At 39.4% G+C, this 72,089-nt stretch overlaps 1 protein-coding gene across 5 annotated transcripts; it reads left to right on the top strand.

Moving 5' to 3' along the window:
- The first annotated feature begins 31,032 nt into the window (after window positions 1–31,032).
- Window positions 31,033–69,780, top strand: CD36 (CD36 molecule (CD36 blood group)). 5 transcript variants are annotated; one of them, XM_082488104.1, is made up of 14 exons: window positions 31,033–31,154; window positions 44,403–44,635; window positions 52,928–53,088; window positions 55,076–55,220; window positions 57,943–58,122; window positions 58,272–58,363; window positions 58,803–58,849; window positions 61,163–61,232; window positions 62,939–63,126; window positions 63,900–64,018; window positions 65,279–65,352; window positions 66,122–66,176; window positions 66,373–66,537; window positions 67,271–69,780. In XM_082488104.1, exons 2-13 carry the CDS (start codon window positions 44,516–44,518, stop codon window positions 66,535–66,537), a joined length of 1,416 nt encoding a protein of 471 aa, XP_082344230.1. In that variant the 5' UTR covers window positions 31,033–31,154; window positions 44,403–44,515; the 3' UTR covers window positions 67,271–69,780. The 5 variants fall into 5 exon arrangements, with proteins under 5 accessions (XP_082344230.1, XP_082344229.1, XP_082344228.1 ...); XM_082488103.1 differs by having other exon boundaries at window positions 31,047–31,154; window positions 44,400–44,635; XM_082488102.1 differs by lacking the exon at window positions 31,033–31,154 and adding an exon at window positions 40,348–40,464 and having other exon boundaries at window positions 44,400–44,635.
- The last annotated feature ends 2,309 nt before the right edge of the window (window positions 69,781–72,089 follow it).

Genomic DNA, 72,089 nt, shown 5'->3' with positions numbered 1-72,089 from the left:
AATTTGACTGTATATACAATAAATTAAATATAATTTTTCCAATCGTTCACTTCAATAGTGAAAAACGTATTGCAAGTTTGTACTTCTAATTAACACGATTTTGACCAAAAGTATTGCATACACAGTTTAGAATACCCTGTCAAAAATAATCCATACTATACATGCAGCTATTGACAAATAATAATAAACCAGTTAGTTAGCTTTCTTTTTCGTTCTTGATCAACATAAAACATAATTCATGGCCCTTATATGGCAGATACACACATCTATAAAAGGCTGCCATAAAATATTCAATAATGCAATGTAAACACTTTTTTTTTCCCATGTAAATGGTCTCATTTACCTTTTCTCGATCAAGACTGAAATGTTATTTATATGATTAAGTAATAAAGGTCATGCAAAAATAACAAGCAATATTCAAAGTGCACTTTATTGCTTGCCAGTTCCCCTATTCCTGATAAGCTTAGTTAAATATTAAAAAAGGTTCATTTGAAATTCCCCTTGCTAGGTTATTTTTTCTGACCTGAGATAAAACACAGGGACAGCTAGCACGTCCTCTGTGTCACTGTAAAATATAAAGCCACCTATTTTCCCTTCATGTAGCAATATGTTCAGTGTAATCACAGTCAAAAGGCGGGGAAGCACTGGTCTCGCAGCAAAGTTTGGAGGTTTGCTGTCCATGCTGGTACCAGCTGTTTGGGCACTGGACCAAGAGGTCCTGGTTGAAGCTGAGGCACCGTGGTGAGCCTGAGCTGGGATTAACCAACCAGCTGACCCCTGGCATATTGGAAGCCACAGAATTTAATGTGATTACTCGTGAAGATAGCAGAGTTATTTGGGCTTTACTAGAAGGTATTTGATTGTACCTAAGGTGTATGTATCTTCAAATGTCTGTTGCTGGATTAAAGCAGACGTGAAAGTCCAGGGGCATCTGGAGTTGACATGCCTTTGTCTACAAGCAACTTTTGAAGCAACCTGCTGCAAGTGCACCAGTGAACAGTAATCAGCTTTTTGGCTGAGGGTTGGCTCTAAGATAGGTCTAATTTACAGATAAAGACTGAGGTGATAGTTTATCTAAGGCACGCACATTAAACAGAGAGGAGTGAATGATGATGAAATTATGAAAACATGTGGAGGCAAATTTAGCTAGCAACTACATGCCGTTCAGTTGAACTGAAATAAATGTGTAGCCATACTTCGCTACCCACAAAGCGGAGAATATGTTGTAAAACACTGGCACATTTCTTGAACCCCTAAGAGAAAGGAAAAGCACTAGAAACAGAAAATCTGATTCCACAAAGCTCTGGCTGGTTTTCATGACTTTCCTGCATGCATTGCCATGGCATGGGTGGTAGTACATTTGACACGTGCATGCTGGGCTCTTACCAGAAAAAGCATCTGTTGGAGTAACACCAAGTTGCAAGTTTTCAGTCTGTCTGCATAATCTATGCCCTTTCTAACATAATCCTGACAGAATTAGATGTGGCCAAGGTGAGCGTCCCCATAGGCTTCGAAGTCTGAATTGGAATGTGGGCAAACGGCTTCAAAATTAGTGCAGAAGTCCTGATCACAAACTCCTGTCCCCCTGGGAGGTTTTTGGCGGGAGGGGAAGATAGTATTGTGCAAATAATACAAGGAATCTTTAGATCCTGTTGGTGAAAATTTCTGGTATAAATGTTCGAAAAGCCAGACAGGTCTATGTTTGGAAAATCTTGTACCCTAACTACTGTACAAATTAGTTGTTATAATATGAAATTGTATAAACTTCCTTCATAGTATGAAATTGTATTAGCTTTCTTAAGAGAGATATAGTTTACATTGAATACTGCACAGACACGGTTAAGTCAGGTTACCTAAAGGGCCCCAGCTCATTGCAATGAGGAGGACAGCCCCACCTTGAAGATAAGGACCTTTATGTTTTGGAATCTTAAAGCCAACCGAGATAACACCAGACCCTCCAATACCTCTGTGAAACCCTCTCATGATCTGGTGTCATATATAAGTAACAGCAGGAAGCCCAAGTCCATGGACATCTAGATCAAGAAAGAGATGGACGGTGACACAAGAGGTAAATAGCTGCTTTAAAAAATATTAGTATGTATGTGTTAAGTAGTGATTGGTCAAATCTTGTTGTACCTGAATGTTTGAAAGGTATAAGAACCATGTGTAAAACCACATTTGGTTTGCCTCAATTTAAATGGGACACCTCATGCACATGAATAAAGAATTACTCTTGTAATTCTATACTTTGTGTCCTAACATCTCTCCTCACTTTGCGTGGACCAGTTGTGAAATTTTCGTGACATCTATTTGACTTTCTGGCCACAAATATTAGTGGTAAATGTGGTTGTAGATGGTAGTTTGCACTGTAGTGACCATGAGATAGTTGAGTTCAAAATCCAGAGGAAGGTGAGGAAGATAAGCAGCAGAGTTAAGATTGTGGACCTCAGGACAATTCACTTAAGATAAGATAATTTAGGGAACTTCCAAGCAGAATCCAATGAGAGCCTGTAATGAGGGGGGAAATGCACTCCAGAGATCTGGCCAACTTCTAAAGGAAACTTACTGAGAGCTAAAGAACATCTCCAGAGGCATCCATTTTATAGAAAGAGTGAGAATTTTGATGGTATTCCAGCTAAGCAAAACAAGGAACTCCTTAATGAAGTAATATGTACAAAGCATAGGAGAAGTGGAAACAAGGACAGCAATAATCTGAGTGTTCTTCATGCATTTAATGAAAACATCAGAAAAGTCAAAGCTCAGCTGGAGCTTAACCTAGCCAAGGAATAGCAAGAAGGGATTCTACAAGCATGGAAGTAGCAAAAGAAAGTTTGGAGATGCGTTTTTACTGATGAACAGGAGAGTCAATTTGGTGACAGTCGATACTGAAAAGGCTGAAGCACTCATTGACATTTTTGCCCCAGTCACCACAAAGTCTGCTCCCAGGTCACTACCTATAGGAGACTGGGAAGGACGCTAGCCAACAGAGGGGATGCAACAAATTAAAAACTACCATGTTCATACCATGGGCTAGATGGTATTTACTGAAGTATGATTGCAGAATGACTGTCTGTTACCTAGAAAAAAGTCATAGTGATTAAAGGAAGTCCCTGACTGGAAAAAGGTTAATATTATACTCATCTTTAAAAGTGACAAAAGGGAGGCTCCAGGGCAGAAAGGTTGGTCTATCTTATCTCAGTCTGGACATCATGTACTTCTGCAATTCATTTACAAGCACTGGAAAGACAAGGAAGTCCTTCAGGAACACTAAGCACAAATTTGCCAAGGACAGGTCATTCTTGACCGACTTGACTGCCTTATATGATGAAATGGCTGGCTATGGGGACCAGAGAAGAACAGTGGCTATCAGATACCTTAACTTTCATAGGGCTTTTGACACCATTTTCCACAACTTTCCCAACTGTAAACTGAGGAAAGATGCGTTGGATGAAGTGTGCATTAGATGGGCTGAAAACTGAATTGACCATTGGGCTCAAATGATAGTAACCAGTGGCTTGACATCTAGTTGGCAGCTGATAACAAATACCCCAGAGGTCAATACTGTGACTGATATTATTGAATATCATCATCGGCATCTCAAATGACGAGGCAGACCACATCCTCAGAAAATTTATAAATGACATTAAATTTGGGTAAGTTTATTGACTTGTGGACAGCTGAGATTTAGTCCAGAGGGCTTTTGAGAAGCTTGAAGACTAGGCCAACAGAAACTTTATGAAGTTCAACAAGAAGCCTAAACTTCCGTGCCTAGGGTGGGATAACACCAGGCATCGCTACAGGCTGCAAACTCACCTGCTGAGCTACAAACTTGCTGCCAAGACTACGGTGGATGCCAAGTTGAAGATAAGCCAGCAGCCTGCTCTCATTGTAGATAAGACGAACTGCTTATGGAATTGGAAAGCATGTCCAAAAAATTGAGGAAGTAATTTTTACCTTCCACATGGTGCTGGTGTGGATGCCCATGAAATTTTCCATCCAGTTTTAGGCCATCTCACTCAGTCTAGAAACTGGTGAGAATCCATCCAACCACTAAGATAATTAGAGGCCTAGAGAATATGACTTGTAAGGAGAGTTTGGGATTGATTGGTTTATGTAACCTAGCAAAGAGGAGGCTAAGGGGCAATGTAACTGCAGTATGAAACTACTTCAGAGGGAATTGTAAAGCGAAAGCCAAAAACTTCTCAATAGTGACAGATGCATAAAGAGAAAAAAGCCAGAGGCTGAACATTTTTGGACATTAAGAAAAGCTCCTTTACTTAGTGGGGTGGGATAATGCAGCATTGGAAGACTGTGGAGAACCTGTCCTTGGAGGATTTCAAGTTATAGCTAATCAAAGCTGCAGCTGATGCAATGTAGCGGTGATGAAACTCTTGTTTTAAACAGGAAGTTGGACCTGAGACCTCTGGACATACCCCTTCCAGCTAACATTTCTGTGATAAGCTTCTGTCACGGATCTACATTCTGTTCAAGTTCAGGTGAACGTGTATTTACTTGGTCTATCTAAAGGTGTTACACTGAAGAAAAGGAGTAGAAATTCTCTTTGGGTAGTAAGAGATTGTCCTCTGACTTCTATCTGACTTCAGCCTGCCACTGCTTTATGAGTTTTGCAACATAATTTGAGAAGACACTATCCAACATACAAATGCAAAAGTCAAAGAGTAGCGGGAAGGTACTATAAGTTCATAGTGGGAACCTCTCCCTGTTTAAACCTATGACAGTTTCACATGACTAGTGCTTGTGAAAAAAAAAAATAAGTCCAAGATGGACTGGATACAGCGTGATCTGATTGTGAATTCTTCTGTCTGTTGCCAGCAAACAAGTATTAAGCCATACGCTTCATGATCAAGCAATGCAGTTCTGTGACTATGCAGTACTAGTTGCCCAGATCTCTTCTGTGTCTACATAATCCTGTGTGTTCCTTCAAAGCTATGAATAATAATAAGATATTTCTCACCTGGTATCATGCCACTGTAGTTAAGGAGGTGGGGAGTATTACCAGTAATAATTAAGCTTAAATGACACTGTAATATACACCATTAGCAACTCAGTTCTATACACTATTTCAGTCGTTGTTTTTTGAGCACTTTTGTAAGTTGCTCTGATTTATACTTTCATTTTTTTTATTTTATTTTTTTTATTTATTTATTTTACTAGAAATCCTTTTGCTGTGCAGATAACAGTTTCCAGGGCTGTCATTTTTACTATATCAAACGTTGACTATGGCTCATGGAGCTGTATTTCACCTGACAGAAATTATTGCTGAGTCAGTTCAGTCCTGAATTCCAATATACTTGGGCTGGGCAATTTGAGCTGGTGCATTAACCATGGCAGCATGAGCCGGAGTTTGGCCTTGTGAAAATGATCCTTCAGACAATCTTTTAGAACATATATATAGAGGTATGTTGGGTTTTTTTGTTTCCTAGGTGGAGATGTGATACAGGTGGTGATACTTTGGATCCAAATCTCTTTCTAGATCTGATCCTTACGACTGCAACAAAATGTTGCCTTTTATATGAGCTATGATAAAACTACCGTTTAATCAATAGTGAGTGATGAAGTCATGTTTAAAATGAATTGTCAAAATGTGGATGTCCTCCCAGGAGATGTCTAGAAACCCCTTATTGATTCTGTTTGACTCTAAAGAAGCCCTACGAGTATCTATATTGCATTGCAAACCTCACCATGAAGATGGGGTTAACTCACCTGTCCAGCTGCTAGAGGCCATGTTTAGATATTTGGCATAAATATTAAATATACATTTAAACTAATTAAGCAGCTCCTACATTCTTACCATCCTGTGTGTTCCCTCAGCACTGCTTCAAGTTCAGTGTATTGGGGAATGTTTCCAGCTGGAAAATAACCCAGGAAAAAAGGAGTTTGATTGTAATGCCCCAGCAGAAGGGACAGATCAAGGGCTGAGAACAACTACCTGGTGACAGATAAGGAATGCTTAAAATAACACAGCCAGTGACGAAATGAATGTTCAAGTCTTCTTTTTGCATGTACATGCTGAACTAGTTTTCTAGGAGATCTTCTGTTACAAAAGGGACACCTCATTGTCCTCCTCCCTGTGCAGAAACCCCTTGCTGCCCAGGAGAAGCTCATTTTTTAGTTCTGAATTGCAGCAGTTAGTAGGCTGTACATGGGCTGAAGGGGCACTCTCATCGCTCAGGAATGGCATTCAAGCTGACCATCTGACATAAATTGTCTCACCATTTAATTAACAAATGTGTGACCATCACCATCTAAACGCTTGTAACCCACAACTGCAATGCGTATAACCACTTGCCTCTGAGACAGATCCTGTGTGCTGTGGCCTCTTTACATCTATCATTCCTCAGACTTCGTATTTAGAAGTCAACATTCTTAATTTATTCCCTTCAAAGAAACTGATTGTTTTAAATACAACATTTCTCCACTGAGCCTTCAGTTAAATATATGATGATAATAGTAATTAAGTGTACTCTATCTAAAGATCTCACAGAAGGTTACAAAAGCTTTTAAGAAATTAGTCCTTTGAACGTCACTGTGATTTGGGGGATTTTTTTTTTTTTTCTTCTGATTAAGGTTACTAAACTTGTAGAATAAATCCCTTGTCCAAGGTCTAGAAACTAATTCTGACTGAGTACATATTTGGAGTTCCATCATAAGCAATGAGTTTAACTATTTGGTGTTCTCATCAATAGAAGAAAACTCACCCAGACTTTAATTGGGCTGACTTCATAATTTGACCATAAATTCTCAGAAAATTAAAATCCTAGATAAAGACTTGAAAAGATGCATTCAAGTCTTAGCGCACTAGTCTTGCTCTTTGAGTACAGAAAGCTGTAGGATTGTGCAATGCACAAAGCTGTAGACTTGTGCAAAGGGCAGCAAAGGTAATCCTTTTTTAGGGTGGTTCTTCCATCAAGCCCTGAATTCAGGTGGGTTTTGAGTGAGTCTGTAACAGTATATGGGGAGCATGTTCCTCATGCGAAGATGCTGACTGCAGGGTGATCTTCTGCAAATGTGAGTTTAGGGATTGAGAAAGGTTTGACCTCCTTGTATGCTGTCAGGAATGTACTGTAGAACAACCTTTCTGGACCTGCATGTGCTTAAATGGCTCCTGAAGCGAGAAGACTTTCCCTTGGTTAAACAAGAACACTGAGCTGACAGAACATCTGAGGAAAGGAGGAGACAGTAAGGTAAGGTGAAGGGGCCCTGTGGTCCTCTTCTTCACCACTATTTCATCCAGCCAAGGCTGAGATAGAAAAGTGCGTGGCCCTAAGTCCAACTGGGTAGGCAGCGATACATGTATGTTTGAGGGTGGGGAAGGAGCAGTAAAGGAGAAATAAGTAGTAGAGGATGTGTGGTCAGTTCTCTAGAGAGACAGAGGGCCGTGGAGTTAAAACCACAGCAAATAAATACTGTCATTTTATCTATTTTATCCAACAGAATAACTGCACTTCACATTTGAGAGGACTATAAGTACTACAGTAAAGAAGATTGCAATGCAAAATCCTACTAAACTACAGAAATTATCTGAAATTTTTAAAAGTCAGTAAAGTGGAATATTTATGAAGAATGTAAGTATCTCAGTATGGCTCAATAATCTAAGACTTTTATAAACAAGTAAAGAAAACCCACAACCAAACAAACCCAAACCCACTCTTATTCTGGGATGTATTAAGAACAAGGTTGTATTACAAAGAAAGTAATATACTTTTTATATGGTGTTAATAAAGTTAGGAAGACTGTAATCAGGGTAAGAAGAATGCAGGAAGGCTGGAGAAAGTCCAGAGGAGAGACCAAAACTGGTACGAGAATGCATGATCGCTATGGAAAGGCTGAATGCACTTTATTTGGTATGGTACTATGTAATGTAGTAAAGAGGATAGTGGTCAGTTTTTCTCCATGTCAACAGAAGGAAAAACAAAAGGAAATAAGCATAGTTACTGGTAAAGGAGAATCAGGGTGGATATTTGCAATAATATCTGATGATACATTTCTGTTTAAAAAAATGGAAATTCTCCCCCCCCAAAAAGTAACTGATATACAGCAAATATTTAGAAAAATGAGAATAGAAGGGGAAATAAATTACTATTTGTTGCTAGTTTACAAATTGCTTTTTTAAAAAAATATATCTCTACTTATAAAGGATAAAAAGTATGTGGAAGAAAAAGGAGGATGTCAGGCTACAATAATTCATTGGTATTGCAAGACACTAAGAAAAACCTGTGGTTTCCACAGGACAGGAATTCTTCTGTTTTAGTCCTCAGGAAAGATAAAAGCCCAGGAAGGAAGAACTGAATACAGGAGGGATATTGATGATGGAGTATGGGCTAGATGGAGGTGACAGTGAGGTGGATTGAGAGTTGGCTGCGGGACAGAACTCAGAGGGTTGTGATCAGCGGCACAGAGTCTAGTTGGAGGCCTGTAACCAGTGGTGTCCCCCAGGGGTCAATACCTGGTCCAATTGTGTTTAATATATTCATTAATGACCTGGATGAGGGGACAGAGTGTATCCTCAGCAAGTTTGCTGATGATACCAAACTGGGTGGGGTGGCTGACACCCCAGAGGGCCGTGCTGCCATCCAGCGTGACCTGGACAGACTGGAGAGCTGGGCAAAGAAGAACCTAATGAGGTTCAACAAAACCAAGTGCAGGGTCCTGCACCTGGGGAGGAAGAATGCTAGGCACCAGTACAGGTTAGGGGCTGACCTGCTGGGAAGCAGCTCTGAGGAGAAGGATCTGGGAGTCGTGGTAGACAGTAAATTATCCATGAGCCAGCAACGTGCCCTTGTTGCCAAAAAGGCCAATGGAATCCTGGGCTGCATAGGGAAGAGTGTGGCCAGTAGGTCGAAGGAGGTCATTCTCCCCCTCTACTCCGCACTGGTGAGGCCACAACTGGAATACTGTGTCCAGTTTTGGGCTCCCCAGTTCAAGAGGGACAGGGAACTGCTGGAGCGAGTCCAGCGAAGAGCAACTAAGATGATTAAGGGCTTGGAGCATCTGCCTTATGAGGAAAGGCTGAGAGAGCTGGGACTCTTTAGCCTGGAGAAGACAAGGCTGAGGGGAGACCTTATTATGGCGTACAAGTATCTAAAGGGTGGGTTGAAGGAGGATGGAGCCAGGCTCTTGTCAATGGTTCCCAGTGACAGGACGAGGGGCAATGGGCACAAGTTAGAACACAGGAAGTTCCGTTCAAATACACGGAAAAACTTCTTTACGGTGAGGGTGACAGAGCAGTGGCACAGGCTGCCCAGGGAGGTTGTGGAGTCCCCTTCCCTGGAGATTTTCAAGCCCCGCCTGGATGCAGTCCTGAGTAATGTGCTCTGGGCAATCCTGCTTTAGCAGGGGGGGTGGGCTAGATGATCTCTAGAGGTCCCTTCCAACTCTGATGATTCTGTGATTCTGAGTAAAAAGTACTGATAAGAAGACTTTGCTTTCTGCAGTCATGGGCTGCTGTCCTGAGCGTGATGAGGAAGAACATCAAGCAATAACAATTTGCCAAAAAATGAAGAGAATTTACACTGAGTTTGGACTGATCCCAAAGAACGAAATTGGGTTGAAAGCTGGAAGACAGCACAGGGCTTTGGAAATGGCAAAAAGTTAGTGGAACTACCAAAGGTGCAGCCTAGTCTTCTCAGCTTCAGCACTTGCACTGCACCTACTTTTAGGCAGCTACTGAAAATAGTCCTTTACAGGTGTCTGTGTGGACTGAAGATGACCCGAAAGGGACTGTCTACCTGTGTTTACATCTATTTATTAGGCAGACTAGACCCCATTCATGCTAAGCATGTGAGATGCCTAATCTCAAATATCTAGACCATGTATAAAGGTAGGAAGAAATTGAAGTTTGAATGCCAATACTATGAAGTTTGAAGTTTGAATGCCAATACTATGATTTCACCGAGGCATCAAGATACTTGGTTGTAAAAGCTGCAAAACTAGAATATCAGATTATTTTGCCTACAGTATTCCCTGTGTATTTTGCAGAAGGGCACTGTATATCTATTTCTTCAATGGCCTTCTCCAAGGGTAGAACCTGAGGGAATCTTAATTATCCACAAAACTGTTTGAAAGTAATAGACCATGACACAGCCCAGCAAGTTCTCAGAGCGCGTTGGGTACAAGTTTTTCTTTCAAATTGCTGAGCAAGTGACTAAATGGACAATACAATTTACCTGTATTGAAAAACATGCTCCCTGAAAACACAGAGATAAAACGCTATCAGCATAACAACTCCTAAAATGTTGTACCGCTTACGCAGCAAGGTCATTGTCTTATTGCTATTTTATTGCTTCAGGAGCTTAAAATTGCCTTAGGCAAGACAATTTAAATCCCTGATTTGTGAAAGCAGTTGGAATAGCAGAGTGTAGATCGAAGAATGTAAAACTCAGTTTTCCACCAACACAGGAAACTGCTGGATTTAGACTTACGGTATAGTATAACAGAAAAACTATAAATTACCAAATGACAGCCTTAAAGGCATAATAACAAAACACTTAAAGGGAAAGAGAGATAAGAATCACAGTAAAAAAGCACTATAACTACATTGGGACCTCTTAAATAACGGGGCGGGGGAGAACAGTGAGATAAGCACGGTCATGCTTGTGACTTTGCTTTCAAACCGATAGTTAAGGCTTTCTTGGTGACAGGAGTTTAAACTCTTCTCGCAGAGATAATTAAAACTACAATCACCACATCCTGCGTGCGTACTTAGATCACTTATATAGACACACCTACACATATGTTTATGAGGAAAAGTACTTATGATGGATTAGTGTTGAATTAATTTTAGGTGATCTGTAGATGTTCACACAAATCCAAGACTTTACAGGATCTGGGTGTACAACAGACAGGCACATATTCATTTGAGCAAGGCGACTGTGCTTCTAAGCAAGTAAGGGAGTTTAGCTTTGGGCATTCCAACATATTCCAGCAGGGCAGTAGGTTGCCACACATCCTCTTATATATGACTGTATAAGTGGTTTTGTTCTTCCCTATGTAGTAATTCAGACAACGTAACGTGTCTCTCTAGATGACACTGGTATGAAAATAGCATAATTCATTTTATTGTCTTTGCCCATCAGTATCTAATTAGCTGTTGAGCACAAGCGCCAGAGGGGGGTTGTTTTTGTCTGGGTCTGTAAAAGTTGCATACAACTACGAGCCACCATTGTGTTTCTTTCTGCCGTGGCCCATCTGACTGAAAGCCAACATTAGGCATACCTTGATGCCTAAAAGCAATTTCTGCTTGATTTTAAGCTTACATTCTTTTTGCAGTTAAGCCAGGATGTCTAAATGATCAATTCCGAGTGAAGGATTTCCTTGACTGTATTTGTAAGTAGTTTTGTATGTAAGTGACTTCACTGGTGGCTTTTCTGTCACGAGTCTTACTCATAATGCACAAGCTATCTTTGTGCCTTTTCTGCTACTTCCTGTTATGATTTGTTCTTTGTTCATTCACCCTAAAGATCATTTTATTGGAGCAGATTTCCTTATACGTGCTTCTAAAACTTAACCTCAAATTTATCTCCTGAGGATTCCCAGCTCCCCATGATGTAGTTGGGACAGCTTGTCTCCTGTGCCTCAAGTTTTTGTGATATTGTAAATCAAATTTGGAAAATCACAGGTAGGTTCAGGTCCCGAGGAGGGCCGTGAAGATGATCAGAGGGCTGGACCACCTCTCCTATGAGGAAAGGCTGAGACAGTTGGGGTTGTTCAACCCGGAGAAGAGAAGGCTCTGCGGGGAGACCTTATTGTGGCCTTCTAGTACCTAAAGGGGGCCTACAGGAGAGCTGGGGAGAGACTCTTTACAAGGGCATGTAGTGATAGGAAAAGGGGTAATGGCTTCAAACTGGAAGCAGGTAGATTTAGATTAAATATTAGGAAGAAATTTTTCAGTTTGAGGGTGGTGAGGCACTGGCACAGGTTGCCCAGAGAAGTGTGGCTGCCCCATCCCTGGAGGTGTTCAAGGCCAGGCTGGATGGGGCTTTGAGCAACCTGGTCTGGTGGGAGGTGTCCCTGCCCGTGGTGGGGGGGTTGGAACTCGATGATCTTCAGGGTCCCTTCCAACCTAAAGCATTCTATGATTCTATGATTCTATGATTCAGCCTTTTGTAGTGACTTAGGAGAAAGTCTACGTGTCCTGAAAACAGGACTTGGATGCAGCTTAAGCCATGCTGCATGCTTGCTGTAATTTAAATGTTGTAATTATTTATTTTTAACTTTGGCACTCAAGTCCCATATTTGCTGACAGCACAGGCAAAGCACTCAAGTCACCAGTGCACAGGACTTAACTTATTTTATCTGTTTGATCTAGCAGAAACTACGGGATGATCCCTAACCACCCAAAGTATGTTTTAAAACAGGTGAAAAAAAAAATGTTGCTTGTGATTTGAAGTAGTTCTGGGGGAGCATAAATATGACAGTTTACCTATCTGGGTGATAACTAATTATGAAACTGAAAAGTTTTACACAGTGGCTATGTCAAGCCAGTCAAGTTTTCTGACCTTCCTCAAGATAAGGCAGTTTTGTTTACGAATACTAGTCAATTTTATGCAAAAATACTTTTCCCTGTCAAAGTCAAGTCAAATCAATGGCATTGTTGCTGCAGGTAGAAGGTTTTCAGCCTTAGTGGTTATAAAGTGCTCCTTGATTTATGGAACTTACTTTTTTAAAACTTTGTGGCAGAATGACAAACATCCCAGTCAGCATATGAAACCAATGGTGCCAAAGCTAACACATGGCTGCTAAAAGGTTGGCGTTTATTAAATTACTAGCATGAATTCTAGGGTGTGATTTTGAGATAGCTGGAAACTTTTAAATTCATCCCAGAAACAGTTAATAATGATTAATAGTTACTAATAATCATTATACTACCTGTAAAGTCTCCCAGTGTGAAACTAATTATAGGGAATATCAGGAGTAAGCGACTAAAACTCTGTGTGTGTTACAGAATCATTCTGTCAACTAAATGATGATTGAAGCAGAGGGGTCAAATGAGACTGAATATTTTACTGAGGTTGGAATACAAAGGCTGTTCGGGCTGGGCAAGATCCTTCATCTTCATCACTTGGAGCCTTGCATTCACTTCTGTTCCTTTTTATTTGCACCTCTTTCTTCTTGTTGAGGTTGTAAAGTTTCCAGATGTTGTGGTCTTGTTTCCCTTCCCCTGTCTGTTTGAACACAAGGGAGATGCTCCCAGGCTTGAGGTGGGAGTGTCACTTTGCACAGGGGCAGGTTGATGCAGCACAGAGGATGGGCCCTGCTCGAAATCCTAGAACTAAACCAGGAGGAGGTCTGTGGAGGTCTGCATTTGTTTTTGTGTCAGGATCCTGAGGGCACCCATAAACCTTATTTTCCCTGTCTACCTCCTCCTGGGGCCTCCTCCACCCCGCGCATGGCCCATGTCCCCATTCCAGCCCAGCCCAGCGCCGTCAGCCCCAGTCCCAGCCCATGGGGAGCTGTTGACCTGCACTGCTGCAACATTTTAATTATTTTCTTTGTCTCTCTTGATTATGCATACTTTTCATAGCTGGAACTTTATGAAAGAGTCATTGCATACAAGAGGGTTTAGGGACTCCTTGGAAAAAAGTAACACAGGCGATTATTGCATTCTTCCAAGACTTTCAACTTTAAGCACTGCCTGAGAAGGTGCCAGGTTGCCATCTCTACCTTTAGCTGTGGGCATTGGTACAGTTTATGAACTGTGCAAAAGAAAACCACCCAAATTAAAACAAAACTAAAAAAAACCCAACAAAACAGTGGGAATTTTCACCGCGGTCCTTAAAAAGAGCTGAATCAGGATTGCAAATTCTGTACCATTTGCCGAGATGTTGCTTTGAACATGGTGAAGGTCCAGAACATGCAGCCTGGGTAGTATGGAATATATGGTCCACACCCTGCAATTCTGGATTAAGGAACATAGTGTTAATTAAACCATATTTTGTGCAATGTTCTTAGTAGGAACATTTATGGGTTTTTTTGCTTAACGAATAATTATAATAAGTACTTATTCTTAATTACTGGGATTATACAATTTTTTTTTTCTTTTTTTTTTTTTAACTATTATTAGTATATTTTGTAAGAGCAGTTTAGTTCATGCATACTTTAAAAAAAAAAAAAAGATCTTGTGTTCCAGCTCTGCGAAGGAAAAAAAGCAAGTTTCAGCACTAGAGTAAACGCAGTGGAAAACTAAAAAGGAATAATATGATGAGGCCCTCATATAGTCAAAAAGGTCCCAGTGGCTTTTCTCCCTGGTGAAGACACATAGATAGAGCCTTGGTCTCATTGCCAAATGTTACATTTCATCCTTAAATACATGCACAGCACTCATTCTCTGCTCTAGTCCCAGTCCCTCTGCTTCTTATATCTAGGTATACATTTATCCCCAGTGCCAGCGTGAGGAAGGAAATTACCCCTAAGAGGTTTTGGGACCCAAATCCAGACATTTAGTGGATTAAGTGAGGTTAGGAGGTGAGTCATTTCAGCTGTTCCCTGCAGTTTGTAGAAAGCAGAAAAGGACTAAAGTTCCAAGGATCTGAATTGCTTCTCCAGCTTCCTGACTTTCTCCAAAGAGCAGGGAGATTAATTTAGCTAAAGTAGTGATGACTGGGATACCTTTAACCGCTATTTAGACATCACAAGCATCCTAGAAAATTATGCTTACCTAAGGCCTCTAAGAGTCTGTTGATACTGCCAAATAAAAAGGGATCAGAACCAAGTGAGGACCACTGAGGCCAAGAGGCACTGATTGTCTTATATCCACAGTGCTAGAGCTAGTTGGAGTGATTCAAAACAGTCAAGGAACTGTTGCACTGAGAAGTGTTAAACGTAGCCAGTAAGTGCTCACAGTCACTGTTCAGACTGCCCTTCTCTGTATAGACATACTGGTCTTGGTGCCTGAATTTCTTCTATCCAAATGTATTATATACTCAAGGCTGCTGAGATATAAGGTGGAGTCTTAAGCTTGGTGAATCAGGTAGGAGAAAGCCATCAATACCTGAGCCTTTCGGCGTCCCCTGAGCAGCACTATCACAAAAGACCATCTGTTGTTCAGAGGTAGGTGGGGATGTGTGAATTGATTCAAATCTTGAAATAGGGATGATTTTGACTACAATCCCACTTATGAGGAGCAACTCCTCACGGAGAAGTCCATTACCACAGCTGAGAGTTCATGGTTAAACATCATATGTTGAATGAGACATGTATCTAACCTACACTCCCTTTCTTCTGTCTTTCTTGCTTGGACAAGTTATGCAGCTGTTCCCTTGTCTGTGTTTTATATGATGGGCACACAGTTCATGCTAGGAACTACAGCTGGTGTTGTTCAGCCTGGAGAAGAGAAGGCCCTGGGGAGACCTTACTGCAGCCTTTCAGTGCTTAAAGGGGGCTTATAAGAAAGATGGGGAGAAACTTTTTAGCAGGGTCTGTTGTGATAGGACAAGGGGTAATGGCTTTAAACTAAAAGGGGGTAGATTTAGACTAGACATAAGGAAGAATTTTTTTACAATGATAAGGATGATGAATCACTGGACCAAGTTGTCCAGAGAGGTGGTAGATGCCCCATCCTTGGGACCATTCAGGGTCAGGTTGGATGGGGCTCAGAGCAATCTGATCTAGTTGAAGATGTCCCTGGTCATTGCAGGGAGGTTCAGACTAAATGACCTTTAAAGGTTCCTTCCAACCCAAACTATTCTATGATTCTGTGATACATGGGATGTTAAAAGTGAATTTGGAGGATTGCAACACTTAAGTGTCTTTTAAGGTATGGAGCTGAACAACTTGCAAATGTCACTCAGGAGATCTGTGGAAAAGCTAGAACTTAATTGGGAAGCATTGTACCTTATTCTACCACTCTCTTTCTTCTTTTGTACTTCTTCCAGTCTTTGACTCTTCAGATGGTTGGTTGATATCTCTGGGATCAGAATATGAATCAAAGTGTTGGGCACCAGGGAGCTCAAAGGCAACACGGTGGCAAGTGGGACAAGATATTCTAGTGGGAAAAGTCCAGAGGATATTTTGTGTAGCCAGGGTCTGAAAGAGCTTCTGGTGATCCCGTCACCACATTTTAATTATTAATGTCCATGCTACATTTATGGCACCCTTCCCATCAGGGACTGATATAGCAGCCAGTTATCTTGGCCAGAAATCCTGAGATCCTTTTCAGGAATTAAAACTAGGGGAAACACGACTGTGTGAACTCAGAGCGATTCACAAAGGTCAGTGAAAATAAGTAACAAAACATCATTCCCATAAGGAGGCAGAGAGGACAAGGGGATTATTACTGTCATACAAAAGAGAATAAGAAAACTATCAGGAAAATATTCTGTTGTGCAGAAAAATAATGAAAATTACTTTGGAGAAAGCCAGATTTCAGCGTAGAAAGAAACCTAAAAATTGGGAGATAGGTAAAGGCAATATTAATGGCTATGTCTAAGGGAGAATACATGAATAGCAGGGTACAGAAACAGAGCTATTAGTCATATAGAAAAAGGATATATTTAAAATCAAATAAAAGTTCTTTTGACTCTAAAGGATTAAATAATGGTGGAAAAAAGATCAACAAATTGAAAAAAAAAAAATTTGAGGGGGATTATTTGTAAATATTAATGGCTTATTTGAAGGCTACCAGACTATTTCATGAATACTTCACTCATTTTTGTAGGATTTTTTCTCTTCCCCTTCAAAGAAGATCTAAATAGGAAAATTCATCACAAAAGCCACACTCTTAGAGCCTTGAGACTCTTGATTAATTGTATTTGTGAGCCTCTCTGAAAAGAACCTTACAATACTGAAAAGCTTCACTCTACTATTAAGCATCCTGTGTGGCTTTGTTTTGTAATTCCAGAATCAAATGAGATATTCAAACAAGTAACATACTCAACTTTAATTCAACCACGTTCATGAAGAAACCCTTTGTGACTCCTTTAATTAATTCACTCACTTTGAATACACCTGCCACAGTCTCTAGGGGTAGAGATTCCTCATGCACTCCATACATGAAAAGAGGCACACCTACACACCGAACAAACATAGGAGTGCCAAACTGCTAGCAGCAATCAAAACGTCTGCATACAAGACCTATCCTGCCAAATATTTGTATCTCATCATTTTCTTTAGTCAAACTACTCTTCAGAGTACCTCAAAGTGAGATGAGTTAAAATGACAGAATGCCTGCAGAAGAAACAAATTCTCTGCAGCAGGACCAGTAAGCAAAAGAGAAAAAAAAATAAAAATTCATAAAGATCATCTTGTTATCGACTTTCTCCTGTTTGCCCGTACAGCCGCTGCTCTGTTCTGCTGAACTGTGACATTTTACTTGTCATAGCTGGGAGAGGACCATAAATGAGAAACAGAAAGCTCCTTTTACTCAGTTTAATTTCAGGCACCAGGACTGAATCAACCAGATATAAAGTCAGCCTCCCTGGTACTACATGAAATACCTAATTTTCATAAGGATATAAAAACAAAAGAATGGGATCAAACTAAAAGTCCATCTAGCCTAGTATCCAAGCACTATCCAAATAGGAAATGCTTACAGAATAGTAAAAGAAGAGAAAAAATTTCTCTCGAGTATTCCCCCAGCCTATAACAGGCTGTAGTTTACTGGAAAAGAGTTTTTTTGTGCTAAACAGCTTTAAATAGACTTTTTTTCAAGAATCCTTTTCTCTCACTTTCTGAACCCAAGTAAACTAATAGCAGCATGTAATTCTGTAGCTTAGCTGTGTGAAGGCACACCTTTTGTTTTGCATATGTTTTTGCTTTTGTTTCGTGTGGGATGTTGTTTTTTTGTTTGGTTTTGTTTTGGTTTGTTTTTTTTTTTTTTATTATTATTTCACTCTAAGCCGTAATAGTTAATTCCTGTATTAGAATAAAGAACAATTAACTTCTATCACGTTATTTACAGAACTCTGTCATGTCTTACTTCAGCAGTCTCTCTTGCAGGATAAAAAGTTCAATACAGTTCCCAAAATTTTGTTTGCTATTCTGACTGTTATTCAGAGTACATTCTCATAGAACTGCCTATTCTGTCCAAAATCTCTCATCACTCAGATTCCTGACTGATAACAGCTCAGAATTCCAGCAATTTTAGGACTATTTCCTTCTATGTACATAGCTTCACTTACATTTTCAGAAAAAAATTATTACATAGTCATTTAATGTCATAAGACTTTTCTGTGGTTCTTCAGACTCAGTTTTCATATTTGTTATCTGAATAACTTTTTAATTTGTCAATTCGTTATTTCTCCTCTTTGCCTAATCTTTAAAATTTTGCTGAGCTCCATGAGCCCTAGCACAAATTTCTGCAGTATTCATTCCCCTGCTGATCTCGGAGCTTTGTTAAAATCATTAAAGAAACTGATTACTTCCTCTTGCCGTCTGTTGCTTATATTGTGTGCAGTTCTTCGTTCGCGAAAGGATTTCCCTTCTCATGCTTTGCCTCTTTGGTTTCTTCAGGAACATTTGATGGATGATTGTGTTGAACAATTTTTTCAAACTGAAGTGACCACATACACAGGATTTCCCATGTCCCACTTTTGCTCACTTCTTCAAAAAAAACTCTGTGGCATGACTTTCTGTAACAAAGGAGAGGCCTTTCTTAGTTTTTCCCTGGTATTTACCTATTTCCTTAAGTTATGTTAGAACAGAGTTCACATCACCTCCCAGCTTCAAGTTGACAAAGAAATTTTCTGAATAGTAAATAAGATTGGTGTCAGACTACTGGGTTAGATATTTCCATGTGGACCTGGAAGATCTGGATATTTAAATGTACAGTCAGCCTTCTAAAAAAAAAATCAAACCATTTAACAATTGAAATAAAGTTCCTCTCAGCTTCAACTACTTAAATTTTAGGTAAGAAGCTAAGAAGAAGAAACAGAAGTAGCCCCAGACGCAGTTCTTCATATTCTGACATAGGGTTATAAATGAAATTTTGATGCTTTCAGGCTCCAGAACAGGCTGTAGGAGTGGGGTTCATTACTCGGGGATAGACACCTTAGTGAACGGGAGGAACCTAAGACCAGGTGGCACGTTGTTGTGCTCTTGGCAAAAGTACTTTCCTTTTGTGTAGGAGCCTGGTGGTTAAGGATATAATGTTAGAGACCGGAGATCAAAGTTCAGATCCTTTCCCAGTCTGTCCCATTTCACTTCTGTGGTGTCCAAAACACAGTGCTGCAAAACAGCAGAGGGGAAGCTGAGCCTTAACCGTCATACAGCCAAGTCAAAATATTCTGAAGACAAGAATCCAAGATTTTGGAATAGCTGTGAAGAAGCTCACCTTGGCAGAAGACATGGTTACTAACAGGAGATGACTGCCTATTTTTACCACTTTATCAAACCTTTCCAAGTTTCACATTGCTGTGGGTTTCCTTCCCTCTTAAGTTTTCAGTGCAGCCCTTCCCTTTCAGATCCCTGCTCATAGCAGCTGTCTTCTTTGGCTGTAAAACCACTGTGCTTACGTGTAAAGGTTGAGAATTCTTGTATTTTTTTTTTATGAAAGTTTTATTAAGGCCCATGCTTGCGTGTTTACATTACAGTTGTAGTGCTAAAGTGCAGAAATTTCCAGTTGAATTTGTTGCATCTCGCTTTGTAGCTTGCCCTCTCCTCTGTACCTTTTCTTCTTTCCTTCCTCCCTTCTACCTGCCTGTCTGGACTGGTGCCCAGCAGCACTTCCTATGCTCTGAAATGTGCTCTGCATTTCCAGTGGTGCTGGTGCACTTTCCCAGAAAATTACTTATCTCCACCACAAAACTACAAACCTGGCAGATGACACCAACCAGAAAAGCTCTGCTCAGTGATTCTAGTTGCAGCTCTAAAGTTATGATTATTTGTTACTTCTGCATGCTTTCAGTTGTTGGTAAAATTACTGTAATTGTTGTATCTCACTGATTTAAAATAGAACAATACTAGCTTAATCCTCTACCTGTATAATCTGGACTGAATTCTAAACACTACTCTACTGTTTTGATTTATTTTTAAGACCAGAACTGTAAAAGATAAATGTTCTAGAGCTTTTCTGCACTGGATTTTTAACACCTTCTACTCCACATAAAGTAAAATAAGCTAAAAGCTCTTTACAATAACATGGAATACTGTAGGATAACACCTACCTGTCCTGACTCAGATAGAGCATTTTTCAGTTAATTATTTGTGATCATGTCTTTCCAGACTATGTTTCAATTCTGAGAGACTTTGAACACTTTTTATTGTATCCTTTCTCAGATAAACTCCAGAAGGGATTTCAGGACTTTGCCTTACAATTGATCTTTTAAACAAATAAGGTGAGTATTTTTAAAGTGTATTAATTTGATATTCTGACTGAATTGGAGAAATCCCAATCAGTTACTCACTGCAATAGGTGTTGGACTTACTATTGCGGTTGAAGCTTCTGGCCCAACAAATAAGATGTTTTTCTACACAAAAGGGACATAAGGACATATTGGGATATTTCTCAAAAGGTGACTGCATTTATTTCACCAGTTTTGGTCTATACAAACAGGGCTTATGGGCTTACTTGGATTTTGGTTTGCATAATTTAACTTAGAAATCACAACTTAGACACCCCAAATAAAAAAATTAATTTCACCAGTTGCCCCCAGCTCTTGATGAAGTAAAAAAGCGCCTAGCTTCTCTTTACCAATTACACCTGAATACCAAACAGACTCTTCAACCACAGGTCACGTAACTGAGCTTTCAGCTTTCTTCAAACATAAATAAAGTACAGAGAACAGCTAAATGCCGCTTCTTACCTCCACCTCCAATCTCCTTAACTCATATGTATTCAGAGGTGACCCCAGCTGCAGATAAACAAAACCTCAAACTGTGTTGGAACACCCAGTTAACATTAACTCTTCATGCTGATTGTGAGAGAGAAATAATTTATTAAGTCAGTTTTCGTTCCTATCTGATCAGCCTCACTCACTCCAGCGGTTTCTTCATCACAGCTCTCAGGAAAGCAATCATTTAAAGCAGGCATGTTGAAGTGGGAGGGAAGGAAAGAAGGACGAGATTTGCAGTCATCAATCAGAGCTGTCGGTTCAGCCCAACTTCTTTTTTTAGTTGAAGGCATAACTTGGGGTACGGGGAGAAATGGTTTACACAATGTGGAAACCTTGGAGCATAATAACATATTTAATGCTGTTGAGCAGTTCAGATAAGCCTTATTTTAATTAAACACATACAACAGAAGAGTTTGAAAAAAGTAATGATGAGAGTGGCATGTCGTGAAAAACAGATATTTCTGGAGGCTGTCATGACATGGCAAAAAGACTATAACTTCAAAATCGTGTTCATTCCCTTGTCCCTTAGCAAAACACTAGGTTTTACAATGCAAATATGCACATATCTGTTTACCACACATGGATGCAAACTAATCTTTTCAGGACAGTTGCAAACAGTTGTATTACCATCAAGATTAGTATGAATTGCCGTGTGATAATATGTCTATGAATACAGTTGCTTAATTAAAGTATAAGTAAATACTTCTTGGAAGCAGTTTTATTGCTTTTAGAAGGGCTTTTTCCACATACAAACACAGCCTACACTGAATATGTTCAAACATATTTCAGCCACTGCATTTATAGGTTTGTTTTTCCATCAGGCCTTCAACAGCTGTTGAATTATTCTTTTTAAATAGGACTATGTTAAATTACCTATGTGGTTTGAAGTAATTACTGATTTAGGCAGCAATTGCAAGTGACAGAATTTCTAATTGATAGATGGATGACAAGATGCTAGAAATAGGCAACGAACAAAAAACCAATTGAGAAATCCTCCCTCACGCTTGATCTCATCTTTAATGACTGAGACAAGGTCAGGCCTGTCTGCTTCATGATTAAGGGCTGTCTTCCTCGTTTTGTTCACGTATTTCTCTGTGCAGAGAAACCATGTGACACTGGGGAATCACCAACAGAACATTTTCCTCATGAGAAACGTTTTATTAATTGGATTTAATTCACTTACTTTTATTCAGAACACTCTAAAAGGATAACTTGTTCCTTAGATGCTGTTGAAATAGTTGCAACCTCCAGAACATTTTCTTACTTTTTCAGTTAGATTATTGCCAGACAAACAGTGTTAGAAGGTTAGAAGAATCAGAAATACTAATCCATCAAAACAAGGCTATTTATAGAACATTTATTATAAGAATTTCCTGCATTTGTGTGATTCGAAATCTGTAGGAAAAGGAGATCATTTTAAAGGACGCGCAGAACTGGTGTCCAAAAGTCTTCTGAGTAAAAAAAAAAGTTGAAACACAGAACCCTCCACTGAAATGTAACAGGTCTTCAGTGATACCAAAGGAGGGAATCTGCCTCTCCAGGCTCTTTATGGAAGTCTGTAATAATGTATTTTAAGTAATCATATAAGTCTTACTTAAGAACCAAGACGGCACTGACTCTTGTCATTCCTTTTTCATTCCTTTGCAAACACACTGTAAAAGTCAGATTCCTTTCTGTGTATAGTTCTTAAATTATTACCACTCTGTTAGAGTTATGGAAAAGAGGAAGTCTAGTTTAAAATTATTTGTTCTCAATAATTATATAATATAATATATACATAAAGAATATAATAATATATATAATAATATATATTATATACAAATATAATATATATGTTATAATTGGAAATTTTCAGCACACACAACCCCACTACATCCCCCAGGAATAATAAGTTAACTTCCCTAGAATGAGGAGCCCGGTTTCACTGAAATACAGCTATAATAGCTAGAAACTTTTTTTTTTCAGAAATGAAAGCTGAGATACTCATACTAATACTTTAACTTGACTCTATAAATCAGAGTTTAACCATGCCAAACATTGTAAGATCCACAGTAACATGATGAGCCTATTGGGTAATGCTGATTTCATAAAAGTCAGTTACCTAGAGTGTTTCTGTTGGTTTACTGTTTCATATGTCCACAATAATATTTTTATTTTTATTTTTTTTGTTATATAGGTTTTACATGACAAAGTTTTTGCAACTGGGGTGGGGGAGGCTGCAAGGGTGGCTTCTGTGAGAGGACACCAGAGGCTGTCCCCATGTCCTGACAGAGCCAGTTGCAGCTGGCTCCAAGATGGACCTACTGCCGGCCAAAGCTGGGCCAGTCGGTGACGTTGGTAACTGTGATAACATATTTAAGAAAGGGTGAAAAAAAGCTGTGCAACAGCTGTGGGAGAGAGGAGTGAGAATATGTGAGAGAAACAACCCTGCAGACACCAAGGTCAGTGAAGAAGGAAGGGGAGGAGGCGCTCTAGGCGCTGGGGCAGAGATTCTCCTGCAATCCCTAATGAAGACCATGGTGAGGTAGGTTGTCCCTCTGCAGCCCGTAGAGGTCTATGGTGGAGCAGGTATCCACCTGCAGCCCATGGGGAACCCACACTGGAGCAGGGTTTTGGCAGGACCTGTGGCCTGTGGAGAGAGGAGCCCACGCTGGGGTAAGTATTCTGGCAGGACCTGTGGCACTGAAGGGGACCCACTCTGGAGCAGTCCATTCCTGAAGGACTGTACTCTTTGGAAAGAGCTCATGCTAAAGCCGTTAGTGAAGAACTGCAGCCTGTGGGAAGGATCAACTTTGGAGAAATTCATGAAGGACTGTATCCCATGTGAGGAACTGCACAATGGAGCAGGGGAAGAGTGTGAGGAGGAATTAGTGGCAGAGATGAAGTGCTATGAATGGACCACAACTGCCATGCCCCATCCTCCTGCAGAGCTCGGGGGAGGAGGTAGAAGAGTTGGGAGTGAAGTTGAGCCGACAGGAAGCAAAGAGGGGGCAGAAGTTGGTTTTAGATTTGTTCTTATTTCTCATTATCCTACTCTGTTTAATTGGCAATAAATTACATTATTTTCCCTAAGATGAGTCTGTTTTGCCCGTGATGATAACTGGTAAGTGATCTCCATGTCCTTATCTCAACCCATGATCTTTTCATTGTATTTTCTTCCCCTGTCCAGCTGAGGAAGGAGAATGATAGAGCAGTTTGGGGGGCACCTGGCGGTCAGCCAAGGTCAACCCACCACACTTGCTCAGTTTTTTATTTTCTGGTATCTTTCTTGAATCTTTACTTTTCTCCTGATTTCCTTCCAGAACATAGCCGTGCCTTAAGATTGTCAGTCTATTTGCTGTGAAGTTCCTTGAGGCTTGTCACATAGTGCTTAAGTCTGGTTCTCCCTATTAACATCAGTTTCCTTTACCCTTTTACATACTCTTTGGAGTTGAAAATTGCCTCCCAGCTTTCCTACAATTAGGTATTGTTTATACGTGCCTGGAACAAAATGATTAAAAATGAAAAGAGAAGCCAAGTATCTTTGGGCTACTGGCCTCTGAATAGTCATTCTTGGCGCTTATTTAAGTATGACTTGTGCAACGTCAAGATCTGTCTCAATCCCAATATTTTTTTTGCTCTTGACTTCTTACTTTCCGGCATCGTGTCGGCTGCTATTCCCACAATTCCTGCCAGAGCCATTAGAGACCCAAAGTGCACGTGTGGTTCCAAGTCCTCACAAAGTGCAAGAAGCATTCTTGTGACATTTTGTTCAGTATCTTCCCAATTTAACCAGGATCAGTGTCTGTTACAGCTGCCCAGTAGGGCAGATGGTCTTTGAGCACAAGGTACAGACATTTCCATTCTCCACACCAGAGTCTGCATTCTGACCCTGGGAATAATGCAAATATCAGAGGATTTTGAGCACAAGTTGTTATTTGGGCATCTCATTAATTAGAAAGTCTGTGTATTCCGTAAAGGAAAAGTTCATTTAACTGTTTAAGTTTGCAAACATTGAAATAAAAGAATGTTTATTCAAGATATAAATAGATCAAATTCTTAATGCTGGTCAATTCACGCGGGAATGCTCCCTCAAGGAAGCAAGAACAGTCCAGGCGTTTGTGTACCTTGTTAAAGGAGCCTTTATTTCAGAAATGTAATGACCAGATTGGTGAGGCTTACAGCTTGTATATAAAAGTTTAAAAGACAAATGTTGTAAATAGTAAATTCTCATATTAGTGATATCCTCTGATGATATTCCTGTAACCTGATTTTTAAAACAATGTATTTTGAGTGGCTTTATTTGTTTAAGATGTGTCTTCCAATAAGTTTAGCTTCAGATGCAAAGGTTGGAGAGCTGGTCATGAGCTATTCAATGAGATCTCTATAAAAATTTAGTTTTCTTGAGTTTGACATTGCTTTCTCATTTTCAGCAGGAAAAAAAAAGGTAAGTTCCGGTTCTTTGGGACAGCAGCCTGTTGCCTGAATTGTGATATCATGACTTCTTTTATCTAGCAGTGTAGATGACTTGTGCTCCCTAAAGTAGAAAGGAACTGTTCATCAGTCCTTTGTAAAGCCTATGGCTTTACTTGCTGCACCTTCATATGCCCATGAAGGTATATTTTGTAAATCAAGATCTCCCAGACAGGGAAGTTCCAAGAAAGGATATGTTGAAATGCACACGGGACGTATTGGAAGTCAACGCTCATTCAAAAGACATAAAGCATGCTCAACCTTACATTTTCATCAAAAGGGGTTTTAGACATGGCACTTGCGTTTGGAAAATACAAATGAGAGGCCAAAGAAATGAAAGCTAATTAACGACTGCTGAGATGAAAAACAAATGTTAAGAATCTTTCCAGTGGGAGTGGAGATGAGCACTGTGAGCATCCTGCTGGGAACACTCCAGCTGACTCTGATGGGCAAAATTCTGGGTTACAGAATTACAGAAAGACTTTTTGCTTCTGTTTTAAGAGGTAGCTGAGCAATCTAGATCTGAGATTTGTATTTTTTGATTATTAAAAAAATTGTTATTTGGTAAGATTGAAATAATCTAAATCAACAACTTTATTTTTCACCATGTAGATGCTGTATAAACAAACACAACACTTCCACTTTTTAAGTAACCAGCAGTTTTTTATTTTAAAAGTGTTTTGGCAAACACTAATCTTTCTGTTTTGTGAAACATGGTAATTTCGACTAAAAGGGATCTAATTTTCCAAAGGAAAAATAGCAGTCTTCATAAATCAGCTATGTAAATTTGAAGGCATCCAGTATAATTTGTGACTTCTGAAAATAACATATTTAGGATTCATGTATATTAGGATATTGCAGTGGTCAGTTTACAGAAATAAAGCAGAAATGCTGTTTTCAGCCATGCCGAGACTTAAAGAAAATACATGTAAATGAAGGGGCTTTACCTCTGAAAAAATGAAGAATAACACAGAACTTCTGATGTTCTACTTCCTTTTATTTATGTAACTTCATTAATTCTCTGATGTAAGTCCTTTTGGATTTCTCTGACCTGTCACTCGGTCTGGCCCCTATTTCTGAATGGCTCCGAATACGTCCAGACCCAGTCAGAGAAGAGGACAATTGCTGTCACCAATTCCAGGCATGTAAGCAGCAGGTCTAGGCAATTGGACTCGGAAAAATTCCTACTCTGACATATTCTTTGAGACACCGGAGTTTCCAGTCTCACCGCCTAGACTCAGCACCGATGCCAGCTCTCCCAGCTTCCCCGCAGGCTCTGCGGCGATTCGCTGTGAACACCCAATTACATGAGTAAATCCGGCAGGGATGGGTTGTCATTAAACAGGGACCTATGCCACTTCGTAGTTTCTAAATTCAGACTGACTTTTGACTCTTGAACGTGCACAGAAAGTGTTAAGACTGTATAAATTTCTCTTTGCATTTTATTCATGATTTTAGAGACTGTCAAGCTCTCTATTAACAAAAAGCAGGTAGAACACTACTTTCAAGGGCTCTGAATCTTTATAAACTCTATGAAAGTCCATTTCTCATGTCAGAGACTGAGCCACTGAACTCTTCAGGAGCTAGTTTGATTTTTCATTAAAAAAAAATTATCTACTGTTTTACTTGAAGTGTCAATTAGTCCTGCAATGTACAGCAAAGACCAGTTCAGTGCTGTTTGCTGTTGTAGTTTCTGAACAGAAATACAACATACTGCAATATCTGTCACCTTTTCTTGTTATTAGAGATGTCGTACAGAAAGACATAGGTGTCAAATATTTGTCAGTGTGATATTTTTTCATAAATATCACTCAGCATTGCATGGTATGTCTAGATTAGTGTGCTCCTTGCTAAAAATTAATATTGAACTAATTCCTATCTTAATATCTAATTAATTAAGAGCCATAATTATTTAATTCATATGATGGCTCCTTTATGTGCCCCTAAAACTGCTTGAAGAAACCCACTGACTGGGATTCCTTCAGCACTTCATGAAGCTTAGGTTTCATGCATTGCAAGCACAGAGTGTTTGACAAGTTTTAATTTTTAATTAATTGTGTATTTAATTAATTTTTACTAATTAAAGTATGATGGAATAGGAATATAAGAATAAATGAGAATAAAAAACTTAATGAATCGTATAGAATAGGACAATTTCATGTTGCGATTATTTAATAAAGAGTTATATGAGCTCTTTCAACTGTGATGAAATTAAAGCTGAGCAAAACCCAGGAACAATGCCTATAGGCTGTTAAATTCAAGTTATGTCATTGTATCAAGTGTCACTAACTGCAGTCACTTTTTCAGGATGAAACTCACCCCATAGCAAGTAAATCCCAGAATCAAGTAAGTCCCAATTAGAAAATGAGGGTGAGATCAGGTCAGATAAAGCTTATATTATAATTTTATTTGTTTCTACTCCCTTCTTATGCTTCATGACGTTGAATACAGCTTATTTCTGAAATTCTGAAAGTCGTTCAAGATCTTTGAAGTACATCTATGCATGCCTTTTTTGGGGGTATTATATAGAATAATACTCTATTTTTTTTTTTTTCTTAGGAAAAAGGAGAAACCTCATCTCATACTGGGAAATATTCTAAGCTGCATTTTTGCAGAGGACTCATGGCAGGTAGTTCATGAAAACTACTTTTACTTTATCATATAGTAAAGATGAGAGGACTCAAATCCTAGAAAGGCGTATTTTTCTCTGTAGACAATGAAGGGATTTGGGTAGACATTCAGATGTCTGCAATATAGGCAACAAATTGTGGGAAGATGAATTCTGTCCAGAATGACAGTTCATTTCTTTCATTCCATAAAATGCATATTGATTCAGAATCCACTAGATTTTTCAGAAAAAGAAAAAGCTAATGTCAGCTGCATGATTTTCATTGTTTTGTTCTTTTTTTTTGTAAATTAAGGTCTGTTAACTTTTAGTCCTGAAAAAATTTACTGAAGTTCACATGCAGGAAACAATGTACTAGTTCAGTTCTCCTAGGATGCTTGAGGGCTGCACATCACATTCACAAGAAACAACAGCATGAAGATTTCTTGCAGAAGATGTTACATATATAGTCAAAGACAGGATTACACTGGATTTTGATCCTTAGAGTTGCAAGATCGAAACAAGATATGTTTTCAGATGATCCAGAAAGATCTGGAAGTGAAATTTGGTGATGTGTTGAGTCAACACATTTGCACTTGGGCTATACTTGGGAAGCTGGTCTTGTCCTGTCTATAGAATGTGCACTGGGCATGTGCCCAGTGCATAATGTGAATTAATCATGAACTATGAAAATGGTATTTAGATGAGGCATAGTTCTAAAAGTGGGAATTTGTTCATGGGTGAATTTCATCACAAGACAAGGAAGGCTACATAGAAATACAGTAGCCACATTAAAGAGGGCTGTAGTACCTCAGAAAGCACCTCAGTTTAAGCAATGTGTGGCAACAAGCCAAATAAATAGGTCTATATTACTGCCCCATTCCTCGGGTGAGGAACTGGAATGGTATGAAAAGTAGGGCTTGGTTTGGTCTGTGTGGGGAATCACAACACAACGTCAAAGGTGTATGTAGGCACAAATCCTCCCAGCCACATGCATTTCAGTGAGACACACATGGAAGCTTCCAAGGAAGAGGTGGTATTTTTCAGGGTGTTTGCATGATGGAAAATGGCAATAGGCAAGATTGCAAAGGGCAAAAAAGCTCAGCTACACGCTAAGGCTCAGGAGACATTCTTTGAATCTACAACAAGGCGTATGCGTGCGTGCTCATGTCTACGCGCAAGCATCTATAAATGCTTAAATACTTGTTGGGTCAAAAATGGAATATTATTGCCATTAGGGAAGAGGGCCTTTGCATTTTACCTGGGCACAGGAAAATAAAACATCCACAGGTAAATATGTTCTCATGTTTACCATGCAAGAAAAGAAAAGACCCTTTCAATAGTCTCAACAATTCATGAGGCAACATATGTCTGTCGTACCAAGATGAAGATTCTTCTCATTACATGCAGATGAAGAATCAAAACACCAGAATCTGCTGTCTCATTATGGCAAAGAAGTTGCCTTTTACTATTTTTTTTATAAACCTAATGGATGATAGCTGTCTGCCAGGAAAGCTGTTGGGAGGCCATCAAAAATGATCTCCACTGCAGTTGTTCCTTTTTGGTATAAGGAGATTCATACACATTACTTGAATGTGCATACAGACGCTGTTTAGGTATGTGTAAGTTAGAATCACAGACGCATTAAAATTGTAGAGGCATGGTAGGTAAACTGGCAGATATCAGCTGATAGATGTCCATGGTGTTTGATCAAGATACTGGCATGCTCCCTTGGGTACACGGGCTTTGGAAAATACAATGTTCAGTAAGACCTGGAATGTGTAAGTGTCGTTAAAACATTTCTCACACACAGCGGTACAGTAGAAAAATACTTCCCTCTTGCATGAAGGTGCAACGCTGAGATGAGCATTTCAGTCTGCACCTCAAGACTTTTAGAGGTACTGCTCTCATACGGTCAAGGTTTATACCCTGAGAGGGTGTGGGCAGACAGCCTGATAGCAAGGCTTAGGCAAAGGGGGGAGAAGTCCATGTCAGAGTCTGACAGCTGAGAAAAGGAATTGTGAAAGGCAGACTGGTGAAAAACTAAGTAGAAAACCACTAACAGAGCAGAGTGCAGCATAGAAGAAGCAGTTGCCAGAAGCTGGAGGGACTGAGCATTTGTATGTCTGTAATCCTGTGGCTGTTACTATCCAGAGAGTCTTGGGAGTGTCCTGCTGAATCCTCTCCAATACCTTTTTGGGAATCTGATAAGTGACTATTGTTACCTTTTGCCTAAAACAGAGAAGCCTGAGTATAATTAGACGGAGGGTGTGCACTCCGCCACAAGCATGCCCGGGGTGTTTCATGTTGTGATGGCATGTTTACAATTCTGTAATCTTTACCCTGTGTAATTTTAAGGATTGTTTTTAAACGCTAAACGCTAATGAGTGCCCTGACTTCTCAAAGCGTAACAAAGAAGTGAAGGATACATCCCATATCCTTTCTAGCTGTTGTGGGATGGAAGGGCGGGCACAGGACTGGTTTTGGTAGTCCAGTATGCCTGCTCGGCCCCTGAACCTGCCTGCCTCTGCATTCAGGGAAGTCTGAGCTGTTCCCAGCCTCATCTCGGATCCTCTCTCAGTTCTGGTGCAGGTAAGTGGAGGACGAGGTTTACTTTTCCTTATCGGGCACATCTGCTTCTTTGTGTACAGGTGAAGCTGTTCAATATTCATTTTCTTAGGAGTGGGAGGACTTCAAAAAGAGTGCTGAATGACAGCTGGGCAGGGAAAAGGTATGGCAGGAATACCATGGGCTTTACTGTTCTGAGGCTTTAGGAAGGAACACAAACAAGAACATATTACAGGATTAAGTTACCAAACTTAAATTATTATTTATAATTAACCTTTTCAGGTAAGATTCATCCATGTCCCAAAGAGCACTGATAAATCTGGCTTCCAGTTGCAACCAGCTTTTTCAGGCAGAGGGAGAAGAAGAGAAGTAAGAGAAGAAAGAAAAAAGTATCATGCGACACATCGGGAAACATTAATGTTAATGGCAGGGGACAAGGACAGAATTGATGGAAAGCTGTAAATTCTGGAAGTGGGGAAAAAAACTAGAGGCTAATCCAATGGGGGAGGAGACAGACCAGAGGAGGTGGTTGGTGGAGGAGTGACTGCTGAGATGATAGGGTGGAAGGTGGGAGAGATACACGGAGAGCTGGAGGAGGGAGGAGATTCTTGGGGAAGAAACAGGAGTAAAAGGAAGCACATGTAGAGAAGAAGGCAGAAGGGAAGTCTGGCAACAAGCTGGAGGCTGCAGCTGCAAAAGCCACACAGGAAGCAATCAACGGGACTCCAAGAAGACCAAAGGTAGAACAACAGCTTTACATAAGAGGATAGGTCAGAAAATATCAAGATTAATGGAAATTTCAGGAATATTTTTGTTTCCTTCCTTTCCCGTGTCGCTTCATGTTCTAACTAACTTTAGAGAAGGAGAAATTTCACAGAAAGCCAGGCAAAGAGATTTATGCCATGGGATGGCTCTTGAGTCAGTACATGTGGGATGTAGCTTTATAGCTCCTGTCGTACTGACTCACCTCAGGGTCCTGTTAACGCTCTGGGTGAGCTTTTATCTTAATTATGAAAGGCCTTGGCAGACAGGCTGCTCACTGTTGCTATTTGCCGTAACTGTCTAGAAGGAGGTGCGTCAATCTGCCATTCAAATAAAAGAAATTAATACAGTGCTTAAAACTTTAATACTTTAATGGTTCTTAAAAAGTACTTTAAATAGTTCATCACTGCTATGGTAAAAGGCATCTAGCAAGGATCCAAAAGGGCGGGCAGAAAAACTAATAGCGCTGTCACTTGGCTCAGATGTTTGTTTAGACAACAAAGTTCTGAACCAAAGCCTGTGGAAATCATTAGAAAGACCCCCATGAATTGGAACAGCTGTTTTCACAGCTGTGATGCCTCATTCTGACCTGCCTCTGTGCTACATGTAAATATGTATAATAAGCCCAAATCTGAAGAGTTGTCTCTAGTATGAAACTCCTTACCTGGCTTCCAGTGTGTTGTGAGGATTAACTGGGATTAGACTATGTTTGCAAAGAGTTACTGCAAAGAGCAAAGTCAAATAGGGTTGCTCTGGATTGGCACCAGGGACCTGATACATTGCCTCCAAGTGCTGGGCTATCCCAGAGGGTAAGGGCATCAGAGGCTGAGGCTGGTGTTGAGAGGATTTCTTAGAGCTGGTCTTGCTTGCAAAGCGTAAGCGTAAAAGAGCGTTATCTTTGTCTTATAATTCCTTATCACTCGCGACAGCTTAGCTATCAAGGAGTTTAAAAGGTCTCTGCAACTTTCTATTTGTCTTTGTGGCCGAGGGAAGATCCACTGCCTGGCAGGGCGCTGGGCAGCCGGGGTTGCTATGGGGTTGCTACAGCAACTTGATTTTTCCGTGAATAAGGAGCTAACTTAGCAGGCTCTTCTGCAGCTCTCCAGCTCCTGGTGGGAAGAGTAGTGAGAGCAGCTCTCCCTCCACACAGGGATGTGACCCTGCTCCTGAACTAAATCAGTTTCTCAGCGCGCAGGTGGACGTTGTATTCGTTTCTTGCGAGCATAATATTGCATCTTATTGCTAGCAAAATGCTCTGACGTGCCAGAATTATTAAAAGCAAAGACAGATGCCATTCAGCCTCTGTTTCCTGTCTGTTTATAACTCTAAGAAGAGCCCATTTACTGAAATTTAGAAAGAGTAAATATACTGATAATCAAATTATTGCACTTGCATATTAATATCTTGGTAATATTTAATAGATTGTGAATACTTCACTGTTCATTTCGATTAACAATTAATATAGTCACATTTTAAGCTGTAACATAAGTATAGCAATTTGTGAATCATTGTCTTACATATAAAGGCCTATCATATAAAAGAGTATATACATTTATTATCAAAAATAAATATGAATGAAGAGAAATATTAAATGTACACCAGATCATAAAATGCATGTTTTATAAGTGTGTTACAAATGAACATCTGAAAATACTGTAGTAATTATTAATTACAGGAAAAGGCATATATGTTCATTTCTGTGTCAATTTAAATTATAATTCACGTCTAGTAAAGATGTTGCTGTAACATAATTTTTTTTTTTTTTTTTTACTTGGCAAAAATGTCCTATTCATAAAAAATGTGTAGTCTCTAGTTGTCTAGTTTTGGGGATTTTTTTTCTGTCCTCAAGTGATATTTCAGAAGGATTTATGTAATTGGCAAAACCAGGAAATTGTAGTTTTTTTCAGTTAAATTATTATATTTTGGAAGTAATTTTTGTATAACTTATAGTTACATGCCTATTTCCGTAACATGGTTTCATTTGAAAGAATAATGCCATATCTTGGCATCAGAAAATGACATAATCTGAGAAGTTCGGCGTATCTATGAGTTGCCTGCTTTGTTCACTTCCAGGGCACAGAAATCACTACTAGTACTTTTTTCTACAGCCTTTTTCTTCATAGTTGTTAATGTTTCTTAATATGGAATAGCACTACACAATTTTTCCTTATCTCTCACAACCTCCAGCTGCTGCCAAGGTATCTTTCGTAGCAAGGGCGATTTTATTTTTCAGTTGGGGTTTTTTATGTGTGCGTGCTATCTGTGTTTTATACTTTCATTGTACTTATTAAATAACTTCTCAAGAGAAATATGAAAATATGATTTTTTTTTCATGCACACACGAGTAGCGCATTAACACTTTGAATAAAGAAGAGAAAAAGCATCCTATGGTATAAGAAAATTTGTATAATAAAGTTTTTGTATTATAAAATAATTTAAATAAAGCCTAGCTCACCATATCCTTAGGGAAAGGCTACAAAAGGTGACTCCATGGCAGTCAGCTCACATTTTCTTGAAACTGTCTGAGTATTTCTTCCTCACCCAGACTGGTAGGCAGGACCCACACGGTCTGTACATCTGCTGCCAGCTGGAGGGGACAAACTGCTTTTCCGAGAGTGTTTCCATTAGCTCCATGCTGCCACTGCTATAGTCTGTGAGATTTCCCTTCAAGGGAGAAGGCTTAATCCGGAAAGGCTTTGGCCTATATTAATTCTCCAGATGATTTTCTATGTTGCTCTTCCTTTTGGTAAAAACATACGTCTGGCCGGCAGAGGCCTCGATCTCCTGATACTACCCCAACCTCCGATTCTCAAAGTTGGGCCGGGAACATGGGGCTGCTTCAGTAAAGCTTTCTTCTTGTCATGGCCTGATGAAAAGCAGTTGTTTTTTGTTTTGGTTTTTTTGTTTGTTTGTTTGTTTGTTTGTTTGTTTGTTTGTTTCTTTTCTTTTTTTTTTTTTATGACAGTAGGTTCACAGTTTGTCTTTAATGCCTTGTGTTTGAGGTGACAGACAGTTGTTGGGAAGACCAGCATGTAGCTCAGACCAAGGACATGTCTCCAGGTCTGGAACATATGAACTGAAAGAAAAGGATGTCAATTGTTAGGGAAGTCGCATTCTCTTGAGAAGTCACCAAAAAGTTGACCTTAAACTTACCTCTTCATTAATTGGAAAAATCACCTATCTGTATGTTGTTCTTAATTATTACACCAACAAAATTATGGTGTAGCTGGCAGGCAAAAGCTGACATAAGGACTACCCAGTCATTCCTCAAAGCCACTGCCATTGTCTGGGATGATTCATTATGGCAACTATTTCTCAACCAGGTATTGCACCAGTGAAGGAGTTTTGAATTACTCCATTATTCTGTGACTTCTGAGCCAAGGAGGAGAGTTTTGCAAGAAGTGGAATATATCCAAGTAGGGACAAGATTTATTAAATTTCTCTTGACTTTCAGAAGATGTCTGCTTTCAAAATTTTTTCCCTTGCCATCGAAGCCTCCTCTCTGTGCCCTCCTTAGCTTTCAGTGGGAAACATCTCTAGCATTAATAGACTGAACCAGCATTAACAGACTGACCCAGCCCTTTAGGTAACAGATTTTTATAGCTCTTTGCTGCTTCAGGCTCACACAGAAGTCTAAGTTATTATATTACACTTTCTGTATTGGGTTCAGTTCTACGAAGTTCCTTCCTATCCGCGTTCTGAGTGACTCTGATTCTTCCACTCCTGTGGGCTCATGTGAAAGTCCACTCTATCCCTGCCTCTCTTGTGCTTTCTTCACCCGATCCCCCTGCTAAAATGACCTGAAAAAAATTTTTAAGTGATTTTGAGTACTGAGAAAAGCATCAGTTTATGCATGCCTCAGTCAGTGAAGAAGAGCCCCAAATAAATATTTCCAGGGAAAAAAATGAACCAAAACAGCTGGTGGGTCTTTTTTTCCCTTAAAGAACCTAGTTACAGTTTGACAGAGAAACTCATCACTGACAGGAGCCAAATATATCACGCTCTTTCCACTGTACTGCTGCCAAGTTGGCTTTAGCCAATAGTATTTTAGGATGTTTTCCGTATCATCAGAACACATTGAGAATCACAAGGGATGGCACATTAGGTCCTAACACTTCACAGAGCTGGGAAAACTACATCTGGGAGTCTTTAGTAGGTAATGAAGAAGCTCCACAGCAGTTTGGAATGAGTCTTCCAAGCTCTTGTGATGAGAAATCAGGTATTAAGGCATGTTTGGGAGGATCTTTTTTCAGGGGGCTGAAGACTGTTTGATATGAGTAGTTGGAGTATGCCTCAAGGCATACACTGGAAAGTCTTGAAGGCCAACACATTTGCAGTAAAAGTCTGTGATGCGAGGTAGCCAAAAAAATGCTACACCATGTCTGCAATCTTTGGCCAAACTTTCCATTAAAGTCAGGTGGTAAATATTTTGAAGTTTTCTCATTGCATTTTCTTCTTACTTCAAAGCTTGTTTGCACTTACCTGAACCTTTTTTTAGCTGTCCTGGTATAGCTGGTACAGTGCACTGACAAGGGGAGGAACTGCAAGACTGTTTTGGAGAGTTTGAGTGGAATTGTTCTAACGTTAACCTTCTAAAAGTTAGATGTCTAATTTAAGTGAGTAATTTAGACCCTCTGCAGTTCATGGAGAGACATCAGTACCTCCAAACGATATGATACATTGTTGTCAAAGACAAGCATTTAAGGAAGAAGGGATGACTCTGCAGATGTACTCATAACTCTCCACTGAGAGGAGAGGAAACCAATTCATCTTCTTTAACCTACTTTTTACCTGGATAAATCTATTTGCAACAAATATTTGTAATTAACTTTAAACAAGAAAAGAATTAGTGCTGTGAAACTGTCTTTTTTTTTTTCAGGTCCTTAGAGATAAGATATTAAAAGCAAAACTGAAACAACTGAAATATCTTGATACTTCGTTCTTTTAAAGTGAGGTGACTCCTCCTGTTATATAACTCTGTTCTATCTCATGGCTTTTGGAAAATAACCTTTGGAAAGGTGGTACAAAGAGGTAGTCACAATGAGAGTAGCTGGGACAAAGACAGTGAACATAGGATTTAGGAAAAAAATATTACTTCTATATTATTATTTTTATAATTTGGGTAGTATACATTCAAATTCTTTATAGGCAGTACTTGAAGACAGGCCATGTTCACTCTAGGGGAGCCTCTTATGCAATAGAAGTGAAGTAAATTGTTGAGGCTGGTCTGGATGGATAGCTCATGGGCTGCTTCTTATGTATTATGGGATGTTGTGATACACAGAAGGTTTTCATTTCCTTTGGGAATCAAACTACCTTTCATGAATACAAAATTTCACTCCCTATAAAGGAACACCTCCTAGTATCTCCAATACATGCAGAGGGGCAGAAGTCTCATCAAGCTGGTGGCATATTGCACATTTTCTTCTGTAGATGATTCATCTTCATTGTTCTCCTCCTCAGTAGAACTAAGTGCATATGAGTGAACATGAGTGTGTTGAGTCAGAAATAGCTTATTTGGGGACAGGAGGCATGTGTTCTCATTTTTTGTGGGTTTTTTTTGAATCTTTCACTACTGAGCAAGATACAGTCCTTCTTGTGGGACTTAATAACTGGAGAAGCCAGAGGACCACAGGCAACAGGATTTTGGGTAGGGAGTGTAGAAGCCACATAAGATGATGCTAATAGAATAAGACAGATAAATAGTACGTCCATGCTCTTACTTACCATAGAAAGGAGGTAAACATAATTCCTCACACCTTGATTTCAAAATAGGAAGATTACCCAAAAGATTATAGAGAATCATGTTTTGAATGCTGAGAACGTTAACCTCATCTTCTGCCCCAGGGCTTGGCATTTTACCTAACAATTAGAAGGTTAGTTTTGATTTTTTTTGAAATGTTAGTGTCCTCTGAAAAATTCAGCGGGTGCACAAGCAGACACAGGAGTTTCCTGGAGTTTTCTAATTTGCTTGCTAACCTCAGCTAACATTGGCTAACATCTCCACATCTGACAAGGGATTAATGTTAAGAGTAGTTTTTACAAATCTCATAATAGGCAGGTAAAGAAAAACTGCAAGTGCCGTGACTGTGGAAACACGGGAACATAAGATCGTGCTGTGCTGTACTGTACATCAGAGAATTCCCACAGGAATGTGGGAACATTTATGTGGGCATCCTCAAAATACAAATTATATGTACCATAAAGGCACGTCATCCCCTGATGTAAGGGATCTTAACATAAAAAGAAAGGGAGGGCATTGAGGGTTTAGGAATCTCAGGGCATATAAAAAGATGATGTCTTCTCATTTATTCCCTCGGTGTTTAGAAAGCACCCCAAAGAAAGTGATTTCCCAAAGGTCCCACTATGAGATGACTAGAAAAGCCAGGAATCACACTTATCTCTTCAGCATTTTCTCAGTAGTATGTTTATTCCAGGAAATGTGGGTGGACTTCATTTGGTGTTAACAACTGCATTTGTCTTTTTCTGCTTCCTGCGGTTTTCTGTGTCTTTATCGAGCACGTGAGTGTCATTTACGCTATTTGTCTTTCTCAACAGTTTCTCCTTGTGGGGTGTTTTGTCTGTTGTTGCACCACTGGGGACTCGGATGAAGTACATAATTTTTTCCTTGTTCTGTCATCGCCCTTTGGTTTATCCCCTATAATGTTTGAACTCTGATACGAAGCCAGAGAACATAGAAAGACCATTAAGTACTTATAGTTCGGGTTGGTTGTTTTTAAGAAGCAGAAATGGCTTATATCCAGAAAGGCATAGCTTCTCTCCCAGCTTCAAATCCTTCTAGCTGGTTTCTGCAGTTGAACCTGGCAGTCCTCATTTCCCTGCCAAGCACTGCCTGCTAGAAGAGATTTTGCTTATATAGGATGATAATAGGATATCATAAGTCACAAAATGACCTGATACAACTCAGTGTGTATATGTTAAAAATTGAGCTTCATTACATCTGCTTTAGTGCCTTTAGGATTCCAACAAAAAGACAGCAGTAGGTATTACACTGAATCCCATACAACACTGGCAGATAAAATGAGCATGGTAGGGAACACCTCCACGGGCATGTGTGGGTAACTGGAATTGTTTCCTCTTTGAAGAGACAAATCAGCAGTGAAAAAGGCAGTGAAGCCTGGGAGGAAAGCTGGGGCATCCCAAACAAGAGAAGTGTGCTCACATGGTCAAGAAGGCCAACAGCATCCTGGCCTGTATCAGGAAGTGTGGCCAGCAGGACTAGGGCAGTGATCGTCCCCCTGTGCTCGGCACTGGTGAGACCCCACCTCAAGTACTGTGTTCGGTTTTGGGCCCCTCACTACAAGAAAGACACTGAGGTGCTGGAGTGTGTTCAGAGAAGGGCAACAAAGCTGGTGAGGGGTCTGGAGAACAAGTCTTATGAGGAGCAGCTGAGGGAACTGGAGTTGTTTAGCCTGGAGGAAAGGAGGCTGAGGAGAGACCTTGTCGCTCTCTAAAACTACCTGAAAGAAGGCTGTAGTGAGGTGGGGGTTGACATCTTCTCCCAAGTAGAACATAATAGGACAAGAGGAAATGGCCGCAAGTTACACCAGGGGAGGTTTAGATTGGATATTAAGAAGAAGTTCTTCACAGAAAGAGTTGTTAAGCTCTGGAACAGGCTGTGCAGGGAAGTGGTGGAGTTGCCATCCCTGGAGGTATTTAAAAGACAGGTAGACGTGGTGCTTAGGGACACGGTTTAGTGGTGGTTTTGGCAGTGTGAGGTTGATGGTTGGACTTGATGACCTTAAAGGTTCCTTCCAACCTAGACAATCCTATGATTGTATCATCCTCAGGAGAGCATCATACAAAGAGATATCCAATGGAAATAATTAATGATAATATTTGTAAAAGTAGCACATGGGAAGCATAGTGTGGAGGACTGCTTCTTTCAGCAGTTACACTCCATTCTTTAATTAGATAATAGAGGAAAGCACATTGACTCCAATTTTAAAGGATGTGAAACTGGAGTTAGTCAGGGTCACCTACTTTCCCTGGCAGCAAGCTTTGTACAAAGACTGTCCTACAGGTTGCTTTCAAAGGATCAGGCTCACTTTCACTCTTGCTTTCACTAGTAGGAGATAAAACCTCAAACTCATTAATATTCATCCACCTTAGATTTACTCAGCAGAAGTAGATTAGAAGAAGGGAGCTTCTTCCACAAAAGCTGAACTTTCAAATAGGGCAATATCAAAACCAGAACAATGCCGAAACACATAGCAAATACCAAACATGTGGATCACAAACTATTCCATGCTATACCCTGAATGTCTGGACCTAAGAATCTGTTTTTTAGGAATATTTTCTCTCTTACAATTAAATAAGCCAAATATAAATCACTTCCTCTTGCTGCTGCCAGAAAAAAATCTTTTAAAGCAATCCATTCATTTAATTCACCCGGGATGAGGAGGTATTTAAAAAATATTTGTGCAAAATCTTGCCAAACTGATTATTGTTTATTATTAGTAGACACTGCTGGGGTGACACTTTGGTCTACACAGATGTCAGTGTAAAAATAACTGATTTTTAGATACATCAAGAAAAAGAAGCTTCTGGGATGAAGTTCATTGAACTTGCAGCAAAAGGGGAAGAGACTTAGTGCTTTGTGAGGAAATGTTGTAATCCAACCTGTGAAAAAAAAATCTTTTAAAAATATTCTGACATTTCCTGATTTTTATTACTTGAAAAAATACTATCACGATGATTAAGCTGTAAAGGTGTTTAGCCTGTATTTTAGCAGAGAATGACTGCAGTAGTAAGGCTTTATTTATACAGCAGAGCACGCTATATAGCAAAGAATATTTAAAAATATTCTTGATCTTAAAGAAGATATCAGGAACTGGTTAGTCATAACTTGCTAATATGAGCAGTTTTAGAGCAAATGGACATTAGAGAAGTGACCAGGAACCAAATAAGTAAGTTACCCTTTAGTCTCCTTGACCTTTGACTCACTTGGCTCAAAATTTGACAAAGATTGCAGCTGCTAAGTATATTACCACGAGATGTAGGTAGTGGCTTTTAGTCAGACTGTAAAAATAACGCGCCCCCCCACCCCCCCACCCCCACCCCCAGCACCAATACAACTTAACTTTTTCTTCTGGCAAAAAGATAAAGAGGGAACTGACGTCTCTTGGAATATATAAACACTCCCTCAGAGTTTCGAGGCTATGTGCTTGGTGGGGAGATTTAGCTACTTGCCTTCTCGTAACTTGATGCAAGTCATGTGTTAAGCACTTGCACGTTCAGCTGAAAAGTCAGTTGCCCTTATTCAAGGTGAGTCATACGATACGTTTAAAATCAGAGGGTTTTCCTCAGAAATACTTTTAAAATCAATGGATGGAAAACTCTTGAAAATATTTATTTGTAATATAAAATAAAATGGCAGGTTTTTGCAAAGCTTTTTGCAAGAAACAGTGAAATGTTACATGTATTAGTGAAACGCTTCATTACTGTGTTAGCAATGGTATTTTATGTTCTGTATTGCTGGCTTTCCCAATTGCAGCTGTCTTTTGATATTTAATATTCTTGAAACTACAGTTCTGGAGTCAAGTGAATTTATAAGAAATGAATCTTTTAAAAGTGATATTTGTAGCGTTGACTGTTGCAGATTAAAAGCTCAAAACTATAATTTCAAAGTATGTCAAAGATTAAAAAAAAAAAAGCAGAAATAACCTCTTCCCTGCAAATGTGTGTCTTAATAATTTCAGGACTTTTAATCCCACCATGTGACCTTGGATAAATTGTAATTATGTTTAAAGAAATACCATGGGTTTGGGTTGTAACTCTTAACAGGAATTTTCAAAACTCATTTTAATTTTCACTATGCACACTGCTTCTTCCCCATGTAGTGGCTCTCATTTGGGGCAATAAATCCGATTCTCTGTCAGAACTGAAGTAATGCCATGTCAAGCAATGTTTAAAAATTACTATTAGAGCTGGAAAAATCATTGAGAAAATACAGATAAAATTCTTTGATTTTTATAAGGGCTTTCTTTAAACTGACATGTAGGGAAGTTAAGGTATGGAACAAAAAGTTTAATAACATTTTGCATCTTTCCTCCTATTCAGTTGCTAATAAGTTGTCTTTTCAGACATTTTAACGGACCATTTCCATTGTCAATATTCTAGTAACGACATTTGAAACAATATTAAAAACTACATACCCTGCGCTCTAGAATGGGGTAAAAATTCTTATTAATCCTGTAGTCAAATCTAAGTTTAAATGATACTATAGTCTCATAGACAATATCTAATTTTGTTATGGTGCTTTCTATTCTGCTTAAGGTAAATAATTTTTGCTCAAATATGAATTTCCATACACAACTGCATTTTTATTGGAAATTTCTACTTTAATCTTCATTTTTTACATTCAGTTGTGATAGCTTGTTGACTTCTTTGTGAAATTGAGTGTAATGTTGTGAGTGCTCTTCATTGCAGTTGTGTAATGGATAATTTCAATTGCATAAATTGAGATATGTCTAGACTGCTATTGCATTGTGTTTGGTGGGAGAAGGGTGAATATTTTACAATTTGCAAAAGCTTGGGATAGACACAAGTTATTAGCAGCCAGTTGCTTTCCAGCTGTTTATTGCTAGTGCTCATGAGAGGTACTTAGTCTGCCTAACCAAAAAAATCCATTGGAACAGCTTGTAGAAACTTAGATGGAAATGCATTTTGGTGCAAAGTGTATTTCTGTTGAATTTGAAAAGCTTCAGTATGTAAGCCAAGAAAAAGTTTGACAATGCCTAAAACCCCTTTTTAAACACTTATGGAAGAAATAAAATTTAAAATGTGTATTTCCACACTTTTAAAAGAAATTTGCTAGAACAGATGTCACTGGGGAAAAAATCAACTTGAAACACATACTTTTCAGAATTTGATTTCATTGAAAGTTTCTGCTCCTCCTTAGATTTTCTACGAGGTGTAAAAGCAGTCCGTTTTTTAAATACCCACACCACTTATCCAATGAGTTGCACACCCATATTACAGTTCTTCTTTTGCCACACTAAAGATGCTAATCTGAACACATATATAAAGATATGAGAGTTGGTCCTAGTGACTTTCACTTAAAAGTTCTTCAAGTCTGATGAATTTCTAACTTGAGTTTGCTTTGAAATTTGCCATTAGCCATGTTATGCATCCATCCACTGTATCAAAGAGCCTTTAATAACTCAGTGCTTTTATAATTCAGTCAAGTCATCTTTCAGTTATATTTGTGAAAAGTGCAACAAGTTGCAAGAAAAGTTTGGGAAATTTCTTTTTTTTCTTAATGTTACCCCTTTGATGAGTTTCTGTTGCTGTTCTTGGCAAAGGCACAGAGCTGGTAGAGAGGAAAACAACTAATTAACCCCGCAGTTCAAATAAGGTGTACCTCCTCCAGCAGAAAAGCCAGGTTTACAGATGTAAGGAGACTCTTCTCAGTCCCTAGTAAAAATAAAAAAAAAATTAGCCAAGTCTGGTTTCTTTCTTGGTCCCTTATATGTACAGGTAAAGCAATCAAAGGGTAAAGTTTTGTTGTGGGAACCACAAGGAATGACCTGGTGGCAGGTGGATGGACTGGCTGACTTCTATAGGAAAGGTATTTTTCTGTGATTGGAAGTAGTCTTTTGGTCATTCTGCTTGCAAGTATCCAAGGAGAAATTATTAAAATACCAAACAAGCTCAAATGTACAGCAATAGGCCTTGCGAATGGCGAGGGAGCCATAAACTGCTGCTAGTGCAAGAGCAGGCAAAAACTGGGTTTCCAATGCAGATGAAAGGAGTGGTCTGGGCTCAGGTATGGACATGATATAATTGTGAGTTTGGTAGGACATGGTAGGACACATCATTAGCCTGCTGACCATGGTACCTTATATGTCAGTGCATGCCGTATGTGTTCTTTTTTTTTAATAAAAGGACCTCATAACTGCATTTACGAAAATAAAACACATGCTATTCCTACACCTGCTTTACTATTTAGAAATTCATGAAGATTTTTTATCCCTTAAATCCACATGAGTAAAGTGGGAATTCAGGTTGAGTTCTCCTTCTGCTCAATCTTTCTGTTTTCCTTTGCTCTCTGTGTTTGTCCTTGAATGCGTAATTAACTCTGCAACTAATAGCAGCTTTAAAATTGATTTAGAGATGACCACATGTTAACAAACAGAAACTGGTAAGAATAAAAAGGATATAGACAATGATATCTAAAACAGAAAACAGCAGATTTTCCATTAGCTGGAGGTCTAAAGCCCATAACAAACTTGCAAATGTTGTGGATGTGATTAATTCCTGAGCAAGAAGAAATTGCAAATTAGGCAGCTCTTCATCTCAGTTATTCACAAACAATAACAAAGAGGAAAAAATATCACTGGGAGCTTATGTTTTACCATAGCTCTCAACACTGGTATCACTCTGATTTTCTTTACAACCCCTTTCACTAGGGGCCGGATCGTAAGCTATGTGAGCATATATTACCAGCAACTGTTGTTTTCCAATGAGTAGTTGCAGACTTTTTTTTTTCTTCCTGAGACTGAATGATTTTGAAATATAAGGTGTTACATCTTTCAGCGATCAAAATCTAGACTCCCTTTAAGAAGTCTACCTTTCTGTAAGGCAAATGGGATTGATGAAACTGGGTGATGATAAGAATGCCTCTCTAAAAGGATAATCCAGCCATGCCTTTGTCATGAAGTTGCTGAAACAAAGTTTTATCCCTTTAGTAGTAGACTGTGCACTGACAGAGATCTGGAGAGACAGATTTCTTGTACATGCCTCCCATTAGAAGCTGCCATTCCCACCAAGGTGCTGATGGACCTTGAGGACTTTCTTACTGGCACAGTGCAGAAACAGCCTGGGTAGCTCACACTCACGGTGTAAACTCCTGGTTTTGCCTGAAGTGGGAGCCATGGGCACTGCAGGCTGTGACAAAAGCAGAGTGCTATAACCTCCTCCTTTGGCACAGACAGATTTTAGAGAAGGTGCTTGCCTCAGGAAGAGTGTCAGCTGAATAGTAATTATGTCAGTTTGCCCTAATGCAACAGAGCCAAAAAAAAAAACACCCAAACAATTTGCAAAGTACATGCAACTTTTTTTTTTTTTTTTTTTTTTCTTGGCACTGGTTGCTACTGGCTGGCTGGTTTTGACATGTTATCTTCCTACCTGCTTCACCTCATGCACTTTGTACTTTGAGCTTTGGAATGCGATTTTTGTTCACTCTCTCCTTATATTAGCAGCTTCTCTCAGGAAGATCGGTGAGTCTGTTGGGACCAACAAGTGAGCAAAAACATCAAGCCTTACAGCAAGGATATTTTTACATTGTCTGTCTGCACCCTGACAAAGAAGAGGAATGGTCTGTAACAGGAACTGTGGGCTTCTCGCTGGGGCCGTCATCGGTGCTGTGCTGGCTATCTTCGGTGGAGTTCTGATACCGCTTGGCGATAACCTAATAGGCAAAGCAATAAAAAAGGTACAAGTTTTTTCTTTTTTTTTTAAAATATATATGGTTTGTGGTTATTGAATAGTAATTATTTCTAAATCTTGTGTTCTGTTTCTGCTTTTTTCCTTTTTTTTTTTTTTTAATTAAACCTATTTTTTGTAATATATGCGATCCAAACTGCTCTGGGAATAGATGCTGCAGCAATATTTTTTTAATGTATTAATTATATTTTCATCTTTACTTGCTTGCTGTCTTTTATGCGTCACATGAGAAGCCAAAATATTGTTTTCAAGATGTGTTTTCAGTAATGTAATTTAAACATTTTTTTTATATTTCTTTTTATTATGTTTGTTTCTAATTTTTTTTTTCCCCATGATGATCCACTTACTTATTTTTCTGCTTTTTTTTTTCTTATTTGGTACTGACTCCATGCACTTATATTTAAGTACTGCAAAAAATCTAAACAAACTTCTGATGCTTCAGAAGCTAATCCTTCACTGACATGCATTCAGCTCACATCTGTGACTATATGATCCAAGTCAATGTTCTCCACAAGGCTACAGGATCTGATTGTATACATCTCCTTGACTCAAGGAGTGTGAAGAAGAATTGGAGTGTTGTAGACCTGGCAGACAATATTTTTCTGATTTTTTACATAATTTTATTTCTTTAAAAACTAGTTTTGTCTTTCAAGGCAAATAGAAAGTTAAATTGTTAAATCTTGGGTGAAAAGGGTGTATAACTGAAGGTCTAAACCATGGAGTAATCTGGAATGAAAGACCATGGAAGCCCTGAGCTCTCTGCTGTGGAGCCATGGAGTCCCCTTGGGGTCACTGCAGCCAAGGTTGGCTCTCCTACAGTAAAAAATCTAGAAACCTTAAGGTCTTTGGCTGCCGGTTAGGCCTCTTAACAATCTGCTGTGGCACTGAAGACTGTGGAGATCTTGGAGACATACCTATTCAAAGGCCCTTCTGGATGACTGCCTTTAACTCAACAGCTGTTGATGTCAGTTGAGGAGGTGGATATATGAATCGCCGCGAAATATTAAACTGCCTGTTGAGGCCCTGTCTAGATTCTACCATCACTTTTTAAAAAAATTGAAGAAAATTGGCTTCTGCATGACATTGTCAGCAAACTTAATGAAAACCTAAATATAGAGAAATATTCCTATTTTCATTGTATTTTTCATGAAATTTTCATGTTTATAGAGAATAAAAAAAAAATCTGACTAGATAATGTCTCACCCACCTTGCAACATATTATAAAAAAGCCATACTCTCTATATTTGAAAATAATTTTAATTTATTGACATATTGAGAAAATGGCAGGTTTTCTAAAAAGCTTATAGTTTTAAAAGTGCATATTTCCTTACATTAAGTGTTTACTTTGAGTTAATCCAGAGTTTTGTCTTCTGCCATTAAGTATTTTCAAAGCAAATTACACATATTGGCAATTTTATGTGTTCATCTGTTTATTTATAATAATGAACCTGTTATGCAGCATGGTTTGCAAATGTCTGCATATGAAACTATACCTGCATGAGTTCTTAGTGGCAAAGTATTAGACAGAGTAATTTTTTCCCCAACCTCTTTATAATTTCCTGCATTGTGATCATGTTTCAGATGCTTGTACCTGTTTCAAGGCAGCTTGTTTGACATATGTAAAGAGGAAAATTTGTACCAGTATTCATGCAAAACAGAAAAGAGTAAATTTGGAGAGGCTTTATTTATAGTTATATATAGATATTTACAGGTAGTTTTTTCCTAAGCAGAAGTCATACTAGATGATTTTTTTTTTTCTATTTATCATGCTGACTTTTTAGTGGGATGATGAGACTGTAAGACAATTCCTTTTCAGAAAAGATATGCCAAGGTGCAACAGCTGACGTATGTCATCGGTTCGGCAGATGCTCAAAAGGGACTTGAGTCTAACTAATTCTGATTAACCTGTGTTGATGAAAGGGCTAGTAAGAAAAACAAATATTTGTTATTCACTGCAGTTATATTTAAGATAAATATAGAGCTGACTGTAAAGGAAACAGGTCTGCTGAGCAGAGCATGCTGAAAATATTTTTTTTTCTGAAATCTTTCACTTTTGGAAATGTCATTTTTAAGGAAATCTTTGGTAGAAACAGCTAGATTTAAATGACAACTTTATTTGGAATTTCTCAAGAACAGAGACTCTAGGACAGTAAACAACCTAGTGAGCAAGATGTTCTCTCAGATGTGGCCTGTAAGCATTTGTATTTCCATTTGGACTCATGAGGCAAATCCTGAACTTGGGTCCTCACCCATTTGGTGAAAACAAATGTCAAAATGACACGTTTTTTATAAAAGGGAAAAACTGTTTCAAATATCACCATTATATGCAAAATCATGTTTTAAATTCTGCACAGTCCAAAGCTTGAAAAAAGACCCCTAGTTGTCCTTCCATCTATCCTACCCCAGAGTAAATCCCAGTTCTTTGCACAAGTTGACAGCAACACAATAAGATCAGATCTACAGTTCTAGAGTAAATAAAATTTGCTATAAAATGTTATTGCTGGATTACAGAAACAAATGTTGAATATTTTTTTTCTCCCGAATGAATAGTTTTAGCACACTCCATAGTATAACAAGTCAAATTGTCATAAATCAACTTGTTATCAAGGTTGAGTCAAATCCCATTATCATCAATTTGCTCTCCAGCAAGCACGGTTGAGCTTCTTAGCGTCTGCCAATAAATAGGAACAACTTTGATTTAAAAAATCAATGCAATCAATAGTTCCTACCATTCTTGTTCTGCTGACAGCAGAAGCCTGAGCGTGCTTCCCTTAAGCACACACCCTTGCAACTTACCAAACCCTGCCAGCCTAGTTTCTCCTTTATTGCAGTCATTGAGAGATTAGCCTGAGAAAACACTCTGGGACATATTTTGCTGTGAGGTTGCAGACTGCTGTTGCAGCAAAGAGAAAGTGTCTGCAAGTGTATAGACAATCTCAGGTGCCCTTAGAAATTTGGCAGAGACTCTCAGGGTATAGGCTGCTATCTCCCAGCAGGCAGGTGCCATCCTCCACCCATGAACAGCATACGGGTGGACAACCCAAAGTCCATGTAACATGGAACACCAAGATGTCGCCTCTTCATGTGTTCCGGTTTATTAACATACACCTATGCTTCAACACAAAACACATTGCTATGTTTTCTAACCCCGGACTGCATTACCTGTGTCTCACACCTGTTTTGGATAAGCTGCTTCCACTCCTGCCTCCAGCCGGGGGCAGGGTTTTAAAGATTTTCAACATTATATATATTTTCTGAATCTTTTAAAGGCTCTTTAAAGAAGCAATTACTTGAAGAGCACACTCAAAATGACACCACCACCAGCAGCATCTTGGCAGGGATCCACCGAACGGGATTGGTGCTAAGATATTTCAGCTCTGATACTATTCAGGGAAAGGAGACTTCCCTCTTTAAAGGTGCCTTTAAATTTCAGCACCAAAGAGCAAAAATCCTGGTTTCCTCAAACACTGAATCTATCCAGAGGGGAGAAATGTTTTCCCATGAAGGCCTTAGGGGTTTAGAAAACTGTCCTTGTAAGTTAGGAGTGAAACATGAAGGTTTCCGAGTTCTTTATAAAAAGCATTTTGTTTGCAGCTGTCAAAATGTACCTTTTTAACTGGCTCCACACATTTTGGTTGCACATTATCGTGTCTGTTATCATTATTATTAGACATTATCATGTCTAACATTAAAAAAAAAATCAAAGTGAAAGGTAAATTCAAAACAGCGAATCATAAAGCTTTCATCTGATATTGTTGTAAGGAGATATTTTGATGTGGCTCAATTACTACTTTTAGCCTTTCCCTCCCTTAAAACAAGATTATTTATTTAGGCAAAATTCCTGCCATTTCAGCTGTGATAAAACTTTTTTTTCCAGCTAGGTCTGACCACTCAAACCCATTGGTAGCTGATTCATTTGCCAGAAAGATATTTATCAACACTTCTCTAAGAGCTTTTGCTTTCTGCCTGGGAGTATGAGCTCGGGAGGTTAACAGAAGCCACATAAAGTTACTTAATATATTGAACTCGTGATGAATTGGTAATACAGAACGGTGTATGATTTGCCACAATACCTCAGTGCTGCACTCTTTCTGTAGAGTCCTCAGGGTTAGTCTCTGCTATTTTTAGAAATAAAGCTATCAATTTTGGCTGTTATTATATTTAGCCTTCTGTCTCTCAACATATCTGTTATATATTGTTGGCCAAATCATATCTCCTTATCCACTGGAGGCATAGAAAACACTTCTAATTTAAAATTGTTTGTGACTTTCATACACCACTTCTTTATCTAAACTAATGAAACTAGAGCAACTGCTGGTTTTCAGCAGAACATTAAGTGATATAATCACGCATATTCCAGCATTATCAATGGTAAACTTGATTGGCTTCCATTATTTTTTATGATCAAGGACTGAAAAAGGACTAAATCTTTTGATCCAACAAAGACTGAATAGAACGGCTAATAATAAGCTAATAATCATTACTTAAAAAGTAATAAATGGCTATTTGTACTTTCAGCTGCAAAATGGAAGAAGATTATCTGCTTTCCTGGAACTTATTTTATTCAGTTTTACAGAATTGTGTTGTTTGTTTCCTCCAGCTTACATACGCAGCCCAACACATACAACACATAGAGATAAACCAGTAACAACTTTGTGACAGCTCAGAGTATTCATGGCATCTGTCAGTTCCCCGAAAATGGTACCTTTTGTCCATCGGGCCAGATCCTTTGTCAAGACAGGAACTTTGTCTTACGTTTTCTATTTCTTCATCAGAAATCATGATGGCTGAATTTAGCGTAAAGCAACAAAGTGCAGACTGCTCAGCATTTCTTGAATTTATGTATTGCCAATTCACCAGTATTGCCACCACAAATGGGGGAAAAATTGTGTCAGAAGCAAAAGGGGTTAAAGTTCCCATTGATTTCACTCAGTCTTGCACAGTTAGGTCATGAGATGAACTTGACTGTGTAGCAATTGCATACTGTATAGCTACTTTTGCTAACAACAGTTAACTATTTCCTAAGATATTAGAACTGATTTAGGTTGACTAGGGAGTTGAGAAGTGATCCGTATTATCAATTGCAAATTAGGAGTTTCCCAAATCACCCTACCTTTCATAATATCCCAAAGCATGGCAGTGTTGCTTGGGGAATATACAAGTGACCAGCCATAGAGAGGGGTAATATTTAGGGCTGGTCTCACCAGTGATCAGACAGCCAAAACCCCAGGGCTTGCTGGTGTGAGGATATTAGTTTTATTAAATGAAGACATGAATAAAGACAGAGGCAGATTTTCTTCCCCTTTAACCCACCATTTGCACTCTTGAAGTATGTGACAGAGAATCATACGCACCTCCTTTGTGGGAGAAATGTTATTAACAATAATGGCTGAATGCCACCAAAAATAATGATATTGCTCCCTTCCTCCCCCTCCCTCTTTTGTCCTGCTGCTTCCCTTGTTTTAACTCTTATCTGATCCTTCCCCCTACCCACACCACCCAGCCAAGCAGCTCACTCGTAGAAAGGTAACCCAACAGAAAAACAAAAAAAAAAAAAAGGAGCTAATCTTCCTCCAATCCAGTAGGCAGAAACAGCTCTCTGAGGAATGAGAGCTGGCACAGAGGAAGGGAGAGGCACGTGGATCAGGTACTGGGAGTGGCGAGAGCCATCTTGCCCCTTCAGATGTCACTGTCAGGTTGGACCAGTTGTCCTCTTGAAGCATCCCCCAAGAGTGTCCACAGTGGCATTAGCACAGAGTAAATGGTGAGCTGCAAATCCACACAGTAACTCCTTGTGACCTGGCTGTCCCGTGTACTTCGGTCCCAGGGACCTCTTCGTATCATGGCCAAAGCATTTTTTCTCTGTTGGCATTTCCTAAGGGTATAATATGGACATAGTAGTTATTCTTGCATGAAAAATAAATGAGAGCCACCCCACCTCTTTAAGTGGACAGCAGATTTTTTCAAGATTGATAAGAAAGTACATAGTATCGTAAAGTGCAGTCAGGGGCAGTACAGAAAGTACATGAAATGTTTGTCACATAGCCTATAGTCTCAGTTTACATGGAAAGTTGTCCTGGTTGTACTGAAAAACTGGTATAAAGTCCTGCACACTCTTAGCTTTCCCTGCAATAGCAGAGAGAGGATTAGAGGCGAAGATCCACCCTTTGGAAAAAGTAAGATCATTTACATGGAGAAAGCTGTGAGGAAGCATGTTCCTTATATTCTTCCAAGTCAACAAAGTTGTAAGATTTGACTATTGCAGAGTAAACATTTTTCAAAATGCCCCAAATGTCCAAAACCGAAGGCAGGCAGGGGACTATTACTGTGCCTCTCCAGGATGGGAGGAGAGGTCCGACGGCTCAGGCACTCTGAGCAAACTCCGCAGTGGCGGGGGAGTTAGCATATCTGCTGCTCGAACCCCTGGAAAGGGGCTACAAGGGGAGGGAGCAATGGATGTAAGGGAAAACTTTTCAGAAGTAAGTAACACTACTTTAAAATCTATTGTCACAAGGTTGAAACTTCTCTGTTCACCTCTGTGCCTGTGTGTTGTCGACTTCTAGAGAGACTAGGTTGTCCTCTCGACCATATAGCTGCCAGGAATCCTTAACCCTTTTCATATCCCAGTTACGCAGAGGCAGGAGGTTGAATCCTGGCATCTGTCCCCATCCCAGGACCCTGCTGAGTACAGATCACAGACAGACTCTGAGCAGACTGAGTTGTGTCTTTCTTTGTATCAGTCCGCTTCTCCCAGATCCTTTGAGCAATTCTCTGTGGAAACTGCAAAGGTGATTTCCAAATCACATAAGTTTTTCTGTCTTCACCAAGGAGCTGGTCTGCCCCGTGCTGGATCACAGCTGTGGTAGAGTCTTTGGCTTCCTGCGGTTTGCAAAACAAGGCTGAAGAGAATTTAGCTGTTGGATCTGAGTTCAAGACCTCAAGCTGATAACGCATTTGCTGCGCGAAGGTTTCCTTCCCCTCTCACACAAATGCACGTAAATCATAGCAGCTATTCAGACAGCAAGCCCAGTGCTTTACACCACCAGCAGGGCATCTGCAACTCCACCAGGCAAACAGGCTTTCCACAGACAGAGCCCTGTCTGTGGTACGAGTTCTCCAAGGCATGGTATTCATTTCTAAATGCAGTGGTTCTTAATTGGCAGTATCCTTTTTTTTTTGATGGTCCTTGCTAAGAAAACTCTAAAAGCAGCAGCTTAAGCTAGAAAGAAAATCTAGCAACTTGTAATTTAAAACGCTTTTCTTACTATCTGGGGAAATTCCAGCTTTTTAATTCCTGGGACTCTATGAGCTGTGCAAATTAACTAATTAATATTGCACCACTCTAATAACAAAAGTATTTTATATGTTGGATCCAGGCAGCCTAGATTTTTCTTCTATTGAAAAAACTTTTCTGAATTTTTACCACTAAGGGCAAAAGCTACATTGTGCCAGGGCTCTGGGAAAATAACTCAGAAAAAGGCCTGATGTAGACCAGGCAAAGCACGCATTCCCCTGACAATACAGGAAACGTACCTTCAAACTCTCCCTCTCACTGTACAGTCCCAAGGATTGAATAAAGATTTACCATATTGTAGTTGAGTGCCACAAACATAAAGTTGTTGGTTACTCTAGAGTGGTTCCTGACGTCCTGTCTCATCCTTATAGCTGATTTTGCCCTCATTGCCTAGACCTGGGAAACTTTCCTAACAAAATATTATCAAAACTAGAAATATTTCTTAGAAAGTCTCAGTTTTGGTGACATGAGTTTTCTGACAAAAAACAGTCCTGCAAGAACACCATTTGCTTTCTGCAGGTGCAAAATTGCTTATTTCCTGAGTAATGCTCAGAGAGAATTCTCATTTCCTTCCCTGGACTATTTGCAAATGTATGGAAAGTGGTTTATGGATTCTGAAAATCGCTGGGTATCTTTCAGTCACTCAAAGATTTTCTTTTTACAAATAATCAGTGGATTTGGCAAATATTTGGGAACTAAAGCAATGCTTGACCGCAGCAGTAGGAAAGTTTTGCTGCTGGCTGTGATAACAATTATATCAGCTTTGTGGTCACTTATTTTAGGGGGAATCCCGTTTGCTGTCACTGAGCAGGAATGTCAGGCTGCCTTCAAATGTTGGCCAAAAACGTGTGCTGTATGCCTCAACCTGATGATAAAATAGCATTTTTTCCTGTTTGTTTGTGCATCTTCTACAATCATCTGGAAAGCAAATGCAGCTTGTCACTTATTTTCTGTGGTTAATTTTAGCCTTGATTTTTGTCCTTTTAGGAAGCTGTCATTGCAAATGGTACCATTGCTTTTGAAAATTGGCTTGTGCCAGGAAGTTCCGTTTACAGGCAATTTTGGGTTTTCCATGTGCTAAATCCTTCAGATGTACTGGACTTCGGAGCACGTCCAAAACTTGAACAAAGAGGACCGTACACATACAGGTAAGCAAAGCCCCCTGAATACGTGACACCTCATATCAGAAGTTTTGTTAAAGTCAGAGAAAGGTTTGTTGAATTAAAATTTGTTTTTGAAATCCCAGCATCGTATTTTTGTCAGAGTTGATAAAAATGCCTAAATTGCAGCTACACACAGAAATCACAAACACTTTCTGTATTGGGTCTCACATTGGGAAAACACATATAGAAACAGGTAATTGGGTGTGAAGCTGTTTGCTCTTGTGAAAAACGATTGCTCATTAGCAAGGTGTTTGCCACAACAACACGCAGGCACTTTGCATTTGTTGCTCTTCAGTGTTTGCCAACTTTTTACATAGAAGAAAATATGCCAGATACCCCAAACCCAAGAGATTATTTTATCACCCGTGTATCACTCTAATTTAATAATGTTGTTTCTTTGCTCCTTTATGACTTATTTTTAATTTATACCTTTTCTTTTTTCAATGTTTTCCTCTCAAAAGCATTCCTTTTTCTGAATGTACGAGCTAGGGCCCAGGTGCAGCAGTTCATCCCCATTCCGGGAAGCTTTGAATCATTTGCATAATTTTAAATATGATGTTGACATAGGATTAGTTGATGCTTCCTGAGTCATTAAACCCAATACCCGGCTATCACTGACACCCTTGTTATGAAATTGCTTTCCCAAAATGATAAGGTATTTCTTTCTTCTTTTTGGAAATGTATATTATATTTCCAAGATAGTTTGGGGCTGCAACATCTAAAACTGGGGGGCTTTGATGCCAAAAAGATTATTTCTCGCTGCAATACCTGGATTCACAAAGTACCTGGTAAGACATAGGAAATGGTTACACAGAAATCAGGAAACAGCCTATTTTCTCAGAAACAAATCTCTCGCAAAAGCTTAGATGAGACTGTGAGAAATCATGACTATTGCGCTTCTCACTGCTGCAGTCATGCTCACCTGGGATATTGGGTCTACCTGAATCACTGACACTGGGTCTCTCTTTCTCTATCAATCAATCTCTTCCTTGACCTTGAAAATGCAACTGTCCCCAGGGTTCTGTTGGGAAGTGGGAAACCTTGTTGTAAGTCTTTTGTTTCCAGCTAGAAGTAACATCAATGGGAAAACAAATCTCCAAACTCTCAGGGAGGTACTCTGCACATTAGGCTATTAATAAGAATGTCATGCACACAACCCAGTCTTAAGCCAGGAGAAGATTTTGAGTTAAGGCACACCTGCACAGCCAAGCTGGAAGATATGGTGGAGTACCCTGAAGATCCCTTCTGGGATGGAGCTGGGACAAGGTTTGTGGGCCCACAGCATAGACTAAGTCTTATGATGCCTGCTGGATGCTGCCCCCCATTGAGGGGTCAGCAAGAGGATGGGTACTTGAAGAGTTGAGCTAAAGCCAGAACTGCAGCAGCTCAGTGATTTGTACCTTAGTGATCTGCTAACAGGACATGCTTGAGAGGTTGATGAGAATCTCAACCGGAAGGTGGAAGACTGATTATAAATTTCCACATGCATATGAAATGTTATCAAAGTGACTCCCACTATGGATTTAACATGTAATCTGTTTTGTTGTAATGCAGACCTATCAAATCAAAACTTAAAAGTGTTTATTAACCATCTTGAGTCATCCCCTTCTAATTACATGCAACCATGAGAAAGCTTAGAAAAAATATGACAAAACAAACAAACAAACAAAAGATACAAGGTCCATTATTGAAATAAAAATAAAAAAGAAATATTTGTTTTCATTTTAGTATCAAGAAAAAAAATCCATTAGGCACTAAGGAAATATTTCCAAAAGTATAATATTTTACAGAAAATGGAATTTTTACATATATTCACATGAAAAGTTTAGAATCCTTTCAGTGGTTATAAAATGTTCAACATTCATCTACAAAACTGTTCATCAACTTTTCAAAAAATTTCAGTCAGGCATGGTTATGTGTTGTCTTGAAAACCAAATGTTAAAAATATCCTGGTTTTATTTTGTATTTCAAGGGTGCGATATTTACCCAAAGAAAATATCACGGAAAACTCTGATGGCACAATATCCTACATGTTGCCTAATGTTGCTCGTTTTGAACCTGATATGTCTGTTGGGACAGAAAATGATACCATCACGTGCCTCAACCTTGCTGTTGTTGTAAGTAAAGAAACAAAACCATAACGTCCACATTGAAATGTTGAGATACTGGAGGCAATAGTGGAGATGCTAGCATTAGTAATACTGAAACTGTGACAGGATAGATTTCCTCTCTATGAGCTCAGAGTGTCAGCTACACTCGGGATAGTTGTATTACTGTCTTTAAAAAAAAAATAATGATGTGAGGACATATTGGATATATGTTAAGGTTTCCTTATATTCCCAGGGTAATCTTAATGCTAAAAGAAAATTGACTTGTTCTGTCAATGGAAGCAAAGTCATCAGTTTGGATGGGTTGTATCAAAAAACCTCCTCCTAGTCAATTTTAGTGTGGGAATGAATCAAGAGTTTGTGGATGGATTCCCCTCCTGTGTGAGGTACAGCATGAACAGTACAAGATGGATTTACTACACTCTTTCCATAATATCCTCAGTCCTGCTTTGCAGTGGAGGCTGAATTAAAATCCATGCTCGGTGTATGCATGACCTCTCTGCCCCAGCTGTTTGCTCCCCATGCGCCCTCAGCACCACCACAATGGCATCCCCTGGGCTCTCCTGTCCTACTGAGACCTTAGTCCTTCAAAGAAAAGCACAGGAGTGTCCACCTAGAGTAGTGCTAGAGCCTTTTCGGTCCAGATGTTTTTGCTTTGTCACAGGCTGATAACGTCTGCCCTTGATTGATGTTTACAGTTTTCATATTTCTATTCAGCCCTGGTTGTGTTGCCTGATTGTCTTGCACTAACTGGGTGTGTGCATGTGAGTGTTCAGGATCACTGGGAGAGGGTGGTTGTTAGGGGCAGAGTGAAGACATGCTTGGTATTAACAGGATATAGAATCATAAAATCAATCTCAGAATCATAGAAGAGCCCATGTTGGAAGGGACCTCAAAAGATCATCTGATCCAATCTTTTCTGAGAAAGGGACCCTAGATGAGACTTTCTAGAACCGTATCCAATTGCACCTTGAAAACCTCCAGTGATGGGGACTCTACTATATTCCAGTGATTGTTCTCACTGTAAAAAATATCGTTCTTCTATCAGGATAAAACCTTTCCTGGTGCAACTTGTTCCCATTGCCCCTTGTCTTCTCCATGTCGATCCTTGTGAAGACAGAGCCTCCATCCTCTTTCTAGTCACCCTTTAAGTACTGGAATATTGTGATGAAGTCCACCTGAGTCTTTTATTCCCCGGGGAGGAAAGACCTAAGAAATAAAGGGAAATGACCTTATTCAGACCAGATATATTCTGCCTGTGTCCTAACTTGGGCCAGCATCTCTCTTTTGGAAAGCTGTTCTTGCTTTCTGTACTCGGAGTCCTTCATGTCGCCGTGTTAACTAACACTGCGCAGCTCCCACACTTTCGACCATGTAGCTCTTTATGGGTCTAAGAATAGACTCATGCCTGGAAGCAGCCATGTCAGGGGAGATGAGAACAGAGGACCCAAGCCCCATTTTGCCGTTCAGAAACAAACTGGTGTAAACCCAAATTCCCAGAGAGGCTCTGCCTATTTCATCTGAGAGCACTGACTTCATTCCGGTAGAGCCCAGTGTTTATGTCATAACCTTGTTGTCAAAATACTCACAAGGGAATTAAGGCAGAAGTTTCTCACACTTTCTTAACTCTGAGGGGATTGAACCCACATCTCCTCTATCTCATAATCTTCTCATATTCATGCTTTCTGCTTACTCTTTGTTGAAGTTCAGACAAGAGTGGGAGATTCATGGGGCTGAGGAGGGCAGGAAATGTGAGCGAAAGAGATTCTTCCATTGCTATCCCCATAGCACTAAGTACAAAGAGATGGTCTACTAAAGGGCTGAGCACTTGCCCTAAGAGAACGACTTGTTTTTACACAGATTTACTTATGAAAATTGATACAATTTCCTGCATCACCAGACAGACCAATATAGATCATTTCTGTTTGCTTTCCACAAGCTATTCGTTGCCTTTAGGGACTCGACTTTGTGTTTATGCCTCTGGGAACGTTCATTACAATTACTGCTGGTAAAGCTGCATTATTCTTCACTGAATTAGGAAACGTTATCCATCATTTAGAATTAAAGCTGTTCAGAAAGAAGGACCTGTTTTTTGTAAATGAAATAAAGGAGACTCAGCACTTGGTCAGTTTTATGCAGGATACAGTTGTGTTGCTGCTAGCGTAACTGCAAATCTAAACCGCTTGTCTAAGCCAATAAGTAACAAGGCCTGTATATTTTTATTTACATGTTTTTAGTGCGAGTGAGTCTGAAGTATGTGACATATTGTCGTTATCTGGGCTGGAGATGACAGAAAAGAGGTAGAAAACTGAAAGTGGCACAACCCATGTTATACAAATAGAGATCTGAGATTATTACTTGGAGATATTAAAAAGCTGTCTGGCCATGGTCCTGGGCAACTGGCTCTCAGTAGCCCTGCTTGAGCAGGGAGGTTGGACCAGATGACCTCCAGAGGTGTCTTCCAAACTCAACTGTTCTGTGATTCTGTGATTAGGGATGATCTAGTGAACTCACGTAAGCAGTAAAGACATATTGTCTGCTTTTGTGTAAGTTATGCCCAGTAATTGTTTTGTTAAGAAACAGTTTTAAGTAGAAACTTAACTTGCAGTGAGCTGCAACTCTGGAAACGGGCTTTGCCAGAGATTCCTTGGAATCCAAAGTTAAAGATAAGTTCTCAATAAAAAGTACATGCAGAATTTTATGCTAAACATTAATTTTATTGCTCTTGTAGGCTGCACCTGCCTTGTATACAAACACTTTTATACAACTCCTATTAAACACTTGGATTAAAGCTTCTAAGTCATCCATGCTGCAGAACAGAACAGTGAAAGAATTACTGTGGGGATACAAAGATCCCTTCTTAAACAAGGTCCCCTTCCCCTTGGACCCAGTTCTGGGAGTCTTCTACCCGGTAAGTGAAACCACTCAGGAGGCAAAGCCCTCAGTTATCATTCTGTGAATAAAAACTAAAGCAGCTCCTGTGAGGAAGAAAAATCTGACAATGCTGCAATCTGGTTCAGTACTTGTAACCGTTGTTCCTTCTTCTTGTGTCTGTTACAGTATAATGGGACATTCGACGGACTTTACAACGTCTATACTGGGACACAAGATATTAAAAAAACAGCAATAATTGAAAGCTATAAAAACAAAAGGTATCATAGCATTGTATAATTATAGACCATACATATTTTCACGGTATGGTTTTTAAGGCTTGATTCACTAAGAGCTATAGATAAATGGAAAACCTTCAATAATTCAAGGAAAGCTGGATCAAGACCTGGACTTAGGAAAACCACCTCTCTCTTTCAGCTATTCATGATTCTGTTAGGAGCATAGATTTAAGACAATTATTGTTTCTTTGATATAAGTAGTTATTTCTGTTTTGCATACTTAAGTAGATACATCCCTTTTTTCCTATTCTAATGCATCATGTAGTTTAGCTGAATAAATTTATGAATATTTCTACCCTCTGATTTTGCTAATGAATCAGGCTTATACTGGAGCAGTTATATTTACTAATACAGCTAATGAAGTGGATTACATGTTATAATATACTACATGCAGCATGACCTTTTTTTTTTTGTCTGAAAGGAATCTTTCATACTGGGAAGGTCACTGCGATTTGGTTAATGGCACAGGTGAGTTATTAAAGATTTCAATATTTCAACACATTTCTTTATATTGCGAGGGAATAATGAGGTACGGTATTTAATTCCCCTGGGCTTTGAGAGTTCTGTATTCTGTATATTAAATGTCTATATAAATATTAATGTATACATACTACTTCTATACATGCATATGTGTGTATCTATTATAATATATATTACACAGTATTGTACATTATTTTATATATACATGTACACACACCCTCTTCATCTAGACTAGATGTGGATGAGACACAAGAAAAGAATCCAGTTCTCCGTTTCCACTAATTATCTTTATGGTACTATATAACTAAGATTTTTATTTTTGGTATAGCAGTTGAAAAATATCTTTGCATTCTAATAATGTGCATTCGTTTACAATGTTGAAAAATAAAATTGAATGCATGAGAATGGACAGAAAAGTTACTGAGATATGAAAAGAAATTGAGGTGGTAAGAGAGAAGGCTCTCAAACAAGTGGTTTGGAGGCCACTAGCAGGTAAAAATGGATGAAAACAAGTGGTTTAGCTTGGGATGAATAAACTAGAGAGGAATAGTTTTGAATTTGCTTTTGGAATGCATACGAAAACAATTGAGTTGTTTAAGTATGCATTTGTTCAAGGTGATATTTTTCTTCTGATGAGTGAAAGCGTTGCTGTGAGGGCACCAGAATCTGTTGAGCTGAGGCTGGCAGATGTTATGGTGGAGGCTTTTGCAAAGAGCTGTAGGCCTTCAGTGAGCAAGTAGCAAAACAAGCAGGTTTGGGGGTTTTGTTTTGGTTTGGTTTGTTGGGTTTCTTTTCCCTTTTCTGTGTTGCTTAATCTGGCATAGATCATTTTACTTATAAACCAGTGTACATGGCAAGTTATTTTGAAGTATTTCAAATACATCCCAAGAACATGACTTTCCAAAAGTCTGTGAATCAGGACGGATTAGTTCCTTTTTAAACTATAAGAAGAAATATTTTCTTAGGTTCAGGGACTTTCCTTCTTTCTTATGGACCCTGAACCTTTTTTTCCCAGGGTCAGCTTTTTGGTTTTCCTTCTCTCACAGCTGATAGAATAAGCATACTCAGCTAACTAGGCTAAGTGGTCCAATACAGTGAAAATGTGGAGATTTTCCTTGTTAGCAAAGGTTATGGCACAGTTTACCAGAGCATTCAGTGCGACTGCTCAAGAGAGACCACGTGTTTAGAGAAGCAGCAGGTTTAAAAAGTCTTGTAAGTAAGTGGTGAGAAATCCTTCTTATCTTGCAAGTTTTCACACCAAAGCGCAGCATGTATAGTACAAGTAAATCTCTAGATAAAAATATTAAGCAGTATTCTTGTTTGGGGATTGAAATGAGTCCATGTTTGCAAACTTTCCAAGACTGCCAAGATTTAGAAATAGCGTGTCTAGGATTATCTTGGTTCTTCTTTAAGAAAAAGTGCTTCTGTCAACATTGGGCAAGTGGCAGTATGTAATTTAGCTTTCTGGCTTTTGCCAACTAGATTCAAAGATATCACAGATGTTTTCAATCCCCTGGTTATGGCGGCTGACTAAGAAACTAAACAGAAATTGTAGCAAGAAGTAACAAATGTACTGGCTAAAGGTTTGTTACAACACCTTGTTTGGGAAAATGGCAGAGTCTTACTTAACTCTGGATGCTCGCAACACAGAAATATGCATCTGAACCGGCTCTCTGTGTTCTTTTTGTAATGAGTGGAGACAAAGTGCTACTCCTCTGACCTATTTTGCGTGTCTACCATGGGGTGAGATGGCTCGCACCCTAGAAATGTTTCCCTCTCTCCATTAGTTATAGAGAGGATCTCAGCTTACAAGGAGATCTGCTTGAGCAATCTGTGGTGAAAAAAGGTTTAGCACTGATTATTAAATAGGTGGTTTGAAGTCTAAAGCTACGTTTCTTGTTAGTGCTGAGTGCCATGACTGCAGGTGAACCAAGCACCTCTAGAAATCTCTAGGTCTTTAAACTGCATAAATCTTGAAGCAATGGCAATAGGTATCGGGATTCATACTAAGCAGGTTTGGTTTTTGTATTCTCGGTTTTTAATGAGCTCAATCATATAGCTTCAGATCTGGGAAAAAAATAGCCACTGTTATTTGGCTTGCTTTTAAAAACAGTACAATCGTATCTGTGGAGTGCTTGTCACTGTGCAATAGTTTACATAAATATTTTCCCCATAAATGGCTCATTTTTTGTACTTTGCTCACAGCTTTATAGGAAAGTAACAGCTGAGTATTGAGCTAGCAATTAAACCGTGTCTTCTTAGTGGAATTGCTTTCAAGCTCTTCTTTTGGTTTATTCACAGACGGGGCATCATTCCCACCATTTGTTAAGAAGGATCAGATACTGCGCTTCTTCTCCTCCGATATTTGCAGGTAGGCTGGTCCCCTCCCGGCGTGCGCGGACGCCCGCCTGTGCCACCCGATGCTCTTTCCTTTTGATGGGCAGCTGTCGGGGCTCTGCCCAGGCTCAGGTCGCTGAGGCACGTCAACACAAATGTTTCACCTAAGCACAAGCAAATTCGTGAGCTGTGCTCGTGATTCGGAACCCGATTCTACACTTCTATGTATGTCAAGTAGCAGGCTGTTTATGGGGTATTTTATTTCAGCCAGTTACAGATGTATAACTCAGGACTATCTGACACTGTTGTGAGCTGTTACGGATCTATGAAAGACATTGAAGGCCACAGAGTTCAAAGTCTTGAACTTCTTCTAAGACCAGGACCCAGCCTATAACATGCCTTATTTGTTCTAGGAAGGCAATTTACCCCTCCGCATAGATAGGGCAGGGGCCAGTTGGGCCCATCTTTGACATTTCTGCAGAACATCATCTATGCAGAACAGAATTTACTGTCATCCACTAAGTAGTCAAAATTGTTTTCTCACAGGATATTTTTACCTATTTTATTTTTATGTATCTATAAACAAATAAACACACCTGCTTAATACATCCTTTACTGATGGCTTTTCAACCTGCTGCTTCTGCTGTGGCTCTCCAGTGTCCCGGAGTTATCCAGTGGGATCACTGAAAGCAATGTTAAAAGATTTAAAGTGCATCAGAGTGTATTTACTTTGGGAGGTTCAATCCCTTTATTTATTTTGCTGCCTGGAAACAGCTGCTTTCTTTCAACTAAGTTTACAGTGGGACATTTGCTTTGCAGACTGTTTGGTTTTGAATATCAGTGTTTTTACATGAAGTTAAACTTCTTTTTTTTTTTTTTTTTGTGAAGTAATTGTAACCCCAAACTGGAAAGCATTTCACAAGTCATGGAAAAGGGAATTCTATGCAGAGGAGAAATGACAAAATTCTTTGGAACAATTGCACAGATTGAGAGATCCCTCTATCCATTTAATTCCCACAATTAATGAACAATGAAGAAGGACAGTAACAATCACCCAAAGGTCTTTATGAAATGGGGTCATGGAAAATGGGTCTGCCCGTATTGCAAAACCCAGAACCCGGAACCCTCCTTTTGTTTGGCTGCAATACAAAGTGTTACTGCCCTGGTTACATTACTGTGTAACAACCACAACTCCATATCAGTTGATAATATATCAGCAAAAAGAAGCTTAAGTGGTATTCTGATTCATATGCAATTGAATAAGATTGTATGCAGAATGTTGCCTGCATCATAAAGCTTAGATTAGTATACTCAAGTCAGCAAAAACCTACAGCAGAGCTGATTTCTATTGATAGGTATCTCTAGTATAGTTTAAAAACTTTCAAAAATTTCATAATAACAGTGGGTGTAGAAGTGTGTAGGGAAAAGAGCTCTGCATTAATTTCCTAGTTCTATGTATATTGTTTATCATTAGTATTAGTATTTTTGTCTGTCTTTTTGTGTGTTGTTGTGCTCACCTCTGAGCTTGTACATCCTTTTGTGGAAGTGTGAAATATTTTCCATTACAGAGGGACACCCCTACAAACTGCTGAACAGCGTGACGGGAGCCTGGGCATCGGCTCCCTGGAGGGCTTGTTTCTTTTCAGAGAGAGGCAGTCGGGGGATCCTTAAGGAGTATTGCTGTGAATTCAGATTTCTAATCCAAATGACTGAAACATGTTTCTCCTCTTTTATATTCAGATCGATCTACGGAGTTTTCCAGGGCAAGCAGAATGTGAAGGGAATCCCGCTCTATCGTTTCACAGTTCCTCGTGAAGCATTTGCATCACCTGCTGAAGTCAGAGATAATTATTGCTTCTGTACAGACGAAGTCATATCAAAGAACTGCACAATAGCTGGAGTCCTAGACATTAGTGCCTGCAAAGCAGGTACGGCAGTGACGCGGTACTGCCAAACAAGCCGTTTAACTGGGGAGAAAGCACGTGTCCTGTAGATGAGGTGTTACTCTAAGATCCAGGAGATGTGTGAATTCATAGACTGCCTGTGAGACCTTTCACTTTTCTGTAGCCTCGTTTCCCAAAATGAGGACGACAGTATTTCTGTATTTTGCTGTGCAAAATCGTGATATTACAGGTTGTATACTGAAACTGCAGGAATGCATGTATAGAAAGGAAAGAAGAGGATTCTATAGGCACTGTATAAAAGCCAGAGATAGTCACAGTCCTTGTATTTGTGATAATTCACACACACAACTGTATACACATGCAGAGACTGAGAGACACTACTGGCTGAGGTTAGCCATTGCTTTAATAACATAAATATAGAGAGAGTCTGTGTTTGGTGCAGAGTGGACTGCACGGGTTCCCTTTCGGCTTGCTTTCTGCTAAAACAAGATCATAAGTGTGGAGGGAACCAGTGACAGTCAGGTTCTCACCTCAGCGTGAAACTGGGAGCACTGCCAGCTCCACAGCATGGACACAGACAAGCAGGATTCATAACTACAACTTAATTCAGCATGAAAATTTTCCCAGGTAGCAGAATCACAGAAATGCTCAAAGTTTTTTGGGGTGGTGGGACTATTAACGTTCTTATCAGGACTGGGGGTCTATACAAAAAATCTATGTTTGCATGGAAAGTGGCCTCAAAAGATGAGCCCTGAAACAAGGCTTAAGGATTCAAGTGAGTTTGTTTTTTCAAATAGGAAGACCGGTATTTATCTCTCTTCCGCATTTTCTTCATGCAAGTGATTCTGTATTGCATGATGTTGAAGGCCTGAGTCCAAATGAGATGGAGCATGAGACGTTTCTAGATGTAGAGCCTGTAAGTCCAAATATTTAATAATTATAACTCACTGAACTTGTGATGTTTAAATTTACTTACAGTAGAGTAGGCCTCTGGCCTTACCAGAGGGACAAGCAGAAGATACAATATTTTCATGCTTGCTTTTATAAGATCTGCTCACAGAAGTGTTATGGTTTTAGCAGGGGAAATTTAGAGCAGAACTTTGTCTCATTCTGATCTTCAAAGTTTGGAAAATAAGTTTTGATTTTTCCCTATTGGTAACGTGGAATTAAATGGATTCTGCAACCTTTGAAGTATGCTATAGCTTTTCTATGACCTTCAAGTACTTCGAGAAAATTCTTTTATATGAAAGTTCTTTTGTTCCCTCTATACTTATTTTTTTAAAATTTTCTACAACTAGCTGTTTTTGTATAATTATCTCAATTTAAATTAAATAAATTTAGATCATTTTTTTTTCCAAGAAAATTTCTAGAAGTCTGAACAGACTAGACTAGAACAGATCTAATATAGTCTTTGTGACTTGGATTGTCCAACAGAGCTTCCAAGCTGAATGAATTTATGACAACTCTGATTTTGATTGCCTCCAATTTTACCTCTACCACTGTTCCAGTGGTTCAGATTCTTAACTTTAAGTGTATTTACCAAAGTTTTCTGAATTGTGTGAAGAATTCCAAGGTTTCAAAATTTTACTTTCCTCTGAATTTTGCTCTGAAAAGCTAAAATTCAGAATTTTTCACTAAAATACTTTTGGTCATATAATTTGACAGTTAAGCTATGTAACTTTGATGAGGAGATCTAAAGCGACATCTTTGTTTCACCTTATTTGGAATAGAGACATCAACCAGAATTTCCTAAATCTGATATGAAATTTTCAAAAGACCTGACCTTTGTTTTGATATGTTGGTTCTGATATGAAATGTTTGGGTCTGGCCCTGTGGAAGTTGAACAATCTTTTTATTGAAAAAGAAAATTTAGCTAATTTCTGGGGGAAAAAAAAATGAAACATATTTTTATATGAAACATTTCATAACTGATGTAGTATTTTTAACCTTCTGTTTACCTTCAGTTTTAATTGCAAATTACAAAAGTAACTACAGTAAACCCACAAAATCTATGAGAATTGAGAGACCCTTAGAAACATCAACTTTTCATAAAAACGGAATCCTTCAAAACATGAGGGTAAAATAATACCAAAGTGCTTTTTGACACAGTCCATATTCTATGCTTAGGCATCCAATTCTGAAATTTAAATTAATGTGGTTTTTTTCCTGATTTTAGATCACTGGGTTTACACTACAATTTGCAAAAAGGTTGCAAGTAAACCTCCTTGTGAAGCCTGCACCAAAAATTGAGTAAGTACTTCTTCATTATTTTATTTTAAAAAAATTTTTTCAAGAGATCTGATTGGTCTATGGAAGTGTCAGTGGAAATGGCTTGGAAAAGAAGGAATAAAAATACTTTCCCAAAGCCTCTTCGCCTTTCTAGCAAATATTTCAGTCATGACTTTTCAGAGAACATAAATTTCAGCGGAAGAGGAAGCCTTCTTGTGCAAGGCACTGCCCAAGTATTTTAACACACACTTGATTTCCCCACAGAAGCTTACAAGGCAACATGTTCTTAAAAATAACATTCTTACAAAACCCAAATGGGGGCCATGAGGATGGACCAGATGGCAAAATGTATTTTCTGTAATAAATCCAATGAAAGAGAGAATCTATGTGTGCTCTGTCACTAGATGGTTTTTATCACAATAGTTGATGGGTCTCTAACCATTTCTTTTCTCTTCATTGGCCCAAATGTACCGATGTGCATTTCAGGATCCTGTACATCTGGCAGGTGAACACCACACAGATCTTCAGACCCTGCCACCAACACCTAGATGTGTCCAGCCTTTCTTCTTTCTGACTATCCATATATGGAAAACTAGAAAGAAAGAGGTGGTTGCCCGATATGTAAAATGGCTGTTATTAATTGCAGGGTTATTTTTTTTAGTCCAAAGCTATAGTAAAAGGTACATCTGGAAGGTAAAAGTGTAGTTAGAAGAGAAGAAAAATGTTTAAGTAGAGACTGGGCTTATGCACCAAAATAAGGTAACATGCTGTACTTGTTTTCTCATTTCAGAGCTTTGTCAAAAGTTCAAAAACCTTATATTTTCCCTCTTCTTTGGCTAAATGAGGTTAGTATATTTCCTTTCTATTAATATTCACTGTTTAAAAACAAACAAAAAAACCTCTGACATAGCTTTTTCAGTCTTGGTGCCCTGAAATTGGGCAATTAAACCCATGCTGTGATTTGCACACACCAAGAACATATTCAGCAAGTGAGGGCTTGCATACTTACCTTTCACTGACATTATTATTGCACTGTTTCAGTCTGCTGTTATTGGGGATGCAAAAGCAGAGATGTTCAGAAGTAAAGTCACCGGTCGGGTCCAGCTGCTGAGTCTGCTGCAGATGGTGTTAATGATCGGAGGTTCTGTGCTGTTCGTGGCATTCATGGGTTCCTACTTCATATGCAGATCAAAGAAATTAAAATAAGTAAGTAAGCACTAACTCAGTCCTCATCAGTAACTTTTTCTCGGGGTTTCAAGAAGTTCAGAATCTTTACCTATTTAACTGTTCTTATTTTTCAAGTGCCAGTAAATTCAGCAGTTGTCCTGTGGGAAATCATCCAGATAATTTATCTAATGTTTTCAAATTCTCTTCCCAGCCTTAGTTTTTCAGGACGCTCTTAACACAGCCAGGAGATGGTACTGGGAAGCATATCAGAAGATCACATTTTTTTTTTTTTATTACGAAACACAACATGATTGTTGTTGGTTTATGAAAATAGACATTTTATCCAAAATTGCTAAACTGTTCAGAAGTGCCGTCTGGTACTTCTCTGGGAAAGAGCCACAAAGCTGCGGATTCCTGTGCTCTTCCAGGGCATGCCCCTGTCTGGGGTTCCGAGAACCCACTACAAATGACATTTTTTGTTGAGTGTTTGGTAGGGTTTCTCACTTCTTTCTCTCAGTTGTGTATCACTGTCATGTTAGTCTAAACATCTCCTGAACTTACCTAGCCCACTAAGACTAAATATACACCCATCATGGGTAAAATAACCAAGTGGTGGATTAATGCACTGACATCTAGGGAAACACAATTTTGGAGTGATTTAAAAGTGCAGAGACATGAATGTTATGGTGAAAAGTGCGCTGTAGAAAAGAAACATTTTTATGAAGAAGACTTACCTCATCACATGCTGAATTCTGATTTTATTTCACTACAGGTAACAAAAGACTTCAGAGGTAGGCAATGTTTAATTGAAATTTCAGCCAAGCAGCATGTTAAAATTCAAAGACAAAAGGTATGATTCAAGGCACAGTCAGTCCACATGCTATGGAATTCAACATGCTTTTCCATTTTGAGAAGACCAACTCATTAACCCAAATAAGCTGATGTTTCCAAAGGTCCACACTTCTGCCATCACTAAAGAGGCCATCATGGAAACTACACTTTCAAATAACTTTGATTATTTGAACCTTGTTACAAATTTTAAACGACATTCAAGCAGACTGAAGTTGAGATGCAGTTGGATTTTAGTCCACCTTCTACCATTTATACAATTTGCTACTTTTTTTCTTCTGGGATTTGCAAGACAAATGAAAGCCGTTTGCTGATGTTCTGTCTCGGAGCACAGGCTGGGAATGACAACACCTTTGAGCTCATGCTGTGCTCTAGATGCTCTCATTGCAATGTTTCTTTCTGTTCCTTCAATGGAATGGAAGCTGCTGCAATAGAACTGCTCTCTGTCCTCTATTCAGGGATGTGAATTGCGTTGAATGTGAAGTTTATTATGTATTAATATGTATATTACTAACTGTAATACATGAAGTTAATAAAAGACTTACTAAAATATGTGGTTTATACATTTTACATAGACACACCACAGCGGTTCATACGTTGGTAGAGCTCCTCAACGTTTGGCTCTACAGCTGTTTAGCAATCTGAGCTATTCCCTAACTCCCAACCTGCTCCACTGCTCTTACTGTTGCCTCCTGTGTGCTTTTCTGCCTGGCTACTGCTTGAATGCCAGCCTCTGCTCTGCCCTAACCCCACTTCGCCCAAGGCCTCCTTGAAGGAACGATCTCATATGTCACCGTTAGGGTCAAGAGAAAATATTCCAGAATGCTCCAGACCCAGGAAGGACTGAGATAATGATTTTGATCAAACATCAGACGGTTCCACTTCCTTTCTATAGAAGAACATAAATGAAACCAGGTAGCCCCAATTCTTTACTGATAAACCATCTGCCACAAAGAAATTTGTGTAACCATTTGTTTAATGAGGTGCATCAGCCTGTAGACAGGTAGCAAACACTGCCATCTGCATAAATGGCTTACCTTTTCATTTACTCTGAATGCCATATCTTAGAAATGAGAGTCAATGGGGCAGATATGGAGTGTTGCGGGATCTCTCCTTTTCCCATGGACTCACTGAGTTCAGAACAAGAGCCTGAATTCACCATTTTGAAGATCTCTTCTTGGATCTTTTGTCCCCTTACAAGAGCTGCAAACAACAAGGAAGATGGAAAATGGCCAGCCTCTCATAGCCTGATGTTTGGAAACAGTGCTACAATGGACTTTAAACCAGAAAGATTTATCTTGCTAGTAAAGGACAATGTCTTCACCAGGTATCTTTAGTAAGGTGTTTTCACCCTTTGGAAAGAAATAAAGGGGAAAACCCAACAGACTAAAATGCTGTTGTTTTAATCCCATGTTCCTTGTGGAGAAAGTTCTGTAGCTATCGATAGAACTGATGAGTCATGGAAATCCCAAGAGATTTTTCTTGAAGTCAAGGTCTATGTAGTACGTGGCTACCACTCTCTTTTTCTAGCCATGAGCTGGAAATGCAAAGTAACAGGGCAGGAGATGTGAAGGAGGCACGGCACTCAAGGGAAGCTCTGCTCTCACTTAGAGAGCCAATGCATGTGATTACTCATGGTGCTTGCTAATCAATGAAAACTGAGACCTTTCTCTCATCTCTACATTCTTGCTGGTGTCATATGCGATGCTCTGTGCTCATATTACTTTTGGGGACCGCTTGACACAATTGAAGGCATTTCTAGAGTCCCATGGCCTGGTCAAAAAAGTATGAGGACCCATAAAGTCATTAAGTCACCATCTCCTCTGAAACATGCACAGCTCTGCTGTGGTTCAAGACATGACACTAAGTTTTTATATTATAAAAACTAGTCTTTTGTGCCAGAATATAAAAGTGAGATCTTTTTGCCAAAGGAACAACAGCAATGCTCCTGTTGTTTTTGATACACAAGCATTTCAGCTTCATTTTCTTCGGTCTCAAGTCCATTGTCGGCAGGTCAGCATTTGCTCTACTGGTGTTGTTTAGTGCTATGTGGTGCTCCAGCAGCAGTGATCCAGCAAGTCATGCCGTGATTTTAAATGTCTCAGGGCCCAATTTTGCATGCACATGACTACGTTTGTTCATATGTATAATCTCATTGATCTCAATGCAGGTTCAGACTTTTAAACTCTGTTCAGCACTTAGACTGCACTTGAATTATAATTAGTAGTTATTTTGTCCAAAGCGCTGGTTACAGTTATTGTTAATTCATTTTATTAAGGCTAATGTCAAGTATTTAGATTTCTTCAAACAGTGCAGGTTAAACATTTATTAGAAATGTTAATGAACTCAATACAAATAAAATAAACCTCAAACTCTTCTTCCTGAGATCCTTATGTCTAATTGTAAATAAAGTCTTCTGTGTTGGATAATGAACTCCTTGTGTTTCTTTTCTTGGTATTTTGGGTGTGTTTTCTTTTCCTAGAGGTTGATTTTATAAACTGATGAATAAGCAAGCTTAACAGCTAACCTTGTTACGTCATAGTAGTCTGTCACTTCACAGCTGCTTAGAAGAGTGTATCTCATTTCATGTTGCTGCATGTTATCCTATAAATACCAGTGACATACAACATTTATGCTCTATATTACAAAAAGGAGGAGACACTGTCTGCAGAACTGAGCGCCAGCATGTCTAAACCGAAGCAGTTCTAAAACAATCCCAGGAAACCCAGCTCAGAGAGAGACCTGCCTTCAACTCCCTTGAGCTGGAGGTGCTGGCCGGACTGTGTTCGCGCATCCAGCAGCTCATTACAACATCCTTCACTGGCTCTGCTGGCCGGGCAGGTCGGATGGGAGGCGAGCCCAGCTACGCTCGCACCTCACGTTCCCCACCCAGCCCAGGTCCTCATGGGTGAAAATCATTGGTGAAAATCAGATCTGACCCAAGATCTAACAGCCCACGTACTTACACCCCAGAGCAGGTGTGCCAGCTTTTGATCTCTAACTGTAATTATGCTTTCAAAGCCTTTTTTAAAACCTGTTCTTCCTAACTACCAGTGTCTGTCAAGATAACGTAAACATGATACTACACCCTGAAAAAGAAAGAAAATTGATATTTTCTCTGTTCTTTTAACTGTGAGACTAGTCAAGGACTTGTTTTATTCATGGGTGTACACATCAACAGTATTTAAAAAAAACCCAATAAATTTAATAAGTAATAAAATATGTTTACAGCTTTTTTTTTTTTCAGTAGCCATATAAAACCAAAAATGAAAGAGGTAAATGACTCACACTTATCAAGTGCAAACGGCATTTATAAATAGATGCTATTCATCTTCTACTCTCCCTCCCCTCTTTGCATACCAAATATCCCTGATGCTCTCTGGTGGCACCCTCTCCCAGCAGTACCCTAAGGAACCAGAGACTAAAGCTTACCCAGCTAGCGCCAGGCTGGGACCTTTCTCAGCTCTACTGTGTAAGGAAAGAAACCAAATTCTTAGCAGTAGGCGCCACCCAAAGGCGGTACGTTTTTTTACAAGTTTTCCTACTTCATTTCAGCATAGGCAATCAAAAATAATGCTGGCTAAAATTCACCGTTGCTTCCTCTGCCAGTTGACATCACCAGAAATAATTACATCACTTCAAAAGCATTGTGAGAAAAAACACATCGTAAGTGTTTGCTGAATGTAACATTTCCGGATGCAGCATTAAGACAGAAATCACAGAATCACAGAATGGTCAGGGTTGGAAGGGACCTATGGAGATCATCTAGTCTATCCCTCCCACCAGAGCAGGGTCACCTACAGCAGTTGCACAGGACAGTGTCCAGGCGGGTTTTGAATGTCTCCAGAGTGGGAGACTCCACAACCTCTCTGGGCAGCCTGTGCCAGTGCTCTGCCACCCTCAAAGTAAAGAAGTTCCTCCTCATGTTAAGATGGAACTTCCTATGTTCAAGTTTGTGCCTGTTACCTCTTCTCCTGTCACTGGGAACCCCTGAAAAAAAAGCCTGTTCCCATCCCCCTGGCACCCTCATTTGTAAGCATTAATAAGATCCCCCCTTAATCTTCTCTTCTTTAGACTAAAAAGATCCAAGTCCCTCAACCTTTCCTCATGAGAGATGTTCTAATCCCCTAATCATCTTTGTAGCCCTTTGCTGGATCCAGCAGATCCCTGTCTTTCTTAAACTGGGGAGCCCAGAACTGGACACAGTACTCCAGACGTGGCCTCACCAGGGCAGAGTAGAGGGGGAGGACCATAGAATCATAGAATCATAGAATTAGTGAGGTTGGAAGGGACCTTTAAGATCATCAAGTCCAACCGTTAACCTACCCTGATAAAAACACCACCACTTCTAAACCATGTCCCTAAGCACCTCATCTACCCTTTTCTTAAACACCTCCGGGGATGGTGAATCCACCGCCTCTCTGGGCAGCCTATTCCAATGTTTAATAACCCTTTCAGTGAAAAAATGCTTCCTAATATCCAATCTAAACCTGCCCTGACACAACTTGAACCCGTTTCCTCTTGTCCTATCACTTGTCGACAGGGAGAAGAGGTCAGCTCCCATCTCTCTAAAACCTCCTTTCAGGTAGTTGTAGAGGGTGATAAGGTCTCCCCTCAGCCTCCTCTTCTCCAGGCTAAACAACCCCAGATCCCTCAGTCGTTCCTCATAAGGTTTGTCCTCCAGACCCTTCACCAGCTTTGTAGCCCTTCTCTGGACACGCTCCAACACCTCAATGTCCTTC

This window comes from Vanellus vanellus (genome assembly GCF_965231255.1).
Source record: "Vanellus vanellus genome assembly, chromosome: 1".
In the NCBI taxonomy this organism is placed as follows: Eukaryota; Metazoa; Chordata; class Aves; order Charadriiformes; family Charadriidae; genus Vanellus; species Vanellus vanellus.
The sequence above is the reverse complement of the archived record's forward strand: the minus strand, read 5'-3'. Positions and strand labels throughout refer to the sequence as shown.

Coding starts and splice junctions, on each gene's coding strand:
- CD36 (XM_082488104.1), top strand. CDS start 44,516: ATGGTCTGTAACAGGAACTGTGGGCTTCTCGCTGGGGCCGTCATCGGT. Junction 55,221..57,942: donor GCCTCAACCTTGCTGTTGTT/GTAAGTAAAGAA, acceptor TTGCTCTTGTAG/GCTGCACCTGCCTTGTATAC. Junction 63,127..63,899: donor CATTAGTGCCTGCAAAGCAG/GTACGGCAGTGA, acceptor TTTTTCAAATAG/GAAGACCGGTATTTATCTCT.